The 72,089-nt window shown below is 34.8% G+C and overlaps 2 protein-coding genes and 1 long non-coding RNA gene across 3 annotated transcripts; all 3 read right to left on the bottom strand.

Moving 5' to 3' along the window:
* Positions 1 to 23,822: 23,822 nt before the first annotated feature.
* LOC131647481 (uncharacterized) lies at positions 23,823 to 28,266 on the bottom strand. Its single transcript, XM_058917368.1, has 7 exons — positions 28,142 to 28,266; positions 25,742 to 27,709; positions 25,522 to 25,607; positions 25,058 to 25,243; positions 24,729 to 24,950; positions 24,375 to 24,499; positions 23,823 to 24,281 (listed from the first exon to the last, which is right to left on the bottom strand). The coding sequence occupies exons 1-7, from the start codon at positions 28,142 to 28,144 to the stop codon at positions 24,220 to 24,222; spliced, it is 2,652 nt and encodes an 883-aa protein (XP_058773351.1). The 5' UTR covers positions 28,145 to 28,266; the 3' UTR covers positions 23,823 to 24,219.
* Positions 28,267 to 44,351: 16,085 nt separating this feature from the next.
* On the bottom strand, positions 44,352 to 46,268 carry LOC131647483 (uncharacterized). Its single transcript, XR_009297840.1, has 2 exons — positions 45,901 to 46,268; positions 44,352 to 45,589 (listed from the first exon to the last, which is right to left on the bottom strand). It is a non-coding gene; the product is annotated as an uncharacterized LOC131647483 (long non-coding RNA).
* Positions 46,269 to 48,764: 2,496 nt separating this feature from the next.
* On the bottom strand, positions 48,765 to 55,690 carry LOC131653028 (uncharacterized). The gene is made up of 7 exons (XM_058923055.1): positions 55,584 to 55,690; positions 51,018 to 54,713; positions 50,797 to 50,882; positions 50,422 to 50,586; positions 50,094 to 50,315; positions 49,259 to 49,383; positions 48,765 to 49,156 (listed from the first exon to the last, which is right to left on the bottom strand). Exons 1-7 carry the CDS (start codon positions 55,584 to 55,586, stop codon positions 49,083 to 49,085), a joined length of 4,371 nt encoding a protein of 1,456 aa, XP_058779038.1. The 5' UTR covers positions 55,587 to 55,690; the 3' UTR covers positions 48,765 to 49,082.
* Between the last annotated feature and the right edge of the window lie 16,399 nt (positions 55,691 to 72,089).

Here is a 72,089-nt window from a genome sequence, read left to right on the forward strand (position 1 = left end):
ATATTTTTTTCCAACACAAAATATTTTAATTATTATTGAAAAAAAATTGTTTTACAAAATATCGTAAAACCTACTATTATTTATTTTACTAAATATACCTTAACTATTTAATATTTTAAATAATCAATTATTTAATAGTTATTTAATATTCAGTTAAAATAATTAAGTTTTAATTAAAATAATTATTTAATATTTAATTATTTTATTAAATTCATACTTTAACTATTTAAATTTGATATTAGTATTAAATAAATATTTGAAGTATTAAATAAATACATATGTGTTTTTATTAAATAAATAAATATTTGAAGTATCAAATATTTTAACTATTTATTAATACTAATACTGAAGAATTTATGTAATATATATAATGTTGCAATTTCTTGAAAGAATGGAAAGAGTGGCTTATGGTTGAACATTAGCATGTGAGGGTAAGGGGCATGAGTTCAACCCTTGTTGGGACCAAAATTATGGACTTTTGCATTTTAACATTAGATCCAAACAAAAGAACTGCGTTAAAAAATAAAAAAGTGATTGCCAACTCAGGAAACGTTAGCCACTTAAGCATTTTTGTAACAGATTTGGACCAAAAATCAAATGTTACAGGGACGAAATCATTATTTAAGCCTAATTAGATTGAATCAAAATATGACAATTTCCTTTACCGCATCAAAGAAAATATTGTTTAAGATATTTGAACAATATCTTAAACACTAGAATATCCCACTTATAAATACTCTCACTTATAAATATATTTGAACAATATCTTAAACACTAGAATATCCCACTTATAAATACTCTCACTTATAAATACTAGAATATCTACTTTTTTAATCAATGTGAGATTTTGTAACGTTTTGTTTCTCAATGCTTCCAATTCACACTTGTTTTTCTCAACATGTTTTACCATGCTCCACAGTGGACGCTAATTTTACTTGTGAAATACAATAAGAGGAGAGTCTACTTAGTATTCCTAATTATTATTTTTTTGTATTTGATTAACTTTCTTACGAATATCATGTATGTCACGTGTTGGTTAAATTGATAGAATAAAGAACATGGGTCAAGGTTGGGCGGCCTAGGTCATAGTCGATTGATCCGGGGTGAGGCCTGTAAGATTCTTTCTTTTTTCCATGGGCGCTTCTCTCTAGGCTATTCGAGCTGCTTCTTTCTAGACTCGATAGTTATACCAATCCAATTATAATCCTATGGATTCGACCTTGATCATAGGGTTTTGACCAGTTCATATGAGTGAGTGGTACCGACTTTCCTTAATCATAGGAGAAGTCGTTGGCGACCTAATGCATGGGTTGATATTTTTACCACGATTTATGAAGTATTAGTCTTCTGATCATGGATCACTAGGCCATACAACATGGATCTTCCAACCCACCTAAACCACCGTGCCCATCATTGGACTTAAAGTCTATTATGACTTATCAGGTTGGTGCTTGGAAGATATGAGCTCAGTTTAGGCGACCCAAACTCCAAGTAACCTGGATAAGGCGACGACTAACTCACCCGACTTATCTTATGGCTTTGAGCTGTTTGAGTTACAGGCCATTTAAAGCCTAACAAATTTTTCGAGTCCAATAAGCAATAACCAAGACTTTGAAATTAGTAATATTATAAACATCATAATATGACAAATTAGGCATGAAGGCAAAACAATTTCTACTAATGATATAATGGTATGTGAGTCTCATCAACAATATTAAGTGACACAAAAGATGCATGATTTAAAGATACAATTGATTTATAATGTAATTTCCAATTTTTTTTTGACAATATTTTAAAAAAAATTAAAAATAATATTGTTGAATTAAGAAATACAAATATTTATATTAAAATGTTTAGGAGTTTAATGATGATGTATTTAATAAAATTGATAAATTAACATGTATACATAATAATAATAATAATAATAATAATAATAATAATAATAATAATAATAATAATAACTTATAGAGATATTACAAAAAATAATTGTAGAAATTTAATAAATAAAATAAATCATTGTAAAAAATAATTAATGAGTGCCGAGCATGAAAATATTGAGTATAGCTTGCATTTAATAAATTTTTTTGAGTAAAGTACTAAGTTTTTCTTTTCATTTATTGATAAATAAAGCCTCCAGAAAAAGTGGGGTTTGGTAGTGTTAAGTTAGCTAGATTAATTAATGTGACAATGACAAAATGAAAAATCTCAAAGAATTGGTGCAATTAATGTGACATGTGAAAAACTGAAAAATCAGAGAGATGGTGCTGTCAAAGTATAGTATTAATCAATGAATAATGAGGAACATATGAGATCAAAATATATTTTCTTGTAAGAAAATTTAATACATATTCTTGAAAGTATTATATATTGCTTTCATATTTACGATGAAAGCTATATTTGAGTGAGTTGGACTACGATTATTTAAGTGACATTCCGTTACCTGAGTTAAATGAATTTAATATTCTATTTTCTTTTTTTTTTTTTTAGTGAAAGTCTATTTTAGTCCCTCACAAAAACTGCAGAGTTAGATTAGTCCCTGAAGAAAAAATTTTTTACAAAATTTAACTGAATCATGTTAGTCCCTCTTTTAATATTTTTTTTCAAACGATTTTTCCAATTTTTAAACTGTGACTAGACTCCTATTTTACGACTGTTGATTTGAAATTATTTGTGAAGAAATTGTAGATAAATCATCGCAATACCACGATGTTCTTTTTTTTGTTTGATTTATTATCAGGCTTATGGGTGAGTGACTATGGTTTTTCTTGTTATGTATTCTTGTGTATTAGGTGTTGTTATTGTTTCTGTTGTTAATGATCTTTTAGGAAGGTTTAGTTCTGCTGCTGAGGTGATTTAGGCAAATTTCTTACTTTGGTAAATAATACTTGTGGCGAAAATAATACACATGATATGTTGAAAAAAAATTGGTTTATAACAAAGTATTTAATGAACAATTAGGTATACTAGGTAACCCAGCTTCTGGTGAAAACTCGGACTCTGAAGACCATGTGCAAAGGAACATAACCTCTAACTCGTACTCAACTTCTGAAAGCAGGTCTATCTTGTCAAGTCCAGTCATGATTTAAAAATAGGAAAAAAATCATTTGGAAAAAAATATTAAAAGAGAGACTAACATGGCTCAGTTAAATTTTGCAAGAGACTAAATAGAGACTTTTTTTTTCTTAGGAACTAATTTGGACTTTTTTTTTGTGAGAGACTAAAATAGGTCATCATTGGCAGTCTAGTCACAGCTCAAAAGTAAGAAAAAAACCAGTTTGAAAAAAATATTAGTAGAGGGACTAACATGACTCGGTTAAATTTTGTAAGGAATTAAACAGACACATTTTTTTCTCAGAGACTAATCTGACCTCTGCAGTTTTTGTGAGGGACTAAAATGGACCTTTACTCTTTCTTTTATAAAAAAATTGGGTGAAGGTCCATTTTAGTCTCTCACAAAAACTGCAGAGGTGAGATTAGTCCCTGAGAAAAAAAGTCTATTAAATCCCTTATAAAATTTAACCGAGCCATGTTAGTCCCTCTACTAATATTGTTTTAAACTGATTTTTTTCTTACTTTTGAACCGTGACTGAATTGTCAATGAAGACCCTATTTAGTCCATCACAAAAAGGGAGAATCCAAATTAGTTCTGAGAAAAAAATTTCTCTATTTAATCTCTTACAAAGTTTAACTGAGTCATATTAGTCTCTCTTCTAATAATTTTTTCAAACGATTTTTTCCCATTTTTAAACCGTGACTGGAATCCTATTTTAGGACAGTTGATTTGAAATTATTTGTGAAGGGATTGTAGATAAATCATCACTATACTACGATGTCCTTTTTTTTGTTGGGCTTATTATCAAGCTTATGGGCGGGTAACTACGATTTTTTTGTTATGTATTCTTGTGTATTAGGTGTTATTATTGTTTCAGTTGTTAATGATCTTTTAGTAAGGTTTAGTTCTGCTACTGGGTTGATTTAGGCTAATTTCTTACTTTTGTAAATAATAGTTATGGCCAAAATAATACACATGATATGTTGGAAGATAATTGGTTTATATCATATTCTTTAGGTTTTGATGATAATAAAGTATTTAATAAACAATTAGATGTACTAACATATGTTCAAGTGTGCAAGATCATTAGTCAAAGAATTTGACGGGCTCTGATTCTGATTGGAACACATGAAGAGAAGTTTGAGACTCAAATTATAAAATATCAGAATCTGGCGACTCAAATTCTGAATGATAAGATTCTGATGTCTCACAGCTAGGTAACTCAGCTTCTGATGGAAACTCAGACTCTGAAGATCATGTGCAAATAAACTTAACTTCTGACTCGTACTCAATTTTTAAAAGCAAGTTTATCTTGTGAAGTCCAATCACGGTTTAAAAATAGGAAAAAATCGTTTGAAAAAAAAATTAAAAGAGAGACTAACATGACTCAGTTAAATTTTGTAATGGATTAAATATGGATTTTTTTTTCTTAGGGACTAATTTAGACTCTTTTTTTTTTTTTTGATGGACTAAAATAGTCTTCATTGATAGTCCAGTTGCGGTTCAAAAGTAAAAAAAATGATTTTGAAAAAAATATTTGTAGAGGGACTAATATGGCTCGGTTAAATTTTATAAAAAATTTAATAGACCTTTTTTTTTTCAGGAACTAAACTGACCTTCTGTGAGGGATTAAAATGGATCTTCACTCTAAAAAATTTGAGTGATTAATTTTTTATAAATCAATAATGTAAATATTTTAGACATATGTATTTGATTAAATTACAATGGTTAAATATTTGTAGATTTTTTTAAAAAATTTCTTTAAAAAATAAATAATATCATTTAGTCAAATTACAAATTAAATAGTTTTACATAATAATTCATATAGTATTTAAAGTATGGATTTATTTTATCACAATTTCTTTTTTAATTTCAAAAACTTTATTTTATTTCATCTAACTAAATTAATTTTTACAACTAGCAAATCCTAATTCAATGAAGAAGATCTAAATATCAGAATTAGAATTCTTAATATCACTCCGTTTCTACATAAAAATTATTTTAACATGAGTATTTTATTTTGTATAGAATTATTGTTGGTACCTCTAATGTATTGGGAATATTATAGTTAAAGGTGGCAAACGGGTCCGATCCGTTAAATATGTCCGTTTTGCTTGCACTTTAGTGCGGAACGTGTCAAGAGTTTAGGTCTACGTCCTCTAGTATGTCTGTTCCGCTCCGTTTTTTATGCGGTTTTTACAAACACAAACATTTATATAATTTTTTGAGTTTTTGCCAAAAAAAGAAGTCAAACCACTATCTTTTATTGACAACTTACTACAAAGCAAGATTCTAAAATTTGATGCTTAAGTTCTTCAATCAACAAGCAACACACTCTTCATTGCATGAGTTGATAAGCCTTCTATCTCAAATCTCATTTTGTATGAATTCTTCACTATATATCAACTACATACAACAAAATGATAAAGCTTGTATTCTAATGGTCGGATGCAGGGACGGAACTATATATCAACACACTCTCGTTTCTTACGTAAATTCTTGAATTCATTCATTGCTATCATTCTTTTTAAAACTGACATTCTATCTAAAACTTTTCCGATTAATTTTTTACATTATCTAATTATGTGTCTAGAGTATCATAAAATATGTATGAATTTGACTTGATTTTATTAATTACATGTATATTTATTATTTAAATTAAATAATAAATTATACAATTTAAAATATAAAAATAAGCATAAATTGAAGAATACTTTAATAAATTATTTTTTTAAAACACAACGCAAATAATCAATAATTTAAATATATTAACATCATTTAAAAGTTACAACTATTAATTAGTTAACAAGAAGTTGAAATAAGAAAGAAATTTGCAATAAACACATTGTTCAATGAATGTTCCCCAACAATTTCTTGCTCTGTCACCCATCTAAGTTTCCTTCTCGTACTTCCATTTACATTTCAATAGAAAATAAAGCATTTCTACGGAAATTTTCTAACTTGTTTTTATTGAATCGAAGACATTTGTGTTTATAGATCAAACCATAGTTTCAATTGAATTTTCATTCTTCATCCTGACATAAAATTGTTATTATTTAGTTTTCAAAAATTGAAATCAATCCAAGATGATTTAAAATAAAATATATTAGAATAATATTTTTTTAAGTGAAGTTTTCATTTCAAAAGATGAAAATATAAAAAATATCAAATAAGTTAAATGCAAGATATATTTTATATAATTATTATAAAAATAATATAAAAAAGTATGCATGAAACCAAATATACTGAATGAGAATCATAAAACAAAAAGAAAAATGAATGCTGAACAATAATATCATTCACATATAACTTATATAAGAGTAAAACTATTGTTTAGTTAAATAATGCTCTATATAAATCGTTTTTAGATAATGAAGTGAAACAAATATGAAAGATATATATTGACCCACGAGAGTTTTCAGCGTGATTTTTTTAATTATCATTCAACTTTAAATTTTATGAATTGTCATGTGTTTGTCTGTACTAATGTCAATACATATTTGAAATAAAATATTTATCAAATATTTGTTATTTATAATTTATTGAAATAAAATTAAAATTTAATTTCAACCAAACGGGAAAACATTAAAAAAAAACAATTCAAATCTAATTTTAATTAATTTATAAATGATACATATTTTTATCATATTTAGATTAATGGTACATTTTCCCCATATATAAGGATAAATGGAAGAATACCTCACTAACTTAATTAAAAATATAAATATAAGGATAAATAATGTACTAAATAATTTAAAATGAAATTTATATTTGAACATAATATTTTTTAAGTTGTGTTTTTTTTTTTTTTTTACAAAGTTGAGTTTTTATTTAAAGACAAAAAAGTTGAACATTTTAAAAATGTCCGGTGCAGTAAATGGAAGATTTTTTTATGTAGTTATTATAAAAAATATATACCAATATAGATAGACATGAAACAACCTAAAAATAGAAAAACAATGAAAGAATGAAAGTCATAAAAAATGAATACCTAACACCAACATCATTAACATATAATTTATATATATGAGCAAAACATGTTTGTTGAATGATCATACTCACTCACTCACTCACTCACTCACGTATAAATGATTTTTAGAAAATGAAATGAAACAAACATGAAAAATACTATTGATTTATTAGAGTGTTAGTTAGTTATTAAAAATAGTATGAAACATGTGATGTTTTTAACTGACAATCATATACAACACAACTGTTAGAAAAATAATATAAACTTTTTTTTTCTACGGTTAATATTTGAGTTTTAAACTATTCAATTTAATTTCAAACTAGTAAAATACTCATGTCACTTGAATGACACATATTTTTAATTAATTTATAAATGATACATATTTTTATTATATGAATATTATATGAGTATTTAACATTTTTATGTGAGAACATGAAAATGAATTGAAACTATTAAATTTTAAAATAAATTGTAAAAATTATGTGTCACTTTTTTTTCTTCTATATAAAATATCCTCATTTCTTAATCATGCTTCTCATAAGAGCAACTTGAATTAGAAGAATTAATTAAGGCTCGACGGTTTAGTAATTAGCTGAAATGAGCAAGGCCAAAGCTTTACTTTCTCTATAATGAATGTATTTAAGCCGAAATTGTGAAGAAAAAACTTCATTCTAACCATTTCCTTCCTTGAACCAAATTAGAATTTGAAAGAGAGAGTGGAGAGAATCATGGGCGAGATTTAAAGGAGAAAAGGAATAAAAATCTTGATAAAGTTGTCATTCTCATTACATGTCAAAATTGTTTGAATCCTTTAGAAGTGAAACAGGCTAAGAAGTGATTTAAGTGGCAAGTTCATCACCTTCATCTCATCTTCATCCCTATTTTAGGTTTCTCTTATCAAAAGGTGGGGTTCTATTAGATATTAATTAGGGTTTAGAGCATTTACGATCAGTCATTATTTCAAAAAAATCTTAGACAATATTTTTTTTTACTTTAGACAATGCTTTAAAGTGCTTCTATCTAGTTTTTTTTTTTAATATCAAACGCTGGCTTAAATGCATTTTAGATATTTTTTTTATAAAAATGTTGGCATAAGTCCCCTTTATGCAACACTTTGTATAAAAGTGCTAGTGTAAGGCATCATTAGGCAACATTTTTTACTTAAACCACTAGCGTAAGTCCTTTTTGGACAACGCTTTATGATAAAAGTGATGTTGTAAGTCTCCTTTAGTCAATGTTTTTTTATAACAATGTTGGCGTAAGACATCATTAGGTAGCACTTTCCATTAAAAGCACGAGCATAAGTCATTATTAGGCAACACTTTATGTTAATAAGCATTGTCTTAAAAATACTTTACACAACAATTTGATTGAATCAAATCATCTTTAGGCAGCGCTTTATATTAATAAGTGTTGTCTTATATATTTTATAGAATTTTATTGAGAAGCATTTGGTTAAACCATCTTTAAGTAGCACTTATTTTTTCTTGAGTTAAAGTCTTAGATTTATTCTCCTGACATATATAATTTTAAGACAACCAAAAGGAGTAATCAATTGAATTGTCACAATTTTATATGTAAAAAATACGAGAGTATCTTTGTAGTTTTATTTTGGGACAAATAATTTTTTGCAAATGTGACATTTATTTTGAGATAAATAATTTTTTGCAAATGTGACATTTATTTTGGGACAAATAATTTTTTGTAAATGTGACATTTATTTTGGGAAAGAGGAAGAATGAGTAGGATATAATCTTTTAGGTAAACCATTATGATTTAATCTTTTAGGTAAAAAATTAGGGTTTTAGGTAAACCATTATGATTTAATCTTTTAGGAAGAAAATTAGGGTTTATTACTAAATATTTTCATTTGCACCACACTCAACCACTCAAAACAAGTTCATGCTCACATCTACCGCAACAATTTCCACCAATGTTCCTACGTCATCACTAACCTCCTCCGTTTCCTCACCAATCTCCCTCACATTCTCGTTCACTCCTATCTTCACCTTCGCTTCTCATAGGTCCACTCCTTTAACCCTTTCCTTTACTCCGCTCTCATTCACACTTACACTCATTACTCGTAATGGACCTTATTCCAACTTGATCTTACTTGTTGATCAGAATAGGTGAGTGGCCAGCAAGACGTCTGTAGTTCTGAATGATCAACAGAAATGGGGATTGTACCTGCAGGCACTATGATGCTTAAGTCAGTTTAGGTGAAGAGGTAAGTAAGAAAGGGTAAAAAATAGAATACTTGACCCTCATGCAGAGGAGGGTTTTTATAGTGAGCTCATCGCTTGGCCAATGGTGTCCATTGTGGGCTGAGTGTTCAGACCCACAAATGATGGCTTCTTGGATTCCCACGTGAAATTAGGGATGATAAGCTCGTGCTCATCGTCCTAGGTCAACCACTCCACACTCCATAGATAGTGGATGAGTTTTGCTGTTACGAAGGGAAAAATAGTTCCTCTAGTCACGCGAGGTGTGCGGGTGCAGTTGGTGATGTGCCCCTGGGTGAGGAGAACTTGGGGAAAGTGTTCTCCATTGGCCCTAAGAGATTGGGCCATCACTTTGGGTTATGCTTGACGTAGACATGGATTGTGGCGTGCTCGACGGTGGCTCAGCCATAATCTCAGTCTAGAACAGGATCCCCCTAAGTCGTTGCTCATAGGTAGAGGAGCAATAACTTAGAGTCAGTTCGTGGGTAGTGGAGGAACGAGGGACTTCGCGCGAAGCGAGCCTTCATTTGGGCCCGCGATTACGAGCTTTCATTGCCGTAGATGGTGCTCGCCATGGACGTTTGCTAGTTCGCTAGTTTCTGCACACGAGGATGATATTCTGCTCCCAACTCATTGGATTTCATGTTGTGTTGGGATCGCAGTCGAGAGTTTAGCTTACGCTTACGTTGAGCGTTGGCTTTGCTCGCGAGCCATCACGCTACTTGCATATTTGCTTCCAATTTTTCTCCGAGACCGTGCTCGTCAAGGAATGCGAAAGTTTATCGTTTGTGTTGGATAAGAGGTGCTTGACATCTTGGAATCCGAAAGATTGATGGGACTTGAAGAGACAAATGATTTGTCTCCTTGATTCACGCGTCACAGCTATTAAAGGTGTAATGAATGGCCTGTGAATAAGGGTAATTATGAGTTGCAGAGCGTCATCGTCGTTATTGTTGTCAACCTTCGCCTCTTCCCCGAATTTGGTAAATTTTCCTCTTCTCTTGGTTTGCATATTGTTGTGAGTTCTAGAATATATGGATTTTCCTTCTTTCTATGTTTGGTTCTGGTGGGTTTTGGTGTTTGGCCATCCCAAACGCCGCCTGGTGGGGGGATCCTTCGCTAAAATCGCATTTTTCTAGTAAGAAAGTTAGTATTTCGCATGGTATTTCTTCTGGTTGTCACTCTGGCGCCACCGTTAGGGCGGTGAACAGGACTTGCGGCGATGAAGTTCATGAGTTTTGTTAGTTCCATGGTTTTGAGATTGGCATTAATTTTTCTAAAACATGGTCCTTAACTGATGTTAAGCAAGATGTTAAAACATCTTGATCAACTGTCATGACAGGTTATGCTGTCATAAGTTTTGACAAATGTTCTACCAGATGTTGTGACATCCTATACCAGAACATAATGATAGTGTAGATTGGTTTTTAATCCTTAAAGATTTGATTGAAAAACATAATATTTTAGAAGATTCAGACACTCGTACAGGTTCATCCAATCAAGGAGTTTTTAGAACAAATGCATATTTAATTTGGTTTCATAAAAAATGATCTTTGAGACTTTTTTAGTAAACTTAGATTTGATTTGTTCATATTTTGTGTGAAGATCTTGCAGATGATTGAAAAGGGAGAAGATTGGATCTGTTTCAAGAGTCCAAGCCCATTCTGCAAGAGTCTATAAATAAGGACTTGCTAGACCTACACTAGGAAGCATTTACAAATAGAAATCATGAGGGAAAATAAGGTTTTAGTGTTTTGAGAGTTATTTAAGGTTTTCGTGTTTTGCTTGTATGTCACTCATGTATCTTCTGATCCATTGAGGTAGACTGATTGTTCTTACTCTTGAAGCTTTTAAGCAAGAGAGTTGAGTATTGTTCTTGATTGGAGCTTTTTAGCAAGATCAAGTATTATTTATTTGAAACTCTAATCGCTCTATTTGGTTCTTATGGTCACAAGGTTTGTGACTTTATTTATCACTGAGGTGATTGGAAGTGAGATGGGATTTATCGTATCTATATGTTGATTTCTAGGTAGAAGTTGCACGTGATAGTGATTAGGTTGTTAGAACAAGAATTGTTCTGATCAATTATCTTAGTTTTGATGATAACAATGTATATGAATTTTGCTTTAGATAATGTGGTACTCTAATCCTATGCAATTTCCTTTTCAGGAAATATATAAAGAGTATGCACAAATCAGCGCTCAGAAGCTTTGACTCTGAAGGTTCAAACATGCAACATCAGAACATGGTCTGGCAAGACATCAGAAGATGGTCAAGCAGAATCAGAACATGGTCTATGGAAGCATCAGAAGGACTGGAGTTCAGAAGCAGAAGCACTGAAGTCATGGTATCACGCTCAGAAGCACTTCAAGATCAGAAGATCATCAGAAGAGTTCTTGACAAGGGATACACCAGAGCTGATCATATCAAGAAGATCATCAGAAGCTTACCCAGAAGATGGGGTCCAATGGTGACTGCATTCAAGATAGCAAAGAATCTGAATGAGGTCTCTTTGGAAGAGCTGATCAGCGCCCTGAGGAGTCATGAAATTGAGCTTGACGTAAATGAACCTCAGAAGAAAGGTAAGTCTATTGCATTAAAATCTAATTATAAAAAATGCACTAACGCTTTTCAGGCTGAAGAAGAAGATTCTGAAGAATCAGAATCAGAAGAAGAAGAAGATGAACTATCAATGATTTCCAGAAGAGTAAATCAACTCTGGAAAAGCAAGCAGAGAAGGTTCAAGAGCTTCAGAAGCTCAAAGAAGCCTGAAAGAGGAGAATCTTCTGGAGGCAGAAGATCTGACAAGAAAAAGGTCGTCTGCTATGAGTGCAATGAGCCAGGACACTTCAAGAATGAATGTCCAAAACTTCAGAAGGAGAATCCCAAGAAGAAGTTTCATAAGAAGAAAGGTCTTATGGCAACATGGGATGATTCAGAATCAGAATCAGACTCTGAAGACGAGCAGACAAACATTGCACTAATGGCTACAGTGGATGATGGATCAGAATCTACATCAGAATCAGATTCTGAAGAGGTATTTTCTGAACTAACTAGAGATGAGTTAGTTTCCAGCCTTACAGAACTTCTGGAACTAAAGGCTCATCTTAGTATCAAATACAAAAAGCTAAAAAAGCAATTTAAATTTGAAACTAAGAAGCTGGAAACGGAAAATTCTGAACTGAAGGAAAAAGTTTTAAAATTATCCAAAGATAGTGGATCTCCTTCTGAATCAGATAAGTCCATTCCCAGCATGAATCATATTCTGAAAGAATATGACTTGAGTTTCAGGAAGTTTCTATCTAGGAGTATTGGCAGAAGTCAACTTGCTTCTATGATATATGCTGTGTCTGGAAACAAAAGAGTTGGCATTGGTTATGAGGGTGAAATCCCTTAAAAGCTTGATTATGTGGATGATATGAAAATATCATACAAGCCTCTGTATAACCAATTTAAATTTGGTCACTCTCATGATATTAGGCACACATCACATGCTCAAAGCTTTCACATAACACACACCAAGAAGCATGTGACACAACCTAAGAAATATCATGGAACTCAAAATAAGAATTATCATGATGTTCCTCCTATTGCTTATAATGCTAAACCCAAGTTCAATCAGAACTTGAGGAAAACTAACAAGAAAGGACCCAAGAAAATGTGGGTACCTAAGGAAAAGATTATTCCCGTTGCAGATATCCTTGGCGGCAAAGAAGACAAGGGAAAACATGTCATGGTACCTGGACTCTGGGTGCTCACGACACATGACGGGAAGAAGGTCTATGTTCCAAGACCTGGTGCTTAAATCTGCTGGAGAAGTTAAGTTTGGAGGAGATCAGGAGGGCAAAATCATTGGTTCAGGAACCATAAAGTCTGGTAACTCTCCTTCCATATCTAATGTTCTTCTAGTAGATGGATTAGCTCATAACTTATTGTCCATAAGTCAATTAAGTGACAATGGTTATGACATAATAAGGATGAGGTAAGTAAGAAGGTTGATCAGAAGTTGTACAGAGGTATGATTGGATCTCTTCTATATTTGACTGCTTCTAGACCTAACATACTATTCAGTGTTTGTCTATGTGCTAGATTCCAATCATATCCTAGAGAATCTCACTTAACTGCTGTTAAGAGAATTCTAAGGTATCTGAAAGGTACTACTAATGTTGGTTTAGTCTACAGAAAATCTAAAGAATACAACTTAGTAGGATTCTGTGATGCTGACTATGCTGGAGATAGAATTGAAAGAAAGAGTACTTCTGGAAGTTGTCAATTTCTTGGAAGTCATCTGATCTCCTGGTACAGCAAGAAGAAAGCTACCATTGCTCTATCAACTACAGAAGCAGAATATGTTGCTGCTGCTGGTTGTAGCACACAAATGCTCTGGATGAAAAGTCAGCTAGAAGATTATCAGATATATGAGAGTAACATTCCTATCTTCTGTGATAATACTTCTGCCATATGTTTATCTAAAAACCCTATTCTACATTCCAAAGCTAAACATATTGAGATTAAACATCATTTCATTAGGGACTATGTTCAGAAGGGTGTCCTCTCTTTAAACTTTGTGGATACAGACCATCAATGGGCTGATATCTTTACTAAACCCCTTGCTGAAGATAGGTTTAAGTTCATTCTGAAAAATATCAGTATGGATTTATGCCCAGAATGAGAAGATGAGAAGATCTCGTATATGGTTATATTCTGAAATGTGTTAGGTTTATATGTTTATAAGAAGTTCTGATATTAATCAACCAGAAGTTCTGATTCGGTTACTTATAACGTTTCAATATCTAAGTTGATTCAGAATGTCTTTTAGAGCAAAACAGCTGTCACCAGTCTTTCCAGAAAATGAACACGTGTTCGCTATTTTTGGACAAGCATGCGTGCAGTTGAGGAGATGCCGCCCTAGGTAACTGTGCAAATCATTTCATTTTGTTACTTTATCTCTCCTAACGTCATTTCTCATTAAATGCATTGATGTTACTTTATTTCTTTTTATATATTACTTCAAACATCCATTGCATTTTCTTTTTCAAATTCGTTCCTATATAAACTCATTCTCACAACATTTCAACTCTTTGCATTCTCTCTCTCTCCTTACACCTTCCTTCGTTGTCATTGCATTCTCTCCTTTCTGCATTCAAACCCTAGCTTGTGTTTCTGAAAAATATCATGAATACTTCATCAAGCACATCAAACCCAGCAGAAGAAATGTCTTCATCTCAACTGGTATCCAACATGCACAGATACGCTCCTTTGAAGACTTGCTCCATTCCTCCATCTGAATTGGAAGTTCTCTGTGAATCCTCTGTGGATTTTGAAAATCTGAAGGCATATGGTTTCAAACCTGATGCTAAGATCATGGCACAAGGATGGTCAAACTATGTGGCTAGATTGGTTGGACCATGTTTTCCAGCGCTTGTGACAGATTTCTGGGTTCATGCAACCGTCACTCCAACCGCCATTCTCTCCTTCGTGCTAGGGCATGAAGTTGTGATAACTGAAAAGCTAATCAGGAAGTTATACAACTTGGACGATGCAGAAGGAGTCACTGGTCCTCTTCCTAGCAGAATTGACTGGTTCCAGGTTGATAAGCAGATATCGTGTGCTACCGGTATTGAAGCAAATCGAACTGGTACTTTGAAACCTATTTATCAGGTTTGGGCTGAAATTATTCTGGGCTCTCTTCATCACAGAAAGAGAAGTTTTTCTTCTTCTTACATTAGTCCTGATCACAAGTACACTCTCTTCTGTATTGGAAAAAGGATTGAACTCAACATCTCCAATATCATCTTCGAGAATTTGAAGCTGGCTATTGAAGAGTCAAGGGATGATGAACGAGCACAGTATCCTCATCTTCCAAGAAATTATGTTCTTTTCGCCAAAATGATCTCCGATATTCTGATTGAAAGTGACCTAATGGACTCCCTAAGGTCTATGGGAACTCCTAACTTCTTCAGGGTCACTAGGGGTGCTAGCTTCAATGGCCTTGACCTGCTAAGAATGGAACTTGTCAAGGAGATAATTGCTGCTCCCTTTGACATCCAGCCCAGAAGAATCCCAGTTGAAGGATTTTCTACTCTGTTCAAAGCAGAACTTTGCCAAGAGGTAAGGCTCTATTTGGAAGCTTCTGTGAGAAACTCTTCTTCTATTGATCCTGCATGGATGCGTGGAAGAGTGCTTCCTTCTCAAGCTGACCTCAAGAAGGAGGATAAGAAGAAGCGAGAAAAGAGGCTTAAGAGAAAGGCTGCTCAAGAAGCTGCTGAGAGAGAACTCAGGCAGAAGATCATCTATGACCCTCTCAAGGTTGACTCCTTCGAGGCTATACGATCAGGTAACTTCTCTAGGCAAGTATACCAACCTCCACCTTCTGAATCCTCTGTCCAACCCTCTTCTTCTGAACCACAAATCATTCTCACCTCTGCAAATATCCCTCAATCACCTCCTCCTGCACAAACTCCTACCCCTCTATCATCATCTTTAAACACCCTGCAAACACCATCATCTTCTCAAGTTCTCAACCCTACCCCCATAACTACCATTCTTCCCACACCCACAAATGTACCCTCCTCATCAACCCCCTCCACAGATATTCCATCTTCTTCAACCACCACAGTTCCACCTGTTCCATCTCATCCCTTTCCCACCAGAAAATCCAACCCTTACTGCCTTCTCTACCCAGACTACAAATTCACCTTCAATCCTCCAGAACCTGAACCTTTCATTTTCCTGGAGATGTTTAGAAGTGAAGTTATAAGTAGGCTGGAACTCCTAAAGGATTCCTTTCTGCATGAGCTTGATGATGTCTCTGCTAGAAATCTTTGGAGAAGCTTTCGCCAAGATTTTCAAGTGGAAGCCATGGCTGTTCAGAAAAGGCTGGTAGCTGCTGCTCCTGCTTATGCTAGATATCTTCTGGAAATGGATGATGGAAGATATTTTCATCCAATAAGGAACATAGTCTGTCTTGAAGAGAAGCCATTTGTGGATGAACTGGAAGAAGCAACAATTGCTGCTGCAATGGAAGCTAACCCTTGTAGAGATATTGTGGTCTGGAGACCTCAGTATCCAGTGCTGCTTGGAGATTTCAGATGGCTGTTTGACCTTCTGAGAGCAAATCCTTCTGCAGAGGATCCTGATATGGTGATCCCAGAAGTTGCTGCTCCTCCAGAAGTTGAAGGTCCTTCTGCTCCAAGAAATCTAGCTGCCATTCTGCAAGCTCTTGAGAATGGAGATTCTGATCTTCCTACTCCTGTGTACGGAGATGATGTTGAGATGGAAGATGCTGATGCTGAAGCTGAAGATCATTCTGCTGAAGAAATTCCTGTTGAGGAAAATCCTTCTAATGATCTCTCTCAAAAGACTGCCATGGAAGCAATGGTGATCAATGCTGATCCTCTGAACAGAAGTTGTGAAGCTTCTTCTGGTGAACCCTCTGTTCTGGCAAGAACTCTAGAGGTCATTCAGAAGACCTAGGCTGAGATGGCTTCTCGGATGCATATGCAAGATGAAACCAATGCTGAGTTTCGCGCCTTCATCCAAAGTCAGAATGAGAGTAATGCTGGGATTCAAGCTATGCTGGCCAAGATTATGTCCAAGCTAGGATAGTCTTAGTGTCTTAGCAGTCTCTTTGTTTCCTGCATCTGTTTTCCTTCTTCCTGCATCCTCTTTGTACTTCTCCTGAAAATCAATGAAATATATCTTCTTTTCTCTCATTGCATTTCGTTTTCTACATCTGAATCTTTTATATTTTTTTTGATGTTATGACAAAAAGGGGGAGAAAATGTGATAAATGATCTGATTTATTTTATCAGTTGCTGGGAAGAAAAGTCCCCACATTTCTAACAGAAGTTGCAAGTTTTGTGTGGGTTTCTAAGTGTTTTGCAGGATTGAAGACATCTTTCAAAGCTCAACATTAGAAGCAAAACCATGGGGAAACGCAATTTTGTAAAAGGAATAAGCTCATGGAAACTGAAGCAAGCTGAGTGCTATGAAGCTTCAGAATCAGAAGCAAGAAGGAAGAATGTTATGATATTCTAATGATAGAATATGCTCTAACTTTTTCTCTGTCCTTATGTGCTCTGATACATTTTTTAAGCTTTACTATATATATGATTTGATGCATTCTGTATGTTCTGATACATATTTTATGCTCTGATATATATATATATATATATATATATATATATATATATATATATATATATATATGTGTGTGTGTGTGTGTGTGTGTGTGTGTGTGTGTGTGTGTGTGTTATGCTCTGATTCATTCATGCTCTGACTTTTGTTGTATAGTTTGTTCTGTAACATTTCAGAATGTAGAAGATGCTCTGATGATGCTCTAGTACATTCAACAATGTTCTGATACAATCTAGCATGGAATGATTCAAGAAGAAATTCAAGCTCTGAAGCTGTCCTCTGGAAGCAAGAAGCAGAAGCTGTGAATGTTCTGAAGATCTAAGCATGTGTGATCGTCTCAACTGAAATAGAAGATACTCAGGGAAGTTCTTTATGTAAAATTTCTTCCAGTATTTATTTTAGGGGGAGATTATTTATCTCAGGGGGAGATTGTTAATCTCAGGGGGAGACACATTTACACATTATGTTTATATACTTTTGCTATAACTATGAAATTGTCTTTAGTCGTCTGATATTCTGATTGCAAATTCATATCATTTATATATGTTTTTGTCATCATCAAAAAGGGAGAGATTGTTAGAACAAGAATTGTTCTGATCAATTATCTTAGTTTTGATGATAACAATGTATATGAATTTTACTTTAGATAATGTGGTACTCTAATCCTATGCAATTTCCTTTTCAGGAAATATATAAAGAGTATGCACAAATCAGCGCTCAGAAGCTTTGACTCTGAAGGTTCAAACATGCAACATCAGAACATGGTCTGGCAAGACATCAGAAGATGGTCAAGCAGAATCAGAACATGGTCTATGGAAGCATCAGAAGGACTGGAGTTCAGAAGCAGAAGCACTGAAGTCATGGTATCACGCTCAGAAGCACTTCAAGGTCAGAAGATCAGAAGATGCTTATGCACCAAGCTGTTTGTACTCTGATGATATTCAAACGTTGTATTTACAAAAGATCAATCAGAATCAAGTACAAGATGACAGGCTACGCTGACTGACAAAAGGAATGTTAGAAGCTATTAACGGCAACGTCAGTAGACACAGCGAAAGCAAGGCTCGAGGTAGTTGACAAAAGAGTGAAACATTAAATGCAATGCTGTACGGAATACGCAAAGCATTAAATGCTCCCAACGATCATCTTCTCATGCGCCTATATATAGAAGTTCTGATGAGAAGCTGAATACAACACTTAACGCAAAAACGCTGAAACGCTGTCAAATTCAAAAGCTCTCGTAACTTCATCTTCAACCTCACTTATTGCTGTTGTAATATTTTAGTGAGTTTAAGCTTTAAACTGTAAGAGAAATATCACAGTTGTGATTATCGCTTTTAAGAAGCATTGTAATACTCTTAGAATTTGTTTACATTAATTTGTAAAGGACTAGAGTGATCAGTTAGATCAGAATACTCTAGAAAAGTCTTAGAGGTTATCTAAGCAGATTGTTCCTAGAGTGATCAGGTTGTGATCAGAAGACTCTAGAAGACTTAGCAGTTGTCTAAGTGGGAAACCATTGTAATCTTGTGTGATTAGTGGATTAAATCCTCAGTTGAGGTAAATCACCTTGTCAAGGGTGGACTGGAGTAGTTTAGTTAACAACGAACCAGGATAAAAATAATTGTGCAAGTTGTTTTTATCTTACAAGTTTTGAAACTACACTTATTCAAACCCCCCCTTTCTAAGTGTTTTTCTACCCTTCATAGGTGATAAGTTATAAACTAGGACTGTTTAGGATTTGAACTAATACTATTATATAGATTTCCTTCCTGGCTTGGTAGCCCCCAGATTATGTGAGTTGCGCTAAACTGGGTTAACAGTTATCTATGTTATTTCTCATTCTGCAATTTATTACAGTTTTGATATATTTGTTCTGTCAGTCAGCAGATGTCATATCATTTTTCTTGACATTGTGTTGGTTTTAGGTGTAACACCATTCTAACCCACAAGAAATATTCTCAATATAATACGAATTAACATCAAATAATAATCACCAACAAGGGTGTTACATCGTCATAAAAACTTCACAAACAGTAGTTCTGCTCCGTAACACGGGTTCTCAAAATTTATTTAAAACTATATCTCATTCATCATCATTAAGCAAACATTTATCTCGCAGCGGAAACCATAACTTTAAACATCTTTAAAATAATCTTCACAAACATCAAATAAACTTCATGGTTCATGAGTTATAACTCAAATCATCAACATCAAAATACAATTCAAACTCAAATAATCAAAGTGAACATAATACTTCTAAAACATAACGACTATGTCCCCGATGTTACGTATCAGAGCAAGACCCCCTTCAATCTAAAAAAACACTAAAAGGATGCAATAACGCAATCCTCTAACTTCAACAAACTACTCCTAATTAACTGTGTGTTACCCACGTGGAGGCAACATTCAAAGAGAAAGGGTGAATATTTCATAGTCATTATGTAAGACATAAGGAACAAATATAATAGTGGCATACGAATAATCAATCACATATATATACCAATACGAAATATCCATCATGTATTCATAATTACTCACACTTGCACATCATCACCTAATCACAACCTCATCACTTGAAATCATCAATCACATCAGAAATAATCAAGCGTCATTAGTTCACACAATATCACAATAATGCAATACAACAACAATGGACTCATGCATGAGGTACCAATACGTCACTGATGACTCAGTCATCATTCTCCAAAGATCTCCACCATAGGATCAATTCCCGCTTGGAATCGGAGGAGCACATCAACAAATTTCACTCAATCCTCACAATGGGATTAAGGACCGTCACTAGACCAATGGTCCTACAACATCACTAAACTTTTGTCATACAATTATGCTATGAATGCATGATGCTCAACTTCACAAAATCAACGACCACAGGTAGTCAAAATGGCATCATCACTCATGTGTTCATCAAATTCATGTCATCATTCCAACATACAACATCCAAAGCATCTTGTTAAAATCAACACACAATCATTAATTAATCATGTTATCATTCAACACACAACATTCATCAAAATCAAGTATAGGAACCCAAGAACTCACAAAACTAAGTTACATACAAAACCCCTTCTAAACCTACCCAAACGTGCACAGTAAATTCAAGAAAATTATCATAAATTATAATAAAATGTAAGCTTCCATGTTCTGAAACCATTTTTCAAAAACAATAATTTTCGTTTCAGACTACCGCGTTAAGCGCCCCTTGTACCGCGCTAAGTGTGATATCTACTGTAATCAGACCCATTTTATTTTCCAAAGCATGCTAAGTCGACTCTATGACTCTGCAGAAACTATCTATGCAATCTGCATCAAACCAGACCCAATCTTTTTCCCAACAACATGTTATAACTGATAATTTCCTGTGATTTAAGGTTTATTAACCTAGTTCTAACATGGATTAATCAGTCTAATCACAAAAACATAATGTTCAGCATACCTCCATCAATCTTCATCAAACTCTAGACCTCCAAACCCATATACATGGTGGATTTGACTCTAGTTCACATAATCATTCACCAATCCATCAATTAACAGCATCGTACAACACATAAACAACATAACTCAAACAATCAACATGGTATTTCATCAAAATCATCAATTCCTCATAAAATCCCAAATCCAAAATCAACATACAGTTATCAATCCCTTAAACCAAACATAATAGTCATGATAACCCCCCTTACCTTATATTATTAGCCGAATTGATTCCCTTTTCGAATTACTATGGTTGATCTTCTCCTTCTCCTCTTCTTGGCCTAGCTCTCTCTTCTTCCAGGTTTTCTCCAAATTCTACGTTGAATGAATAGTTCTCCTATTTTCTCTTTTACCTAGTTAGCCTTAGGACTCTTATTATGAACTTCCAGATTTTCCTTTACTAACTTATCTCACAATATATCTTAATTTATTTAATTAAATAATGACAATGCTAATTATACTATTTCATATTATTATTCTAATCAACATCTTAATTCCACTACCCCACACACATCACATAAACATCACACATCATACATTATCATCTATAAATCACCGTGGTTCATATAATCACATCAAAACACGAAATAATCAATTAAACAATTAAATCTAAATATCAAGGTGTTACATTAGGACATCAGTCTTGATATCTGTATCATAACTGCTAGAATTTCAATTGGCATCAGAGCAGGCATCACGTTCTATTTATTGGGTGAGCTATAGAGAGAATATTTTCTGGTACTTTGAATAAAAAAGGAGGATACAACAACAAACCATCTTTGTTAGATGGTTCAAATTATGACTGGTGGAAAGTTAGAATGATGGCTTTTTTATATCCATGGACATCAAAGCTTGGAAGGCTGTTTTGAACGGATGGGAGCATTCTGTTGAGAAGGATATAAATTAGCCATTAGAAATTCCAAGGCTTTGAATGCTCTATCAGTGGAGTAGATAAGAATGTTTTCAGGTTGATTAACACATGCATCGTAGCCAAGGATGCTTGGGAAATCCTTAGAATAACTCATGAAGGCACATCCAAAGTGAAGATGTCTAGACTTCGGCTTCTCACTTCCAAATTTGAAAAATTGAAGATGAATGATGATGAGACTATCCAGCAATATCATATGAAGGTTCTTGAAATAGAAAATGCATCTAGTTCCTTGGGAGAAAAGATGTCAGAAGAAAAACTTGTAAGTAAAATTCTTAGGTCTCTACCTAGGAAATTTGACATGAAGGTGATAGCCATTGAAGAAGCTCATAGTATCAGCACTATGAGGGTTGCTGAACTTGTTAACTCACTTCAAACTTTTGAATTGACTATAAGTGATAAGTCTGAGAAAAAGAACAAGAGCATAGCTTTTGTGTCTAAAGCTGAAGATGAAATAGGTCAAATTGATCTGGATACTGAGAAAGGACTGTCCAAGACCATTGTGTTACTTGGGAAGCTATTCAATAGAATTCTGAAGAGAATGAATAGAAGAGGAATATCAAATGTCAAGAACATCTCATTTGACATCAGGAATGATAATGATTCTCATAATAATACCATACCTGAAGAGAAGTCCAATCAAACAAAGACGTTCAACTTTATGAGTGTGAAGCATTTTGTCACATTAGACCAGAATGTCCAACTTATCTCAAAAAAACATAAAAAAGGACTTATTGTATCTTAGTTTGATAATGATGAGTCAGAAGATGAGTCTACAACTGAAACTGCCAAACTAGAGATGGTTCTTTCTGGAAGATGGGCAGACGAAGTAGAATCATGTGATGAGAATGATCTCTATAAAGACCTGGATGTGTCCTACAAGGAGGGGTATTCGATGATTCGGAACCTCGTCGAGCCATTCTTCATCATAGAAAATGAGTGAGGTACTTTCATTGATCAGGGAATCTCTAAGAGGTATGTGATCTTGTGTGAGGATGTAGCAGTCACCATCAGGCATATAAAAAGTATTCATGGTGTGACACAAAAAATGGTTATTTGTTTTGGCGATAGGTGAATTCTCTTTTTCGAAAAAGGATAACACATCGTTCTCCTTGACGATGGGTAAATATTCTCACTATTTGGGAAACCCCGTTTCTCGATTGTTTGAGTTTTCCTTATAGTCGACAGCGGCCATATTGTCTTAAATGAAAAGTAAAAGGAATTGTAATATACAATATATCCCACAGACGACGTCATTGATATGTCTAGAGCAAAGCATTTCAATGGTGTGTTTGAATTGAGATAACCAGATTGAAAGAGTTTCTTTGATGTTCATTTGCTGATTACCGAATTGAGCCGACACTCAGAGAAGAAAGATTAGGTGTACCTGCAAAAGACACGATGAGTGTATACATGATTTAACGTATGTCGTCCTCTTTTATAGAAATTCCAATAGAATTCACCTCCCTTCATTAATCTCTATTGAAACATGAAACCGTTCATGTTGTCAAGTGTTTACATATAATTGAGTTGGTAATCCAGTGGTTTATACTTTAAGACAAAGTTTTAAATTTCGAAATTTCACTGCTTAACTAAGATAAGCGAGATAAGTTGATTAAATCATGTTTATGCAATTAGTGTGCGTCTTGATCGAGAATGTCTCATTTCTCATTCTTGTTTGGAGCTTGCCAATTGGTTAGATCCTAGCAAGTGGTTTAATTTAATAAAATGTGTTGTTGAATAAATTGAGGTTAAAATGAAATTATAAATATTATTAAGATGATGTGTCATTTATTAATAAGACTTTTGTTTGTGAATATGATGTACCATGCCATGATTAAGTTGATATGTAATATTCTAATATAATATTCCAAGTTGTTGTGTTATTCTTAAAGGGCAGTGATATGTGCTCTTAAGGAAATTAAAATTGGATAAATGTGAAGTAATTTTCTATTTACTAAGAGGGATATAACATATGTATATGTGCTATGAATTGTGAAAAGGTGTTGAGATATGAAATGTGAAACATGTTGTAAATATGTGGACAATGATATGAGATACCATGAAATTGTGAAATGTGTCAATGTGTTGTAACTCATGAGAAGTTTGTATTTATAATGAAATTTGTCATATGTACACATTACTACTCGGTATTCAAAGGAGGCACCAACTTCTAACAAAAACATAGACAGAAGGGCAGTATGTAAAACTCTAAGGAGGCATACACAAACTATGGTTAGATACACATTAGTACTACGTATTCAAAAGAAGCACCAACTTCTAACAAAAGCTTAAACAAAAGGGCAACAAGTAAAACTCTTAAGAAGCATACATAAACTATGGTTATATACTGTTATACACATCAGTACTATGTATTCAAAAGACTATTGCATAGTTTAGTAACTAGCATAATTTATCTGAATGGTTCTTGCTTTCTTTTAAAAATACCCCATAAATAATACTTTGATTGAAATCCTGCAAAATGAATAACTCAAAAGTTAAGATACAATTATTAACAAACAATGAAGTTTATATGAAGTAGCATATATGTAATGGAATGTAACTTACTCTTATACTGGCTTGGGAGCATTGTAGAAGCAAATATTAGAAGCTCAGCTTTTTCAACCCTAACTCTTATGGCAAGATCATTGGAAATCATTTCATCAACTAGTTGGTCATAATATCTCTCAACCCTATAAAGAAAGAAATTCAGATTTAGTGCCATACTAGCTTGAAACGAGCATGGATTCAAATCCTCAGCAGCATACTTTGCTGCAAAATATGCTGCCAAGAATTTGATTCCACGTGGAGAGACCATATCAGAGCTACCTCATTTGGAAAAACCTTATATTGTTTTCGTAACCAATACTTTAGAACATTAAAACAGAAAATGTGTCGGCTAAGTTTGTGCAAAAATGTCACCTTTCATTTTGAGGAAAGAAATAAAGACCAATGCTGAGGTTATTTGTTCCGAATTTCTTGAAACTCGCTGGCCACACAGCTGATCTTTGAAGTAAGTCTCCATAAAGCGCGTTAGGGAGATGTCTTGTCTCCTCGAGAACTTTAGGGCATGCTAAAGTGGACAAATGGCCCATTAGTCTACTCATTTTATCAAAGCTTTTGTTGAAAACCTGCAAACTTCCCCTAGTATCAACAAAATTCAATCTCAGACAAAGCTTTGTTTGTAGCACATACAGAAAACTCGTTAATTCTAAAAGACGGTAACCGAAGTTACAAAACATGTCTCTTACCTCCAGATTGGATCAACAATAGGTTGTGGATCAACAAAAGTAGCACATTTCTCATTGGAATCAACTTCACATTTTTCCAAATCTGCGGTCTCACTATCTGGATAATTTGCGTCTAATATCTCTTCACAATCCTCACAAAACCAAATAACTTCGTCCGTAAAAACCACAGGACCCTTTAAACAATACCTGAATATAGTATTTAAGAATGTGAAACTACAACTTCATAAAATGCTAAATATAATGCTTATTTCTACTTTATCCAATCCAACAAATTAGGATAGAAAGAAAGAAACAAAAAATAAGTCTAGGGTATTGATGTCAATCAATGGGTATCGTTTCAATATTCGTAGTAACATCTCCGTATTAAAAGTGGTTGAGTCTTGCATATGCAGCAGAATAAAATGATTAAAACTTGCTACAAAGACATGTAATATAAGTATATGAAAAGAGTAAGCAAAAAGCACCTATGTATTGCATAATCTCCACATTTGCTGCAATATACTATTGCCTCTTCAAAGCCTTCATCGCCACACGTAAGACAAACAGATACCTGCAACAAGCAAGTAAAGTGTTAATGCAATGATTGATAAAAGTTGTATATAACAACAAAAAAGCATATATTTTAACCAAAAAAAGTATAGTATTATTTGATAGTTCCATTGAAAATCAGAAAATGAGAAATACCTGAGGCAAATGAATTCTCCCCAACTCACTCGCGGGAACATCCATCTCCACTTCCACTTGAGAACCTCCGTCTTCAGTTTCAGTTTCAACACTGACCTCGGAAGCGGCATCAATCTCAATATCGGTTCCCTCAGTAGGATGTTGGCTCTCAATATATGCTACAGCTTCCGATACTTGTGGTTCAGTTTCAGTATGTAGACCAAGTTCAGTCAGGGGTTCAAAACTTGTCCCCGCTGCATGTGGCCATGCTGATGCAAGTGGTTCTATAACTATTTCTATCGCTGCAGAATCAAAATTCACGATTTCGGTTTGGTTGTTAGTCATAGAACCAGCAGTGTCGTGCAACTCCATTGAAATCAAATGTTGCTGATCATTTGAATCAACAATATCATTCTGAACCTCATTATGAACATCGCTCTCAAACATTTCTGTCTGTATAATGTCTACTGGTGTGGGTACCTGAAAAGCAATAGGAGATTGTGGTGTTGCTAATACTATTGCACCAGAATCAGGACATGTATCTTCAACCAAGGTATTAATATCAGAACAACCAGCAGGGCCATGAAACTCCATTGAGATTGAGTGTGGCTGATCATTTGTTTCCACGCCACAATTCTGAACCTCGAGACGTTCTTCCCCTTCTTCTACTTCTGTCTGAGAATTGATCTGACCTGAGGGATCAAAACTTGATTCTACTGCTGGTGAAGGTGTGAATTCTTGAGAAGTCACAGGGGCTTCTGGTGATAATGTTGCAGAAAAATCACAACTAATATATTCTGTATCGGTCTCGGCGCTAATATTAGAGCCTGATGAGGCATTCAACTCAACTGGAGTTGATTGTGGCTGATCATTTTTTACAGACCTTCTTATCCCATTACTCATCTTCATGTACTTACCTCCTGATGCTTCTCCAGTCTCGCGCTTCGAACCATGATCCTTTGCATCAGTACTATCCCTGACTTTCCTTTTAGACTTTACAGGTGTTACTTTCTTTTCCTGGAAACTACGAGCTTCATGTTTCACATTCTCTACCTTGGAATCACGATCCTCTGCACCAGTGTGATCCCTGAGTTTCCTTTTAGAACCTTCAGCAGGAACTTCCTCGTACTTGGGAGCTTTATGACTCGTAATTTTTACCAGGCATCCATCTTTCTTAGATTTTGGAACTTTCTTAAGTTGAACTACTGGTTTCTTTTGAATATGTATACTCTCTTCTCCATTGGAAGTTTTACTTTCCGTTGATTGCTCACGTAGTTCTATTAACATTCTTCGATGTTTCTTTCCATTATTATGTCCTTCCAAATTCTGGTGAGGAAACTCAACATCACAAATTTCACAGCGTGTGCGTGGTAGTGTGGCTTCAGCAGGAATAGTTGGTTCTGGCAAGCACTTCTTATCAACATAGTCTTCAGGTGTTTGTTGAGACAAGTCAGGTGATTGTTGTGGTAAGTTCGTCTTATCAGCATAGCATTCTTCTGACGTTCGATGTGGTAAACACTTGTTATCAGCATCATCATCCGCCTTTTGATGCGGTAAGGGCCTTTTATCAGCCACGTCTTCTTCTTCTTCTGGTGTTTGATGTGGTAGGCCCTTATTATCAGCATGGTCTTCCGCTGTTTGATGCGGCAAAGGCCCCTTATCAACATGGCGTTCTGGCATTCGAAGTGGTAACGGCCTCAGACCATAATAGTGTGCCGGCATTGGATGTGTTAAGTGCCTCGGATCATAATAGTACGTCGGCATTTGATGCGGTAAGTGTCTGTTATCAACATAGGGTGGCCGCACATGATGTAGTAAGGGCCTGTTATCAGTATAATTGGCCGGATTTTGATGAGGAATTTGGTAACTGTAGTTAAAGGGAGGCCAATAAAGAGGAACTGGGTAATTGTAGTTAAAAGGTCCTGGACTGAAACCAATGAATGGAATGTGATTCCAACCACCTCTATAATTGTTTTGATAATTTCCATTCTGCAAAAATAACATTCAAACAGATATATCATTCTTTCTCTCACGAAGCTCGAAACTCGAAACAGATAACAGACACAGACGCGACACCAACACTGACTTCATGACCTTCAGTAATAATTTTATACAATGAATAAATTGAACGCAATCACATGTCTCTCGAAAACACATACTGACCTGACATATCGACATCAATAATAATTTTAAAAAATAATAAATTAAATATAATCATAAAAAGTCGGTTTCAGATACAAACACAAACACACTTTTTCAAAGAGTTCATATTCAACTTTTTCCCAAAAAAACCCAAATTTCAAAACAAAAACAAAAAATGCATAAACTGAAATTCAACTATAAAATAGAAAAAACAAAACAAAACACCAACATTGGTAGCATTTAATTATATACAGAAAAAAAAAAAAAAAAACCACTAACCATTGTGTAGGATTGAAGGGTTTCTGGAACAAGAAGAACAATAGAAATGTCAGAAGAAGAAGAATTGGATTTATTGATACTGAATGAAGAGTGAGAAATTGATCACTTGATAGAGAGTGATGATAGTAAAGGGTTTTGATTGACTACGATCATTCATTTGACGTATTTGTATTGTTGAATGAACGTGATCGTTGATTTAGATCGAACGGTTTAGATTTTAAACCTAATATTTTATGTTTTAAAATAATAAAATCAGCAGTATATTTTGAACCATTTGATTCAATCGAACGATCATGGTTTGTCAGTTCTGTGGCTCCGTTAATTTAATGAATGCAGTAAAGGAAATTCTATTTCCAAATTTATATGTGAAGTTAATGTTGGTCTTTAAGAGGTCAATCTTTTTTCTTTTCTTTTTTTGTCACTGAAGTTATAGACTATAAAGGTGTTCATTTTCTAAATGTATATTACTACACTACTTATAAAGTCAAAATGAATTTATTTTAAAAGTCAAGATGTTTTTATATTTTACACAATAAAAAAATAAGAGAATTTAAATAAAGATATACCTAACATATTTTTTATAAAATTATTCTTATTATCATTCGGGATAGAATAAAAAAACTAATAAAATAAAAAGAGAGACCAATATTTAAAAAAAAAAAATTGCATAACTATTATTCTCTCATATACTAAGATATTAAACTCGAAATTTTAGATTTTAAATTTATTTTATTTTTAATATCGGTCAGGTGGTCATACATATATCTAAAGAAGTTGTCATCCAAATGTTACAAGTTTAAATTCAACTTATTTTAAAATATGAATCAAATATATATTTATTTTATTTATTTTTTATTGTTTTAAATGTTTGTTATTTTAATATATTAAAAAAATGCTAATTTATGTTTTAAAGGTAAAAGTTAAATGAATCAAATGAAAATATAAATTTAAGACGATTTTTGTAAAATATATATAATTTTTATTTTATAAATATGAAATAAATAAGGGTTTTGTTATGGGCTGACCAACGATCAACAAAATTGGCTCAATACACATAAGTTCAATTTCTTTAAAGTGTCTAATGTGTTGATGTACATGGGAACTCTTGTAATTATCACTGTACATAAACATGTTTATCGTTCATTTTAAATAACAGGATCATTATTCAACTTTCACTCGACTATCATGTTGGACAATCCAAAAACAGTTACAATTATCTCTCATATATTATAGATGTGGCCCTAAGTCACGCCTAAATACGATTCAATTAACACTTATAAAGTTTTATTTCAATCTCTTACTCACTTGAATGTTTGCAGGTACTATCTTCGGATCACCGTCATAAGAGAACCATCAAAAACTTACACAAAAACCTTTACCGCCGCAGCAATCATTACCTGCTTCATTCATGTGTTTAATATGTGTTAAATAAGAAAGTACATTTGGTCATGGTAAAAAATATTTCATATAAATTTAATGTTTATTAAAAACCTTAAATAACAATACTAATTTAGTTTAACGGTAATTGACATTTATCCCCCTGTCATTAGGACGAGTTTTGGTTTTCCCCCTATTAATTATTTTTTTTGGATTACCCCCTGTATTTTTAGGGTACCCCCTAAACGTGTAAAAAACAGTGAAAACCCAGGGAGATAAATCAAAAAAACAAGTTTACAGGGGGTCCTAGGGGGTAAATCATAGAACTTTTCATATTTCAAGGGGATAATCCAAAAAAAAAATTAATAAGGGAGAAAACCAAAACTCGCCCTAATGGCAGGGGGTAACAGTTATTTATCCCTTTAATTTACAAAAGCTTTTCATTCATTCTTAATTGAGTTAATTGTTATCAATTCAATTAATAGTAATATTCTCCAATATATAACTGCCCATTAAATATAAATGTCTTTTAATGACAAAATTAAATATTTCACACGGATATTAACACTAAAAATTATACTTTGATTCTATCATGATTGTGCAGGCTATAGATGGAGGAAGTTCTAAAGATAGGGAAAGTCTGGCTATTATTGCTCAGATTAGAAAGAGCATGGAGAAGTTTGAAGTTGTTCGAGTGTTGCACTCGTACAAAGAAACAAATAAATGTGATGACGTGTTTGTTGGTATTGGATGCAGTATGAACCCTGGATTTATTTGTTTTAGTGCAGCTCCAGACTGCATTAGTAGACACTTATTGGAAGATTCTTGTGGTGTCCCTCGTGTAAGGATTATATGATTATAGATTGAAGATTTGCGTTAAATTTGAGTTCTGAAATTGAAGATTGGTGTTAAAGGATTATAGATTGTTTCGTGGGAATTAATTTTAGGTTGTAATTGTAGGAATCAATTTTAGAGATGAGAGAAGATTTGCTCTGGAATATGATTAGAAAATATTTAATTGGTTCCATTTTTACAGAATTGTTGTGGTAGAGAACTATGATAAGAGAAGATAAAGTTGAGTTGATAAATGGATAAATTTATTTTGTTGTAGGTGTTTGACTTTGACTAACAGAGTTAACAGAAGGGACAAACATGATACTGTTTGAAAAAGTAAGGGATCAATTTGGTCTTTTTAAAAGTTAAAGGACTAAAATGGACCCGAAATATAGATACACTACGCCAAATTTAAGCTGTAGCAGCGCAGCTACTAAAGCGCTTTTAGCAAAAGCGCTCTCGTAGGGCTCGCTAAAAACAAAATTAATAAACAAGGGAAAATGATGCAAAAAAAGCGCTCTGGTAGGGGGGGTTATGAGAGCGCTTTCAAAAAGCGCTCTGGTAGGGGGTATGAGAGCGCTTTTAAAAAGCGCTCTGGTAGGGGGGTTATGAAAGCGCTTTTAAAAGCGCTCTTATAGGGTGGGTGCTACGAAAGCGCTTTTGGGATAAAAGCGCTCTGGTAGGGGGTGTTATTAAAGCGCTTTTGAAAAGCGCTCTGGTAGCCCATTTAAAAAATTATATATTTTACAAACACACGCGTTTTGTTTCAGATCCAAAACACGCGAACCTTCTTCTTCCTTTCGTTGCTCCGCCGTCCTCACTCCCTCTCCGCCGTCCTCACTCCCTCTCCAGCCTTCAACCGACTCCGCCACCGCCTTCCTCACTCCATCGCCACCCTTCAACCGTCTCTTCTCTGTTCAGGTTAGGGTTTTGTGCCGGAAATTTTCCTTCTTTTCATTGTTTGCTTTCAAAAATACAAAATTTTATTTAGGGTTATAGTTAATATTATTGGGGCTTTTTTAATTTATCAGTGATTTAGGTTTTATCAGTGTGATTTAGAGTATTGAAGACAAAGTTTGTTAGGTTTTTATCAGTGATTTAGAGTATTGAAGACAAAGTTTGTTAGGTTTTTATGCAGAAAAAAAAAACTCAAGTAATTTGTTTTTGGAATAAAAGTTTCATTAGATCCGTGAAGATAGTATTTACATCTATAGATGTATTATCTATAGTTTTATACACTTTTTAATTTAGTATGAATTGATTTAAAGGGCCTCCAGGATTGATCGCTTTTTACATGATCTTTTCTGGACATAAAGCATAGGACTTTTTGTTTTATTAGCCACTATTACGAGTTCCAATGTGGAACGTGTTGAGAACATTCATTTCTAGGGAACTTTTGAACTCTTTTAGCTTTCACATTCTAATTTTTTTTCAATATAATGTATCTGGAAATTAACATGATTCAAGATTTTCTATATGTAGTTAGTAATAATCACGTTTTTCTATTGTAGGTTGAGCTTCAAACAGTGGATGGACTGGTAAAGGATAGAACACAATGTGCCCCTGCCGATTATGTTCCACAGAATATGAATCAAGTATTGTACCCCGAAGTCTTCTGTGGCAGGATCCTTCGGGGTACAGTTATTTGATTCATATTCTGTGACACAATACAACTTGGATAGAAATGAGGTGATGCAGGTTAAGTCCAACAAAACCTTCAAATTTCTAGTCCAACAACCCCTTCTCATTATTGCAACATTTATTGATTGAGTAAACATACACCCCTAGCTTACACCAACACCGTAATTTTCTACATACAAGGTATACAATTCATTTTTTATTAATTTATTCTATCTTAATTTCTGTGCACAAGTATCTATCTGTGTTAAAATATACGGTGTAATATACAAGTGTAGGAAAATAAGTGTAGATATAGCATAGCTCAAAGATGAAGGAAAACGCTGAAGGGTAAGTGTAGACTTTATATATCTTAATTTCCTGCCAATTGGTTGTGAACTTTACATTAATTGTTGTTGCAGAGAAACTTCTTATATTGCTAAGAGATAGTAGAAAGCTCACAAGGATACTGGGCTCTTTTGATCAATTTGGTAACAACTTCTCAAATTCTGTAATTGTTTGACATGCTGTTGGTTGAGTATCTAATAGTGTTCCTATCAATAACATGTAGCTAATGTTGTTCTTGAGGGTGTCTGTGACAGGATTATTGTTAGTGATCTATATTGCTTTATCCCTCTGGGCTATATGACGTGGCTGTGTTAAATTTAAGGTAAACTTTATGTACAAAATTTGTTGAACTAATTTACAATAAATGATATTCCATTCCATGTATTCAAGTTAGATATATAAAGTCCTAAATATTAATAAATTAATTTGTATTTATTGATATATTTAATTTGATTATTCTTTTTACACGACATATATATATACTCGTTCTACTCTTTACCTTCTTATTTTAGAGCCTTTATATAATAATAATCTTATTTTGATTATATTATTTTTATTTTGCAGATTGTGAAGATTTTCAATCATTTGAAGATGTTCAGACTTTGCAGGACTAGGACCGATTTAGTTGATTTAGTTGTTTAGGGATGATTTTCTTATTGTTATAATGTCATGTGAATTGGTTTAGTTGTTTTCATGTTAGAAATATGTGAATCGGTGTATATATATTTTGGAATAATTACAATGGTATAATTATAATGCATGTTTAGTATATAATCGAAATCGCTTCTTTGTTGAAATAATGAGATTACTGAAATAATGGGATTACGATTGTAAATTATAGGTTTATGGGATAACAATGGTAAATTACAGGTTCATGAAAGAATGCTGCCATAAATGCAGGTTTAGAAATTATAAAAATAATAGGTTTATAAAAAAAAAGCATAAAAAATAAAATAAAAAACGCAACCTACGAAAGCGCTTTTGGAAAAGCGCTCTTATAGGGGGGGCTATCAGAGCGCTTTTTCCAGAAAAAGCGCTCTAATAGGGGGGGTACCAGAGCGCTTTTTCCAGAAAAGCGCTCTTATAGGGGGGTCTACCAGAGCGCTTTTAGAAGCGCTTTTGTTACCTATGCCAGCGCTGGCTTTCACAGCGCTTTAAAGCGCTTTTAAAGCCCAAAATAAGCGCTTTCGTAGGCCTTCCGTGTTGTAGTGATAAGGGAACAAAAAAGATATTTAGCCTTAAATTTATATGAACTATTTTTTAGCCAAGTGTATTTTCTTAGTAGTATAATGAATTAGAAATATAATGCATTGCTAATATGTTTATATGTAAAAAAAAAGATTGTTACTATTTTGAAGCACAAACAATAAAAAATAGGGGTGATCAAAACCAAACCAACCCAATAGAAAACCGCAAACCAAACCAAACCAAACCGAAACAGCAAAAAACCGCATTTGGTTCGGATTAGTTTGGGTCAGTTTTTACAAAACCGCACGGTTCGGTTCGGTTTGCGGTTTGTATTTTGTAAATCGAACCAAACCGAATCAAACCGCACTATGTTACAACCTAAATTTTACTAACTCACATCCAACCCAAGCTTAAACTTATTATACATTAGCATTATGATTACGAACAATTTTCTCATCCTTACACATATAATTTCAGTCTCGATCTTCTAAAATCTCTAATAACATTATCGCACCTTCTTTTCCACATACATCTTCCCCCTTCTTCTATAATCTCTACTCTCTTATATTCTTTCTTTTTCACCTTCTCATTTTTATGTAAATGTTCTGTATTTCAGTTTCGTTTTTATCACATATCTTCTTCTCTAATCTCTCAACACTTTTTTTCTTTTTCACTTTCACTAATATTTCGTCTCTTCTATTTTTTTTCGTTATAATAATTTTTATATTGTTTTATGGTATTATTTTAGGTTTAATATTCCACTTTTGTTTAATTTAATTTTTACATATTAAATGGAAAATTGTTGTCAAAATATGACGAGTTTTGTTGTTATTTGATAGTGTATGAATGTATAAATACAAAATTATGTTATCATCAATATGTGTATGTATGGCTCAATAAAATATTTGTAAAAAACCGAACCAACCGAACCGAACCAAACCGCATTAGTTTGGTTTGGTTTGGTTCGGATTTTTTTTAAAAGCCAACCGAACCAAACCAAACCGCATTATTTTTTCTCTTGCGGTTCGGATGATTTTTTTCGTCAAAACCGTCAAAACCGCACCACGAACACCCCTAATAAAAAATAACAACAAAGTATGAACAAATATAATGCTAAATATTATATCAAAATTTTTTTTTTTACAAAGAGGGCCAAAGGCGCAAGGAAGAAAAAAACTATACCAACAGAACTCTCACATGAGGGACACCACAAGAATCCTTCAATAAGTATCTACTCCTTTAATAAGTATCTACTAATGCAGGCTGGAGTTGCATTAAAACAAATAAACACAGGGTTCATACTACATCCAATACCAACAAGCATGTCATCACATTTATTTGTTTCTTTTGTATGAGTGCAACACTTGAACAACTTCAAACTTCTATGTGTTCTTTCTAATCTGAGCAATAATAATCAGACTTTCCTTATTTTTAGAACTTCCTCCATGATAGAATTAAAATATGATTTTTAGTGTTAATATACGTGTGAAATATTTAATTTTGTCATTAAAAGACATATATATTTAATAGACAGTTATATATTGGAGAATATTACTATTAATTGAATCGACAATTAACTCATTTAAGAATGAATGAAAGGCTTTTGTAAACTAAATTAGTATTGTTATTTAAGGTTTTTAATTAACATTAAATTTAAATGAAATATTTTTTACCATGACCAAATATACTTTCTTAACAGTATAATAAATTAAAAATATAATACATTGCTAATCTGTTTACATATTATAATGCATTGCTAATATATGTTTACATATGGACATTTTTTAAATTCTTACTATTTTAAAGCACAAATGAATAATAGAAAAATAAGAGTAAAATATGAATAAATATAATATAAATGTTACGTAAACATATAATTTGTAGTGTCTAAAACTTATAGTGAGAGTTCTAAATTACACAACACATAAATAATTGACTTTCTCGAGTAATAGTTAAATTATAATTTTTAGTATATATTTAAAATATCAACCTCAAATATTAATGGAGATAATTAACTCACTTAGAGTCGAGCAATGACCATGGCTTTAGAAGAAAAAAACAAACATGGTATCACACAATGTTAATATTACTTCGTACTTGATCTTTACTCATGTATTCGCAAGTTAGTTAGAAATATAATAACTAAATTGATTTTCAAGTAGTTATGTAGTTAAAATTAGTTATGATCAGTTAAATATTATGCATGTGTACTTAGGTTCAGACCCAGTCCTTTCGCAATGCAAGTGCTACAGCACTGGTCCGCTTACTTTTTTTTAAGGGTCATGCTAACATGTGTCCTTAGGGCACATGTTAAGGATTTTATAAATAGAAAAGGTTAAATATAAATAAATGCAATAAAGTTATATTTAAAGTTTCGATACACTAAATGCACGCGTTTCAAGAAAAAATTTCTATAAATATTTCATTAACTTGTGCCCTTGGGGCACATGTTATCTTTTCCCTTTTTTTAATTACCAAAACAATATATTTTACATCTGCTTTTCAAAAATAGGTGTAAAATTATATTTTTTTGTTAAAATATATTTTACACCAGTTATTTAAAAATAATGTAAAATCATAATTTGTTTTCAAAATCTATGATTTTATATCAATTTTTTCAAAAAGTCTGTATAAATTTAATTTCTTTTAGGCCTATTTTTTTAATTAAAACATGGCCTCCATATTGATTAGGTCAGTCCTGCTTAGGTTGCAACATAACTAGCATACATATCATACCTTGATATGTAAACTACAATGTACATTCATTCTAAATCAATGAAGAGCTGAGATTTTTTCATATCATGATATCGAATCCTGGTTATAGAGAGTTTGATTTTCTTCATTTTTCTTTTCAAATTTCACTTTGAAACTTGATTGTTCTTGAATGTTCTTCATCATTCCAGTTCTTTTCGATTCATATCCGCTGCATCATCATCAATATCAATTGGTCTTTTGCTTATGCACTTTTTATTATTAGTTGAAGATGTAACACCCCATAAATTTCTTTATTTAATTTAATTAATTTTTTTAATTAAATATTAGAATTAATTGAATTATTTGAGAAATATGGATTAATGAGGCTAATGGGCCAGTGTCGCGAGTAGCAATTGGGGGGTGTGTCAGTTGCAAAGCCTTTTTACTAAACTAAGGTTATATTTTTCATAAAATAGAAAAGAGGAAGATTTTGTGAAAAGAGAACCAAAAAGGAGAAGAGAAGGCTGAACGTGAAATTGGGAGAAGAGCAAGTGCGAAGAGCAAGAGTACCCAAGAATTTGACATCGAGGTAAGGGGGGATTCTTCTCATTAACCTCTATTATGGGTATTATGAATGATTCAATTGAGTTTGTATGTTAGGATTCTGAATTGGATTATATGTCGGTGTTTGGGGTTTTGGGGTTTTGTAGAACTTAGGTTCAATTTATGATGTGTGATGCAATTGAGCTGTTGTGAATGATGTTTGATGTTGGATACTGATGTTAAAACATGTTAGAAGTATGTGTAAATGTGCATTTTCGTGCTGTTATGAGATTATGGACGTTTTGGTATGATTGGGTTCGCAATTGGGATGAATGAAGTGCTGCAGAAAAGTGATTTTTCTGCTATATCAGTAATGTAACCGGTTACATGATGAGGGTAACCGATTACATGGTCTCAGAATGGGCGAAGAACTGCATTTCGCGATGATGTAACTAGTTACATCATTTAGGTAACCGGTTATCACTGGGCGAAATTGAGAAATAAAGGCTACTGTCAGTGATGTAACCGGTTACATCATTTAGGTAACGGGTTACCACTGAAGCTTTTTGAAAAATATTTATTTTAAATATCTGTAACTTTTAAACCGTTAATTCTTTTTGTACGCCGTTTCGAGAACCCGTTAGATGAATTAATCCCCTATTTTAAGAAGTATATTAGGGAGTCATAACTTAAAATCATTTTGCTTGGTTTTGAGAATTGGTATTTGGTGGTAGATTGAGTAACGGTACGAACATGCTATGCGGTGTTTTAGCTAGTATGATTGCTGAGATGATAATATATTGTTGTGTTAAATGTATTATGTTGTGGTGAATATCAAATGGTTGTGATATTATTATGCTTGTATGTTGTGAATAAATGATTATGAATCGTTGGTAGATGTTAATGATGAGCATGTCGTGGTTGATGCATGCATTTCATAATTGTGTTGCGGGCTGTATCCCTTATGGTGGTGGGACAGCGGTAGCTAATTCCCATCGTGTGGAATTAGTGAGAGAAGTAGCCGAATCTATATGGTGGTGGATCGGTGAGATGGGTTATCCCATGTTTAGTACCACGTGATTTAGTTGCATTGCATTAGGTTGTTGTGTATAATTGTAACATGAACGGAAGTTGTCCAATGTTATAATTTGTGTGTGTTTGGTATGAATGACTGTATTTGATGAATGTTGCTATACTATCTGAATATAATTGATTTGGGTGAATAATGTATGGATGAAGTTGTATTGTTTATATTCCTATAACATTTGTTAATGCGAATGAAACTCACCCTTACTGTTGTTATTTTTCAGATTGAGGAGTAGCTTGTGTACTTGGTGAGGATTAGCTCGTCAAGTAGTTCTTTAGAGTCAGTTGGGTCTGTGTCATGCTCTGGTCGTGTAACATTGGGGACGTTATTTTAGAATTGGCTGATAAACCCTTGTTTTGTTTATGGTTTATGGTTGAATCATGAGTCTCCGACTCCGGATGTTTGATTATTCAGTTGTTAAGAATATTCCGCTGTGTTAACATGCTATCTGAATAATTTTGGGTTTATCGTTCCGTTATGGCATGACATGAATATTTGTTTACTTTATTGGAGTTGTAATACCCTTTTTCATGTTTTACTCTGATTTTTGTTAAATTTTCCGCGGGGTTTAGAAGGGTGTTACAATAGTGGTACCAGAGCATAGTCGTTTGAGTCAGAGTCTTAGTGTCGGTTAATCCTTCGTATGCGATTAGTGTAAGGTTGACACTGTCGATACTTCTTGTTCTAATGAATATTGTTTGATATTTAGCAGAACAATGGCCGGAAGAGGAGGAAGATACGACGACGCGGTCGCTGAGGCTCTGGGCATGATTGCTGGTGTGTTGGGAGGGAATGCCAATGGAGCTGGTATTGGTGCTGACAGGCAGCTGAACAGTTTTCAGAGGAACAATCCTCTGTTGTTCAAAGGCACGCACGATCCCGAAGGCGCTCAGAGATGGCTGAAGGAAATTGAAAGGATCTTTTGAGTGATCGATTGTGCTGAAAATCTGAAGGTGAGGTATGCTACTCACATGCTGTCTGAAGAAGCTGATGATTGGTGGATGGCTAGTAGGGATGAACTCGAATCTGCAGGTGTAGCAATTACTTGGGATGTATTCAAGCGAGAATTCCTGAGGAGGTACTTTCCTAAGGATGTTCGGGGCAAGAAAGAAGTTGAGTTTTTAGAGTTGACACAGGGTAACATGACGGTACCGGAATATGCTCCAAAGTTTGTGGAGCTGGCCAAGTACTATGTCCACTATAACAATGATGAAGCGAGCGAATTTTTGAAATGTGTTAAGTTCGAGAATGGTCTCCGTAATGAAATTAAGCAGGGAATCAGGTACCAAAGGATTTGTCGATTTACTGATTTGGTAGATTGTAGTAGAATCTATGAAGAGGATAACCTCAAGCTGAAGTCATCTTACTCCCGCGAGTTAGTTGACAAAAAGGGGAAGAAGCCTATGGACCGTGGTAAACCATATGGTAGAGGTAATCATAAAGCTGGAGGTTGGAGGAAGCCTAGTGGTGGAGACTCTAGTGCCCCTGTTAAGTGCTTTAAGTGTGGGGAACCTGGGCATCGCGTTCATGAGTGCAAAAGTGAAGAGAAAAATTGCTACAGGTGTGGTAAGGCAGGCCACATTGTCGTTGACTGCAAAGGAAAGACTGTGACTTGTTATAACTGTGGTGAAGAGGGCCATATTAGTCCACAGTGTCCTAAGCCAAAGAAGAATCAAGCTGGGGGTAAAGTTTTCGCTTTATCAGGTTTAGAGACTACTCTAGAGGATCGATTGATTAAAGGTACGTGTTTTATCCATGGCACTCCTTTAATTGCAATAATAGATACTAGAGCAACTCACTCGTTTATTTCGTTGGATTGTGCTAAACGTCTGAACTTGGAAATATCTGATATTCATGGAAGTATGATCGTTGACACTCCTGCGTCGGGTTCAGTGACTACTTCGTTTGCCTGTTTGAACTGTCCAATTGATATTTTTGGTAGAGAGTTCGGAATGGACTTAGTGTGCCTTCCGTTGGAACAACTTGATATCATCCTGGGCATGAATTGTTTGCAATTTAATCGGGTCCATATTAACTGTTTCATGAAGACGGTTATTTTTCCGGAAGATGTCGGTGTTGAGGGTCTAGCGATGACGGCTAGACAAGTGGGTGAAGCAATGAAGGACGGGGCTGCCGTGTTTATGTTGATTGCATCCATGGAAGTGAAGAAGAAAGTGGTAGGTAGTGACTTACCAGTAGTATGTGAATTCCCAGAAGTTTTTCTAGAAGATGTAAGAGAGTTACCGCCAGAGAGGGAGGTAGAATTTGCTATTGAGTTAGTTCCTGGAACTAGTCCTGTGTCGATGGCGCCGTATCGTATGTCAGCATCTGAATTAGCGGAGTTGAAGAGTCAGCTAGAAGAATTGCTGGAAAAAGAATTCATTCGTTCTAGTGTGTCTCCGTGGGGTGCGCCGGTGTTGTTGGTAAAGAAGAAAGAAGGCTTTATGAGATTGTGTGTGGATTATAGACAGCTGAATAAAGTTACTATCAAGAATCGGTATCCATTACCGAGGATTGATGATTTGATGGATCAACTGGTTGGTGCGAGCGTGTTCAGCAAAATTGACTTGAGGTCGGGATATCATCAGATTTGGGTGAAGACGGACGATATTTAGAAGACGGCATTTAGAACAAGGTATGGTCATTACGAATATACAGTGATGCCATTTGGAGTAACTAATGCGCTGGGGGTTTTCATGGAGTATATGAATAGGATCTTCCATCCTTACCTGGATCAATTTGTGGTGGTATTTATCGATGATATTCTAATATATTCTAAGAGTGAATAAGAACATGCAGAGCATCTAGGGGTGGTATTAAAACTATTGAAGGAAAATAAACTTTATGCGAAATTGTCAAAGTGTGGGTTCTGGCTAAGTGAAGTAAGCTTTCTTGGGCATGTAATTTCTAAAGATGGTATTGTCGTTGACCCAACGAAAGTAGAAGCAGTGTCTCAATGGGAAGCTCCGAAGTCAGTTTTCGAAATTCGTAGTTTCCTTGGTCTTGTGGGTTACTATAGAAAGTTCGTTGAAGGTTTGTCAAAGCTAGCGTTGTTGTTAACTAAGTTGACTAGGAAGGGTCAAGTATTCATCTGGGATTCGAAATGTGAAGAAGTATTCCAAGAGTTGAAGAGGAGGTTGACTAGTGCGCCGATCTTGATTTTGCCGAATCCGGCGGAATCTTTTGTTGTGTATTGTGATGCTTCATTGTTGGGATTAGGAGGTGTAATGATGCAGAATCAACAGGTAGTCGCTTATGCGTCGAGACAACTCAAAGTGCATGAGAGAAATTATCCGACTCATGACTTAGAGTTGGCAGCAGTGGTATTTGTGTTGAAATTGTGGAGACATTATCTGTATGGTTCGAGGTTTGAAGTATTTAGTGATCACAAGAGCCTGAAGTATCTCTTTGATCAAAAAGAGCTGAATATGAGGCAAAGAAGGTGGTTAGAGTTCCTCAAGGATTATGATTTTGGACTGAATTACCATCCGGGTAAAGCAAACGTGGTTGCCGATGCTTTGAGTAGGAAGTCTTTGCATATGTCTATGCTTATGGTGAGAGAATTGAATTTAATTGAACAATTCAGAGATTTGAGTTTAGTATGCGAAGGCACTCCTGTCAGTGTTAAGTTGGGTATGCTGAAGCTGACTAGTGGTATTCTTGAAGAGATTCGAGAGGGTCAGAAAGCTGATGTAGAGTTGGTGGATAAGTTGACTCTGATTAACCAAGGCAAGGGAGGTGAATTCAGAATCGACGAGAATGGTATTATGAGGTTTGGTAATCGTGTTTGTGTTCCTAATGTTTCCGAATTGAGGAAGAGTATTCTCGAAGAAGGACATCGTAGTGGATTGAGTATTCATCCTGGTGCTACCAAGATGTATCATGACTTAAAGAAGTTGTTTTGGTGGCCTGGAATGAAAAAGGAAATAGCTGAATTTGTCTATGCTTGTTTGACTTGCCAGAAGTCGAAGATTGAGCATCAGAAACCGTATGGAGCTATGCAACCGTTATTTATTCCGGAATGGAAGTGGGATAGTATATCTATGGATTTTGTTTCTGGTTTACCAAACACGGTGAAGAACTATGAAGCCATTTGGGTTATTGTAGACAGGTTGACAAAGTCTGCTCATTTTATACCAATGAGAATGGATTACCCGATGGAGAAGCTGGCTCAATTGTACATTGAGAAGATAGTGAGTTTACATGGTATTCCTTCGAGTATCGTGTCAGATAGAGATCCAAGGTTTACATCCAAATTTTGGGAAGGTTTGAAAAAGGCGTTGGGTACTAAGCTGAGATTGAGTTCTGCTTATCATCCGCAGATGGATGGACAGGCGGAAAGAACTATTCAATCGCTAGAAGATTTGTTGCGTGCTTGTGTGTTGGAAAAAGGCGGTACTTGGGATAGTTATCTACCCTTGATCGAATTTACCAACAATAATAGTTTTCACTCGAGTATTGGTATGGCTCCGTTTGAAGCTTTGTATGGTCGGAGGTGTAGGACGCCTTTATGTTGGTATGAATCTGGCAAAAGTGTTGTGATTGGACCGGAGATTGTTCAAGAAACGACGAAAAATATTAAGATGATTCAGGAGAAGATGAAGGCTTCTCAAAGTCGTCAGAAGAGTTATCATGACAAGAGGCGAAGAACACTTGAATTTCAAGAAGGAGATCACGTGTTTATGAGAGTTACTCCTATGACTGGTATCGAACGAGCTCTAAAGTCAAGGAAATTGACTCCGCGTTTTATTGGTCCGTTTCAGATTTCGGAAAGAGTAGGAGATGTGGCGTATCGCATTGCGTTGCCACCGACGCTTGCGAATCTTCATGATGTATTCCATGTGTCGCAATTGAGGAAATAAATTGCTGATCCATCTCATGTGATCCAAGTGGATGATGTACAGGTAAAGGATAATCTGACAGTTGAAGCCTTGCCTATGAGGATTGAAGATCGGAAGGTGAAACAATTGTGTGGCAAGGAGATAGCGTTGGTCAGAGTAGCTTGGGGAGGACCAGCCGGTGGAAATGTTACATGGGAATTGGAGAGCCAGATGAAGGACTCCTACCCGGAACTCTTTGCCTAAGGTATGTTTTCGAGGACGAAAAACTTTTCTAGTGGGGGAGGGTTGTAACACCCCATAAATTTCTTTATTTAATTTAATTAATTTTTTTAATTAAATATTAGAATTAATTGAATTATTTGAGAAATATGGATTAATGAGGCTAATGGGCCAGTGTCGCGAGTAGCAATTGGGGGGTGTGTCAGTTGCAAAGCCTTTTTACTAAACTAAGGTTATATTTTTCATAAAATAGAAAAGAGGAAGATTTTGTGAAAAGAGAACCAAAAAGGAGATGAGAAGGCTGAACGTGAAATTGGGAGAAGAGCAAGTGCGAAGAGCAAGAGTACCCAAGAATTCGACATCGAGGTAAGGGGGATTCTTCTCATTAACCTCTATTATGGGTATTATGAATGATTCAATTGGGTATTATGAATGATTCACCAGATCTTTTGCAACCTAGTGAATGCGTGTTGGATTGAGCCCTTCTATAATTAGGCATCACCGTCTTTTACGCCTATGGAATGCTCAAAACATTTGCTCGTGAGGTTTTTCCATTGTGGAACAATGGGAAACTTGAGTTTATCGGGTTATCCTCATCCTCAGGCGTGGACTACTTGGCGGGATCTTGGTTTGTTGGAATTGTAAAATATTGGTGACTGAAAGCAAGTGACCTCGGGAACATGCACATTAAATGATAGTCTTGTTAGTGAAATGTTTTGCAGTATTGCATTTACATGTGGCCTTAGGTCCCTATGGTAAGGCATGACACGATCATTTAGGGTGCTCAAGTGTATTCAAGTTTCGTTACGATTTCGGGGTATATTTTGAAGGTAGAGAAAAATACAAGAAAAGGGGGTTTGAATTGGGTGTTCAAAACTTTGTCCTTCTTAGAAAAATATTTGTTTAGATAAACATTAACGCATGCAAGAAATAGAAAGATGACACATTCAGTTATCCAGGTTCCCCTTAGAAAAGGTTAATCTTGTTCACCCTCCAAGGTGATTTTGCCTTAGAAAATGACTTAATCCACTAATCATAGAAATTATTACAATTGCACAAGCCAACTGCCGGTGACTAACAATAAAACATTGATCTGCCCTGTTAGTGATCCCTTAAGAATTCGGACCCAACTGGTCCCCTAAGAGATACAACGATCAATGAATTCAATAAGAATTCTGACCCAACTGGTCCCCTAAAGAAGATTTTCCAAAAGCGCGTTGATTAACCTGTTAGTGATCCCTTAAGAATTCTGACCCAACTGGTCCCTTAAGAGATATAACGATCAACGAATCCTTTAAGAATTATGACCCAACTCATCCCTTAAAGAAGATTTCCCACAATGACAACCAGTCACCGTCTTCTTAAGTATACAGACTAAGACTAGTCACTCAAGGAACAATCAATAGAAATTGATTAATATTGTATTGACAAGAATGCTTCTTAAAAGCAGATTACACAAATATTTAAGTACAAGCAACACTAAAATGTTGAAAAATATATGAGCAACAACTCCTTGCTTTTACAATATTCTACAAAGATGTTTATGATGAATGTTGAATTGCATCTTGTAGAGATCTTATCTTATTTTTCTTTATCCTTCGGCTTCAGCTTCTTGATCTTCAATGATTGAGCTTCGGCTTCTTTTCATTGTTGTAGCATTGCAGTTTTAGCATTTGCGACGGACATCCTCTTTAGCTTTTGGAATTTGCACTTACAGCATCTTCGGCTTAAGTAGTTGCAATCCTTAGCGTTGGCTTCTTGTAGTGGCAACCAACACCTTTGGTTGTTCACTTCCTAGTGAGCAAGCAATGTTTCTCTTAAAGTCTTGATCTTCACATATAGTCTTCAAAGAAAGAGACGATGAGAGGATATAAGAGTATTTTCTTCAAAGCCAGCATTTACTTTCCAACGGATATAAGTGTAGATGTTAGATGTAAAAACATGTTACTTCCTTAGCCTTGTAGCTTGCAGCTTTTATGTGATGGAATGGAAGACAACGTTTCAACTGTACAAGCATCTTGATATTTGTGATTTGTTGAGCAGACCGTTGTATTGAATCTTCAAGAGAGAGTTTCTTGATCTTATCTTCAAAAGATTTACTTTTGATTCTTAAGTAGTAGGCTTGGAAGAGGTCACTTTCTTTTCTTGGTTTGTCTGATGATGTATCTAATGAGTAGTTCATAAACTACTTTGTTGGGATAGGATAAGAACATCAGAACTTAATAGGAGCAGAACTTTGTCTTTCAGAAATAATGACAGCAACCTTTCTAAAAGAGCGACGCAAAACTTCCTATATCAAATATGTATCATAAGAGATAACTGATTTGATAGTGGGACACCACGAGCAATACAAGCTATAGTGTTTGAGTCTTTTCAGAATAAAACAATGTCTTCAGATAATAGTGCAACAGCATATCTGAAGAACACGTCTAGATATCTGAACAAGAGTCACCAACAAAATTATATTTCAGATTGAATCCTTATCAACTGATCTTTGACTATGTCTTCAGAATAATGAGCAATAGCTCTTCTGACGAACATATATTTGACATTTGATCTTGACGTGACAGCTTGTATCTGATGTAGACTTTGATTATGATCTGGATCAGCAACATCTTGGTAGACTTTGTTTCTTTTTTAGATGCTTGTTGAGAAGTGTTGTGGAGATCTTCTTTCTGATTCATTTAGCATTCCATGTACCTATAGATATGAAAGAGAGTAGTCTTTCTGACAACAACATTTCTGATCATTCTTTAGACAACAATCCTAAATCATACAGAGATTTCTAATTTGCAATTAAATCCTTAAACGATTTAGCTCAAAATCAACTACAAGTGAAACTAGAAGAGAAATGGAGTTTATTGCGTCAAAAGAAATAGTATCATCTCCGACAAACCCTACCATCAACATCGAAAAAGCACATTGGAGGTCAAAACAATTACAAAAGCAAATAGAAGTATAATAATTTGAACATGCATGAAGAGAATAATCATAAAAATCCTAAAAACTACCAGGGATGGATGCTCAGTAGATCGGATGCGAGCTTAGTGGTCGATGGAAGATGGGGGTTGGGTGCGATTATCATGAACGGTGAAGGAAGAATCGTTGACTTGGTAACTAACAGAAGAAGAGGTTCGAAAAATTCTATTGAAGCTAAAGTTATGGTGTTGCTTATAGTGATGGAGAAAGTGATAAACGTATAGTGCAAAAGGGTGGTGTTTGAATCGAACAACATGAATCTGATAAAGATTATGAACTCAGAAGATCATGAGCTACCCAAAACCATTATTTGGGGTATAAGTAAAGGGATAAAGAGAAAAGAGGAAAGGCTATCAAGAGGCGCGTGGTTTAGCTAGATTTGCTACTATTAAGGATACCAATGTTACATTAGGTAGGGTATTACAATGTATAAGCCCAAAACGATAATTGTAACCAAATCCTTAATAAAGCTTATTCTTCCAAAAAAAAAATATATATATATATATATATATATATATATATATATATATATATATATATATATATATATATATATATATATATATATATATATATATATATATATATATATATATATATATATATATAATTGTACATTAGAATTATTTATTTTTATTTTACTATTAATATTTTGAAGTTTTATAAAAATAATATAAAGAATTTTATTTAAATAACAATTATTAAATTTAAAAAATTAATAAATTTATACATGTAATTTTTCCTCTTTTTTAATGTCTCCCTAATACTACTTGTTATTTTATACTTAAAAATGAAGTCTTGGTTTTTTTTTTCTTTTAGTAATAATACTTCATATCTCATATTATTAAATATACGATTACTAAGTGGTATTACATTAGACAATTTTTTTTTATATTCATATAGGGTGAAAAATACTCATGAAATTCTAAAATATTCTTCGAAGATGCATCTTCGAAGGCACCTATATTATAATTTTAAAGATTTCGGATATGCGTCTCCGAAATCAGTGTTTTAAAAATTGGACCTGACGGTCGGACCGGGAACCGGTCTGATTCAATAGTTGGATCGGGAATGTCATGGAACTGGTCAAAACCGGTGTAAATTGTTAAAATCGGCGGTTTTTTTGAACTGGTGGCTTAAATGCATTTTTTAAATTTTAAAAATTAAAACAATGTCATTTTGACTATTTTAATTAAAAATAAAAAATAAAAAATAAAAAAAATAAAATAAAAAAATAAAAAAATGGTTGTAGATTGATTTTGTTACAGATGATTTTGATATTAAAGTATTCAATTAAATTATGTTGCAATTGAACTTTTGTTTATATTTTATAATTATGTACTATTTGATTGTGTGTAATACCTATATGTAAAATTTGAATTTAAATTATGAACTTGTGAAATTTTTTTATAATATGACGTTTTCAAAAAATTTAAGTACTAGTTATATTTTGTAGAGACTGAATCATCTGGTTCGACATATTTTATAATATAATTTTGTTATAACGACCAGTCTATTCAACCAAGTTATCCGGTTTAATCCGGTTTAGTCATGCGGTTCGACCAGTGACCCAGTGGTTCGACCAATAAACCAGTGACCCAGTACCCTCACTGATTTGATGTCTGATCCAGTTTTTAAAACACTATCCAAAATCACTCATATCAACTATTTCAAAAATGCATATCCGAAAACATCATTTGTTTTTATTTAAACGTTGGATTTAAAATGTCAGGTACTTTTTCGGTGATGCATATCCAAAAAGTAGCCTTTTTCCATTACCGATTTTAGAATTAAGCGGTGAGGGTCCGTTCGGCGCATTTTAGATTATACTCCGGATCTTTTTTTGTATGTATTGATCGGGTGTGTATCTTTTTTTGTATGTATTGTCATGACAAATGTAAAACCAATATGATTCAACACATATATAATATATCCATATTTAATGTTGTCGAGGTTTTTTGTACTCCTATTTAATTGTTTTGATTGAATTAAGGCTGAACTTGGACAAAACAGAATGTTGACTTTCTGTTTCTGCATGATTCGGAAATGCATTTCTGAAATTTTCATGCTTCAGGGCTTTTTTCGAAACTACAATTCTAAAACATCCACTGACAGCAGGATAAGATTTCTTGGGTCCATATTACACCAAAAACTCTACAAATAATGCCTCTATAGATTTCCATCAACATCAGGCCACAATATGTAACTTTAATTTTATGTTGAACTATCTATATAATTTCGATTATTTATGATAAATCGGTACTTTGTTGCTCTATTTTTGTGTGTTTTGTTTCAGACTATATTTCGGATATGCATATCTAAAATCTCTTTTTTTTTAAAGGGTGCCTTCAGATGTGCATATCGGAAATCACCTTATTTTACCAAAAAAAAAGGTGTCTTCAGATGTGCATCTCCGAATGCACCTTTTTTAAATAAAAAATTGGGTTTCTTCAGATGAGCACATCTGAAATCACCCTTTTTTGTAAAAAAAATTAACTTCAAAAATGCACATCCGAAATATAGAGGTATTTTGGGATTTTCACAACAGGTGTCTAAGAAAGTTCATGGGTGTAAAAAGAAATTGTCTTACATTATTGGTAGAGAAGGCTATCAGACCCTATGTAATATGGACTCGAGAATTACTACCCAAACACTACTACCCTAAATAAAGATTCAGGCTAGCCAGCGCTAAACAGGCTTTTTATTTTAAAAAATAAAAATAAAAACCCATAATCTTTATTATAAATAAAATTAAAAATTATATTATTTTAAACATAATACATTTTTAAGTACTGTATTATCTCTTATAAAATACTATAATCTTTTTCTAAATACAATATATGTTTAAATTGTATAAAATAATACTTGAATATTTATCATAAGAGAAAAACTAATATAATAAAATGAAAGAATATCAATTATATTAATATATAATATTTAAAGGAAAAAGATTGAATAGAATGATATAAAATTTAGTGAGGTGAGAGATTATGCGGGCCTAATAGGCTACCCACAATCCATATGAATTAGCCCTAATGGGTAGCGGGCTTTTCAGGATTAGGCTAAAAAACCCTAAAAAATATGGGCTCTAATTTACAGACTCAGGATCTGGCGGGCCGGCCCATATAAGCTAATCCATTTTGACAACTTTAATTATTGATAACAAATAAGACTATTATCTAGTAAGACATGAACATCATTTCCATAACCAGGTTCATGTATCTTTCATGGTGCTTGAGACTTGCTTTCTTTTAAAAGTACCCCATAAATAATATTTTGAATGAAATCCTGCAAAATGAATAACTCAAAAATTAAGATACAATTATTAACAAACAAAAAAGATTATACGAAGGAGTAGCATGCATATATATGAAATGGAATGTAACTCACTCTTGTATTGTCTTGGGAGCAATGTAGAAGAAAAAATTAAAAGCTCAGTTTTTTCAACCATGACTCTGATGGCAAGATCTTTGGAGATCATTTCATCAACTAGCTGGTCATAATATCTCTTAACTCTGTAAAAAGACATTAATGATTAATTCAATACTAGTTTCAAATATGAGCATTGAGATTAAATTCTTCTTTAATTAAATATTGTAAAAAACAATAAACACATTCAAAATAAAGATAATTTTTATAGGATGTCGCCGGCGCAAGACCTATGATGTTAACATCATTTTTTTACTGGAGAATGGTAAAACACTAAAACCTGCGATGTTATACAAAGCAGAATGTTGGGTGGTTAAGAATGAAGTGTAGAAGAGATGAGGAAGTTACATTAGATGTGTGGTAAGACTAGACGGAACAAGATAATAAATAGCAATATAGATAATAAATGACAATATTATAGAATGTTGAGGTAGCACCTATAATAGAAAAGATGGTGGAAAATAAATTTTGATGATTCAGGCATGTAGGGAGAAAGTTCAGAAGGAGAGGAGTCGAACAACTAGAAATAAAGGAAGACTCAGAAAAACTATTAAGAAAGATCTTGAGATAAACGTATTAAATAGAAAATTATGATGAAATTTGATTCATGTAGCCGACCCCACGTGATGAGATAAGGCTTGGTAGTTGTTGTTGTCACGGGCACAAGCATATTTTTAATACACAAAAATGTTGGTATTGATGTCTTAATACAAAATCAGAGAACAAGTAATATTTCTATAAACAAGAAATTAGAAATAAGAAGGGAAACATGTTAAGAGATTAGCAAAAATGTCACCTTTCATTCTCAGGAAAGAAATAGAGGCCAATACTCTGATTATTTGTTCCAAATTTCTTGAAACTCTCTGGCCACACAGCTGATCTTTGAAGCAAGTTTGCATAAAGCACATCAGGGAGATGACTTGCCTCCTCAAGAACTTTAGGGCAAGCTAATGTGGACAAATGTCCCATTAGTCCCCTGATTTTATCAAAGCTTTTGTTGAAAACCTGTAAACCTCCCCTATTTAACAGAAAATTCAATGTCAGACAATGTTTTTGCTCTAGCAGCTACAACAAATTCATTAATTCCAAACGATGGTAATAGAAGCTACAAACATGGTTTCTACCTCCAGCTTGGATCAGCAATAGGCTGCGGATCAAAAACAACTTCATCTTTTTCTGATTCTGGAGTCTCACTGTTAGGATGATCTGCTTCTACTACCACTTCTTCACAATCCATACAAAACCAAGTAACCTTGTCGGTAAAAACCACGGGACCGACTAAACAATATCTGAAAGAAGAAGTTTATAAATACATAAGGTTAAAATATTTCAGTCTCCTAGCACCATAACTCTTGATAAAAAATAAGCTCCTCTCTAACAATATGTGCATCGCACAGGTATATGCACTAGTGTCCATATGATATGTCAATAAAAGTAGATGTGTGTGCTAAAAAGTAAGTACATGTAATCTTCACATGGAAAGAGTGAGTAACAAGTACCTATGCATTGCATAATCTCCACATTTACTGCAATATACTATTGCCTCTTCAAAGCCTTCATCGCCACACGTAAGACAAACAGATACCTGCAACAAGCAAGCAATGTTTTAATGTATTAATTCATAAAAAGTTGTATATAACAACAAAAAAACACACATTCTAACTAAAAAAAGTACTGTATAATTTGATACTTTCTTTTGAAATCAGAATATGAGAAATACCTTAAGCAACTTAGTTTTTCCTGATTCAGGGGAAAGATCGACATCCATCTTCATTTCGGCTTGAGAATTTCCATCTTCAGTTTTGGTTTCAGCACCGACCTCTAAAGGGACATCAATCTCCATTAAGACAGGTGGTAGCAGTTCAATATCTGTTTCCTCAGCAGGATGTTGGCTCTCACTATATAATATGGCTTCCGACACATTAGGTTCTGTTTCAGTATCTAGACCATGTTCAGTTACAGGCTCAAAACTTAACCCAACTGCATCTGGCAGTAGGGATGCAAGTGGTTCTTTATAAATTTCTCTCGCTGTAGAATCAGAATTCACAACATCTGTTTGGTTGTTTGTCATGGAACCGGCGACGTCGTGCAACTCCATTGAGATTGAACGGTGCTGATTATTTGAATCAACAATAGGATTTTGAATCTCATTATTGCTATCTGACATTCCGGTTTGAATAACTGCTACTGGTGTGGATACCTCATAAGCAATATTAGATGGTGGTGATGCTATTAAGATTGCACCCGAATCAGAACATGTACCTCCGGTCGAGGTATTAATATCAGAACCTGCAATGGCATGGAACTCCATTGATATTGAGTGTGGTTGATCATTTGTTTCCACACTATGATTTTGAACCTCGTGGAGTTCTGGGCCTTCTTCTACTTCGATCTGAGAATCGATTTGAATTGGATGTTCAAAACTTGACCCCGCTGCTGGTGATGGTGTTAGTACCTGAGAAGTCATGTGTCCTTGTGGTTGTGCTATTACTATTACATCAGAGTCAGAAGAATTATCTTCAGCCACTGAGCTAATATTACAACCATCAAGGGCTTGTAGCTTCATTGAGATTGTTTGCGGCTCATCATTTGTTTCCACACCACATTTCTGAACCTTGTGATGTTCTTCGGCTTCTGTTAAATCAATATGATTTTTGGGTTCAAAACTTGATTCTTCTGTTGGTGGTGGTGGTGTGAATGCATGAGAAGCCACAGGACCTTGTGGTATTACTGTTGCAGCAAAATCACAACTTATATATTCTTTTTCGGCAATAATAGTAGAGCCTGCCGAGGCCTTCAACTCAACTGGAGTTGACTGTGGCTGATCATTTTTTAAAGACCTTCTTATCCCATTATTCATCTTCATGTACTTACCTCCTGTTGCTCCTTCAATGTCGTGTTTGAAACCATGATCCTTTGCATCGGTGTTATCCGTGACTTTCCTTTTAGACATTTCAGCTGGAACATTCTTTTTCTTGAAACTAGAAGTTTCATTTTTCACATTCTCTACCTTGAAACCACGATCCTTTGCACCAGTGTCATCCGAGAGTTTCCTTTTAGAAACATCAGTTGGAACTTTCTTAGGTTGAACTACTGGATTAATTTGAGAACTTCGAATATGGCTAATCTCTTCTCCATTTGAATCTTTATGTTTCATTGATTTCACACGCAGTTCTAAAAACCTTCTATGTTTACGTCCCTTATTATGAGTTCTCAAACACTTGGGGCCTACGCCTATCTGAATATCACAAATTTCACAACGTACAATCGGTGGTAATCTCTTATTACTAGTTTGAGAACTTCGATTAGGTCTAATCTTTTCTGCACTTGAAGTTTGTAATCTCTTATTACTAGTTTGAGAACTTCGATTAGGTCTAATCTCTTTTCCACTTGAAGTTTTATGTTCCGTTGATTGTTCGTGTAGTTCCAACAACCTTCTTCGATGTTTCCTTCCTTTCTTATGAAATTCCATACACTTGGGACTCAACTTAAGATCACAAATTTCACATTGTAAGAGCAGTGGTAAGCACTTATTATTAGCAGAGTCTTCAGGTGTTTGTTGTGGTAAGCACTTCTTATCAGCAGAGTCTTTAGGTGTTTGTTGAGATAAGTTCTTATCAGCAGAGTGTTCTGACGTTTGATGAGGTAACTGCCTCTTATCCGCATAGGCTTCAGACATTTGTTGACGTAACTGCCTCTTATCAGCATTGCGATCTGGTGTTTTATGTGGTAAGCACTTCTTATCAGCAGAGTCTTTAGGTGTTTGTTGAGATAAGTTCTTATCAGCAGTGTGTTCTGACGTTTGATGAGGTAACTGCCTCTTATCGGCATGGGCTTCAGACATTTGTTGACGTAACTGCCTCTTATCAGCATTGTGATCTGGTGTTTTATGTGGTAAGCACTTCTTATCAGCAGAGTCTTTAGGTGTTTGTTGAGATAAGTTCTTATCAGCAGTGTGTTCTGACGTTTGATGAGGTAACTGCCTCTTATCGGCATGGGCTCCAGACATTTGTTGACGTAACTGCCTCTTATCAGCATTGTGATCTGGTGTTTTATGTGGTAAGCACTTCTTATCAGCAGAGTCTTTAGGTGTTTGTTGAGATAAGTTCTTATCAGCAGAGTGTTCTGACGTTTGTTGAGGTAACTGCCTCTTATCGGCATAGGCTTCAGACGTTTGTTGACGTAACTGCCTCTTATCAGCATTGTGATCTGGTGTGTTATGTGGTAAGCACTTCTTATCAGCAGAGTGTTCTGATGTTTGATGAGGTAACTGCCTCTTATCGGCATGGGCTTCAGACATTTGTTGAGGTAACTGCCTCTTTGTTTTATGTGGTAAGCACTTCTTATCAGCAGAGTCTTTAGGTGTTTGTTGAGATAAGTTCATATCAGCAGAGTGTTCTGACGTTTGTTGAGGTAACTGCCTCTTATCGGCATAGGCTTCTGACGTTTGTTGATCTGGTGTTTTATGTGGTAAGCACTTATCAGCAGAGTCTTTAAGTGTTTGTTGAGATAAGTTCATATCAGCAGAGTCTTTAGGTGTTTGTTGAGATAAGTTCATATCAGCAGAGTGTTCTGACGTTTGTTGAGGTAACGTACTCTTATCGGCATAGGCTTCTGACGTTTGTTGAGGTAACTGCCTCTTATCAGCATTGTGATCTGGTGTTTTATGTGGTAAGCACTTGTTAGCAGCACAGTCTTCTGGATTTTGATTCGGTAAGTGCATTTTATCAGCCAATTCTTTTGTCATTTGATGCGGCAAGCACATTTTATCTTCATATTGTACGGCAGTTTGATGTGGCAAGTGCTTGTTATCTGTACTGTGTACCACAGTTTGATGTGGCAAGTGCTTGTTATATGTACTGTGTACCACCGTTTGATGTGGCAAGTGCTTGCTATCTGTACTGTGTACCACCGTTTGATGTGGCAACTGCCTCTCATCAGCCGGCGTTGGACGCGGAAAGTGTCTATTATCAGCATAGTATGGCGGCGTTGGATGCAACAAGTGCCTATTATCAGCATAGTGTACCGGCATTGGATGAGGCAAGTACCTATTATCAGTGTAGTGTGCCGGCATTTGATTTTGCAAGTGCCTAATATTAGCATAGTGTGTCGGCATTGGAGTAGGTAGTAAGGGCCTATTGTCAGCATAGTGTGTGGGTGTTGGATGTTGTGATAAGTGCATGTTACCAACATGACATGTCGGTGGTATCTGCCGGTTATCAGAATAGTATGTCGGTATTTGATGTGGTATCTGTCGGTTATCAGCATAGTATGTCGGCACTTGATGCGGTATGTGCCGGTTATCAGCAAAGGCGTGAGGACCACTACTTTGAGGAATTAGTCCAGGACTAAAAGCAGTGGATGGCATATTATTATTATTCCAGACACCTCTATAATTGTTTTGAGAATTTCCATTCTACATATAAACATTCAAACACAAAGCAATGAATTATATATAAAATCAATCACGTCTCTAACTGAACAACTTAACCTTTGAAACAATTGATTCAAGACACGGCGCATAGATTGATATCATGGCAACACTCAGAATCAACTACCTTGACTTTCTTGCATTAAGGTTCAAACAAACTAAATCACTAAACCATTTGATCAATTCTACCATTTATAAACAAACTAAATCACTCAAACCATACATTGAACTTAATTTCCTAACCCGATTTTGAAAAGCATTTACATTCCACATTCAAAGTCAGAATATTATCATTACGACACCAGTCACGACAAAAATTCTAACATGTCAGAATATAATCATTATATATTATGATCTCTGTAGCACCAACACCTCTGAAAAATGGCGTATCCTTTTCAGACACTGACACAAACACCTATACTTATGATAGCGTTCAATTTATTCATTTTTTTTAATTATTACCGGTGTGTCCGTGTCGGTGATGAGTTAGATCTAAATCAATGTTTGTAGTAGAGTAAATTTAAAAAAACCCAAAACCAAAACCAGAGAAAAAACTTATATCAATTAAAATCCCCTTAACCATTCATGTTTTATTTACCCTAATTCAGAAAGAATTCAAATCCAACCTTTTTCCCAAAAACCTAATTCATATATTAAATTAACCCCAATTCAGAGAAATTCATTCAGAATCAACATTTTCCCAAAACCCCAATTAAAAAAAAAAAAAACATCTTTTTAATCTAAAAAAAATCACTAAAAACTCAAAACCCCGATTTAAAAAAAAACATATAATCGACAAAACAAAACAGACAACATTGGTAGACAATTTTTTAACAAAGGTAAAGAAAAACTAACCATTATTGTGTCGATTGATGGTTTCTTCAAGAAATTGAGAAAAAATTGCGCTCGAAAATAGTAGAACCCGCGAAGGCTTATTCAGAGAGTGAAAAGTGAGTCATGATAATGATGTAATAAAAATATTATTTAATTATTTAATATTTATAGATTTTATAAAGCATAATCTATATTTAAGAGAAAAAGATATGAGTAAATCTTTTCAGTTTTTTTCTAAATATTTGATTGATTCTGTTTTATCATATTTTTTTATTTTTGATTTTATGATAGACAAGTCTATTTTTCATGCGAAAATAAATAATTTTGTTATAATGTCTTTTTGTGAAAATAATACAAGAAATAATATTCACACCGAGAGTTATAGTTTTTATGTAAAAATATTTTATAGTTAATATAATCTTTAGATTTTTATAAATTTTGGTGAGTTGTTGAATCTTATTTTAATCACATATAAAATAGACTTAAATGTATTTTTTGTCCTTTTAATTTGAGTGTTTTAAATAATTGATTCCCTGTTACAAAATCCGCTATTTTGATCACTTAATTTTGATGACCTTTGCATTTTTGTGATTCCTATCGATTGATGATTAGGATTTAAAAAATTATTTTTAATTATGGGAAAATACCTACTAGAATTAATTTATTAATTATTAATAATTTTCTAGATAATTAATTAATATTTAATTTTTTTAATTAAGTTTAGATATTTAATTTTTTTATTTAAGCTGAATACATAATTAATTAATATTTAACTTTTGTAATTAAGTTTAGATATTTAATATTTTTAATAAAGTTTATTAAGAAATTGTTTAATTAAAAAATTTAAATTAAACTTCATGAGTCTTAACCCATTTTATTACATCAACCCAATTTATACACTATATTTGATTAAGTGTTAATCAAATTAGGTGTGATATGGTTTAGGTGTTGCGGTTTTTTGTTTTGTAATTTTATACTAACTGGTCATTTGGTGTAGTTAGTTTTATTACTCTGGTGTACTCATGCTTTATAATTTGGTGTACTTATGTTATGTACTTATAACCCTAGCATTTCTTATGCTAGTTAAGTTTTAATACGAGAATCCTTTTGCCTTTTTTTAAATTTAAAAAAAAAAGTGCTTAATACTCTTTTTAGTCTCATACATATGTCTCTGGGTCCATTTGGGTCATTTTTCTTTTAAAACTTTCAAATTGGTCCCTTTACGTTATTAAAATGGTGTCACGTTTGTCCTGACTGTTAAAAACGTTATTTTATTGCTAAAAACATGGCTGACGTGTTAAGTTGTTGGTGTGATGTAATGAAAATCATTGTTGAGGTGTCATTTGAATTAGTATTTTATTAGTTGGTTGACGTTATTACTTGACATATGATGAAATAGGAAGCCCTGGCAAACAAAGTGAGAAGTCTCAAGTGAAGAAGACAAAGAGAGAACGAATGATGCTTTGAGGAAGACGAAGACCCAACTTTTAAAAACGGTTCGTTTGCATGTCGATGTCTAGTATGAATGTGTGTTTATGTTGTTGCGTTTTTTTGAAATGATTAGGTTTCTAGGTTTTTGTCGCCCCTTTTGAAATCTGCTATTATTTTACGAATACTTGCGTGTAATGTTGCATTTTATTGTTTGTAATGTTTGTTTTCTTATCTTAGGTAGAAATGGATGATATTATCACTTTGACAATTCATCGTAGGGGTGACTTTGTTGATTATGAAAAAACTGATTATGTGGGGGTAATTGTATTGAGTTAGATGTAGATGTGGATAGGTGGTCATACTTTGAATTGGTTGGTGTTCTGAAAGATTTAGGTTACACTGAGGTAGACACTATCTTTTACAAAGACCCTTCTGTTGGGATGTGTGTTCTTAAGGATGATAAGGGTTCAAATGAGGTAATTGACCTCTTTAGGGTACATTTGAAAGTTGACATTTACATAGAACATATCTAATCCCAACCAGAATATATTGATGAACCTTTAAATATGGAGGAAGAAGCCATAGATGTAGAACCTTTAAATATGGATGAAGAAGCCATAGAGGAAGAACATTTAGATGTTGTTAATCCGGAGGTAGATTCCATCATTGAAGATCTTTTTGAAGATGTCGTAAAGGACTTAAATGTAGGTATTGATGGTGTGAACAATGATGATATTGAGGGTATGAGTGTATGTGATGAAGGGAACATTGTTGGTGTTGAGGGTCTGAATGTATGTGATGGAAACAATGCTGGTGTTGAATGTCTGAATGGTGTGAACAATGCTAGTGTAGAGACTACAAGCTCTGATGACAGTGAGGATGCGAGTTACAAGTATGACAGTGCTTTGGAAGTTACATTTAGTGATTCTGATATGAGTGAGGATTGTTCTGATGAAAACTTAGACAATCTTGTTGAATACGATAGAAACCATGATGGAACAAGTAAAAGTAAGAAAAAGAAATGGGAAGAAGAAAATGGAAGTTTATATGATAGTGAGGATTTAGATAGTGGATGTGATAGTGAGGAGAGTGATGCACCAATTTTAAGTTAATGAAAGATATATCTCATTATAAATGGGAGTTGGGAACTTATTTTAACTCAAAAGATGACTTTAAGGAAGCAATTCAAACATATGTTGTCCAATGTGGTAGAGCTCTTAAGTTTTTGAAAAATGACAAGCAGAGAGTGAAGGTTGTGTGTAAGGAAGGTTGTCAGTGGGAGGCGTATTATGGAAAGTTGCATAATGAGGAGACTTGACAACTTAGGAAATTAGTTGATATACACAGTTGCTCTAGAGAATACAATTTGAAGATGGTGAGTACAAAATGGCTTAGCAAGAGGTTGCAAAACTCATTGAAAAATAATCCTAAGTTGAAGCTAAAGGATATAAAGAAGAAGGCTCAAAAGAAATAGAATGTGGGGGTTAATAAGACAAAGACAATTAGGGCCAGATTTGCAGCTAGGGATATGGTTGATGGCTCATTTTTAGGAGATTATTCAAGAATATATGATTATTGTCATGAAATTCTAAGGACAAATCCAGGTTCAACTGTGAAGTCAAATGTGACACCAGTACAAGAAAATATTGAGGACAGAAGGCCTAATTTCAAGAGGCTATATATTTACTATGTTGCTTGCAAAAAAAAGTTTCAAGTTGTGTAGACCTATTATTGGTCTAGATGGATGCTTCTTAAAAGGACCTTGTGGAGGTTAGATTTTGGCAGCCATAGGTACAGGTCCCAATGACCAGATGTTACCTATTTCTTTTGCTGTGGTGGAAGGAGAAACTAAATATAGTTGGTCTTGGTTCTTGGAACTCCTCATTGATAATCTAGGTGGTAGGGAAGAATGTAGAACATATACATTCATTTCTAATCAGCAAAAGATACCACTCTATTTAATTTTGCATTTTCAGTTATGGTATAATGTGAATGAATTACAATTTGTTTAAATTTCCATTTAATTTTGCAGGATCTTCTTCCTGCAATGGATGAATTATTACCAAATGTTGAACAAAGATTTTGTGTAAGACACTTATACAATAATTTCAGAAAGAAGTATCCAGGAAAATTGTTGAAGGAAATAATTTGGAAGGCTGCAAGGGCTACTTACCCACAAGCATGGGAAAGGGAGATGAGAGGACTGAGACAAATACATGAAGATCCTTATAAGCACATGATGCAGACAAATACATGAGACAAATACATCCTCTAATTCCATATTATTGCGCCTCAAAATTTCAACCTGTTTTTTTTTTTGCTTCTTCTATCTCTTGACTAAGCATATCAATCTTCCATTGATCCTTCATCAGGGTTTGCTCAACTACACCTCTATCTTCTTCATAGAACCATTGAAAAAACCCACAACCAGCATTACTGTGTCCCTGTTGTCATACCCCAAAATTTGCCCATACATTTTCTCCTATTCAAAATCAGATCAATGTGCAAAACTCATAAGACACATTCTCCTATACAAAGGCTCTGAACTAGGGTTTGATTCTTTCAAAGGAAAATCACTGAATCAATGGCTTCCAAGCATCTCATATGGCTCAACATGTCTCACATTACCTCCATGACAAATATCAAGACATATCTCAAAACTATAGTCATTCAAAAGTTCAGAAAGTCAACAGTCGACTGGTTAACCTAAAAAGGCAACTGTGGTCAAAGCAAGTCAAAACTCCTGATTGTTTGTCAAGATCCTCATATTGAAGTATCATTCACCATTTGATCAAGGATTGATCATGGTTCATCAAGATAAAATCTCCAAATGGAAGAAATATTCCAAAGCGACTTTTAGAGGACATCTTGGGCTTTCAAAAAAGTCCTGGATCATCTCCATATGATAAAAATTGATCAAGTTATGGCTTGCGCAAGATGATCGATTTTCAAGAAAAGCACAAAACTCTAATTGCACAATTTGTTGTTTTTAAACCAATGGGCCTAGTTATTGGACTTTAAAATCACTCATGGACTAATTCAAGGCTTCTAAATTCATTATTTTATTTTTATGACTTTTATTTATATTCATATGGATTTCTATTCATTTGAATATTAAATAAATTAATTTAAAAAATAAAATAAATAGATTAAGTCACAAATATAATTTTGAATCTTTCTTGAAGCTAAAATATTGGGCATTGAGAATAATGAGGCGCAAAAGAAAAAACATTGAAAGAAGAAAGATTGGTTTAAGACAAAATTAAAAACTTTATATATTTCTTCCAAAATCAATTCCAATCTCTTGATTTGCAAAGATTTGATTCACCTTAACAAACCTAATTCAGACTTATATATATGCATAAGGATTTCTGATCAAGGGGGAGAGATTTGGCTGCACGAGAAATCCTATTCCAAGCTTACAAAAAACTGAACTGAGGTGCCATGGCAAACGGGTTTTGAGGCCGATTCAAACTCTCCCACGCATACAGGAAGATTCTACGTTCTCCTCTGAAGCTATTGCGACCATCACTGAAGCGTGAAGCCCCGAGAACCACGTCCATAATTGTCACGGTTTGCTAGCTTACAATTCGATTCGATTTACGATATATATGCATCATGGACGTTATTCTGTTGCATAATCATGCTTATGTGAATGTATAGAATGTTTTTGGGCTGTTTAATTAGAGTTTATGCACGGATTTACGGTTCCACCATTGTTAGGTCACAAAAGCTTCGATTTGGGGCTTTGAGGTGCAGGTGAAATTAGCCAAAACTAATGGTGCCATTAGATTCAGTGAACGATTTCTAGTCGATACATGATCTTAGTCTTGATTTATAATTCGTTTTTGTTGAGCTTTGATTTTGCAGGGGCTATAGTGATGCTTAAAAAACTGTGGGTAAATGTCTTTGCTATTTTGCAGAAAAAGCGTATGTAGGAGATGATAAGCTGGGCGTGAGATTTCTTCATTTTAAATTTTCTAATTTTTTTTATTTGTTATATTGTATGCGGTTTGCAATTATGTCAGCTAACGTTCCCAGCGCGTTTGGTTTGGAGTTAGGTTTGTGGCTATAGGGAGCTGGGTTCGATCCCAGCATCCCACGCGTTTTTCTTCTTTTCTTTTTCAGATAATGGTAAAGATCCTGATTCGGCGCATCCCATCTCTACGCACCTATTATACACCCTCGATCAGGTGTCATCAGATCTCATGAATCTTAGATCCAACACACTCCAGTGCATGTCCACCACACACTGCATACGCGAGTAACACCCAATCGCAGCTAAGTTTTTTTTCTATTTTTATTTTTTATTTTTTTATTTTTAATGGCATAACATTTTATTTAATTTGTTTTCCTTTTGTTTTTGTTTATTAAAATATTTATCCTTTTTAAATCTTTTTATTGTGCTAAAAATTTATATTTTTATACTATTGACTATTTTATTTTCAAATGAACTTTTTATCGATTAAATAATTAGGATTATATCCAATAATTATTTAATCGATATATTGATCCGAACTCTCGATTTTTCTCCATAACTTTGGTTTTATTTCAATTAGTTTGTTATTTTATTAACTATGGTTAACTTGTGCCCTAAATCAGGGTTTGTGGGGTTTGTCGTTAGAACATTCATGCACTAAAATATTTTATTTTCTACGCCTTTTCAGGGTTACTTTTCAAACACTTCGACGACGCGCCTCGCCTTATACGAAGCTAAGTATTCGATTCATTTAAATTTCAAAGTCTATTTAGTTTCCTTTTTGATTTTAGGGTTTGCCCTTAACCTTTCTTGAACTGTACATACATTCACCCTCTTCTTCTGCCTTTGCCTTTTTTAGGGTTACCTCTGAGGCTCCTGCGACCGCTAACCATATCAGATCAAATCAAGCTAAGTACTTTTGTTTATTTCATTTTAAATACATTATATCCTTATTTTAGGGTTAACTGTGTTCGCCTTCGAACCGATAAATGCACTCACCCTTTTTTTTTTTTTTGCCATTTTTCCTTTTCAGGGTTTGTCGAATGCCAAAGCTACGTCGTTGGTAACCCTAAACTCTAATCTTTTATTCTTTCTGTTTAATTATTACTTATGTCAAACCCTATTAAGGGATCCAGTTTCATTGTCCCCTCCCCCATATTACTGTTTCTTGCCTTATATTATCTGCGTGGTTAGTAAAATAGGGAGTGACAACTATTAAATTGAATTAGCCTCATTAATTTACAAGATAATATAATTGAATATAATCACGTGATTGGTGCACACACGCACGCTTTTGGGTAACCCTCTCTGTTGCCTTGTTGCCTGTTGCCTTGTTGCCTTGTGTTTTTTGCAGAATAGCCAGTCCCTCGAATATGAGGATACCTCAGCCATGTTGCCTCGATAAAAGGTCATGAGACCTTAAAATGATGCTGCCTTCGATACACTAACATGACCTCGACCCTCGGAAGTTGCCCACGAAAAAGGCTGAGGTATCTTCTGGTTGCCTACGAAAAAGGCTATTCTGATCATTCCCTTTAGACTACCTGCCTCTCTATGGCATGGGTCAGTCTTTGGGCGAATGATATCTCGACGACACTTCAACCTCCAAACGAAAGGCTTCCTGCCCTCTTATGGCAAGGACTGACCCTTTCATTCTGAAAGGCTAAAAAGAGACCTATCATCTGAGTTTAAGGTAATTGCCCCTAATTGCCTTGCAATGCTCAATTTTCTATATTATTTCTCAAAATTCTTCAAAAAAACTGGCTACGCTCATTTACGAGCTAAAGTTCATTTTTCCTCTTTCATCTACATTTTTTGAAAACGAGCAAGCAAAGCAATTAAGAGCCCATGGAAAACCATGGATGCAAAGGGTGCCTTACACCTTCCCTTTGCATAAATTACCCCCCGAACTTAGATTTTCTTTAAAAGGTTTTTTTCTGTTTCTTTTTACCTTTCTGATTTAGTTTGGATAAAATAAAAGTCGGTGGCGACTCTTGCTTAACCGCGACATTCCGATCGATAAAAAGTCAGTTCACCGTATTACAGATGTCATACCCCAAAATTTGCCCATGCTATTTTTCATACACAAAACCAAATCAAAAGACAAAGCTCCAAAACACAGTCTCCCACACAGAAGTTCTAAACTAGGGATTGAATAATTCAGAGGAAAATCATTGAATCAATGGCTCAAGGTGGTTCCATAGGGTCACTAACATCCCAAAGTATCTCCATATAAAGTTTCAAGTCAAACAGAGCAAATTTAGTCCCTCAAATCCTGATTAGGTCAACAGTCGACTCCCAAGGGCAAAACAGTCATTATACAGTCAAAACTCAAGATATTTGGTCAACAACATTCTCATAACCCTAAAATCATCATTTGATCAAGGGTTGATCATGATGATGCAAGGAAAGATCAGAGAAGTCAAAAGTCAAAAGTTACTATTTTAGGCATGAACTGAAAAAGTCAACCAAACTTTGAGAATTCACCAAATATTCATACTTCATCAGAAAAATTCCCACCAAAGCTCATTTTGAAGGGAATTCATTCCTCTATCCAATGGTCCAAGAATCAGAGCCCATAGGTCAATGGTTTAAGAGATATGGCTTCATACATTATAGGTCTTTTCCAAAAGTCAACAAAAAGACATTTTTTTCAAAAGGTCATAAAATGAGAATGGCAAATGATTTTGATATGGGATCAAAGACACTAGTTAGAGGACTCTCTAAGGTTTCCAAAAAGTCCACAAGCTTGAAAAAATATTGAGATATGAAGGAATGGCATGGTGTACAAGTTCACCTATTTTCAAGAGTGTACAAGAGGGAAAAAAGCCTAAAACTCAAAATATTTCTAAATGGGCTTGCATTCTTTTTATTCTAACTTTATTTTAAGCCCATCCACGTGCTAGAACAAGGAGCATGTTATTTTTACTATTTTATTTATTATTTTATGGTTTTAATTCATTAAAATCATGATTTAATTATATAAAATATAAAAATAATGCAAGATTGGATTTTGCTTAAATTTTAAGTCAAGAATTGAATCAAATCTCTCCCACCAATCAGTCAATTTCGTTCATAATGCTTGAAGCCCAAGAAAGTACAATTTTAGAAAGATTTGGAAGCATATCTCAATCAAATTTCCAAAACTTGCAATTCAAGATTCAATTAGATTTTCTTCAGTTTTATCTACCCTAAAGAATCCCCTATAAGAGCACAACAGGTCCATAGCACAAGGGTTCAAGGTTTTGCAGCACAAAAGACCTAACCCGAGTTCAAAAAGTCACAAAAATTCTCAATCACGTTTTCCAGTTGCAGGCGAATTCAAGGATTCCTTTTGATCAATTCACATCCCTAAGGTATCAAGGAAGCTTCCCAGATTGGTTTCGAGTCTTGAAGCCTTGCAGATCATCGCCAAAAACCCCACGGTTTGTCAAACCTTAAACTGCATCGTATCCATACATACACGCATCTTTAATCAATTTTAACTGCATATTTGTGTGTGTTAAGGTATTTAGATGAATTCTGGATGGTTAATTGTTTGTTTGCGCACCTATAGCGAATTATGCCATGAAAGGGAACTAGGGTTTCGTTTTAGGGATTTTTGTTACAGGTACACTTGAGCTAAATTGAGGCCATGGTTGTCTTCGTGAGATCTGGACGAACACTCCCATGGCATCGCGAAAAGTTTTTGTTGGCATTTGCTTGGATTCGTAAACGCAGGTTTGTAGTGACGGACACCGTCCGTAGGTAAAGCTCTTTTTCAGACCTAAGGCGACGGACGGAGGTAGGAGATGACGTACGTGTCTCCTTCTCACTGGCTGGAGCTGCGCGCGCTTCATGTTTCAAATCCAGAATGTTCCGGTGCATTAAGATGTACGCTATTACCATGCGCCCTCACGTTTCCAACCATCTGATCATCATCACCCTCAATCCAACGCTCATAAGATGCCGGTCCATCATGTTCCCTCAGCGAGCTGCCACACTGGATCACCCAGGTTATCAACATGGTTCACTCCGATAACACGCCCAATCAAGACTCAAAGCTAAGTATTTTATTTATTCAAAATCAATTCTGTTTCCTTTTTAATTTTAGGGTTTGTCCTTATATTTCTGAACTGTGCATACATTCACTCCCTCTCTTTCTGCCTTGTCTTTTCAGGGTTACCCCCGAGGTTTCCTCCGACTCTAACCAACCATATCAGATCAAATCCAAATCAAAGCTAAGTATTATTTATCATTCATTATTAATTTATTTATCTTTTATTTTATTAAGGTTAACCTCATTTGCCTCCGAACCGATAATGCACTCACCCCTCTGTTTATTCTTTCTTTTCCAATTTTCAGGGTTTGTCAACTGCCAAAGCTACGAGTATTGGTAACCCTAAACCCTATTCACAAATTATTACTTGTGTTAAACCTTTTGCCTTTTATTTTTATATCCCGCTGGTTTCAATTCCCCTCTCCTCCGCTGGTTACAATTTCCCTTCCCCATTATTATTGTTATATTATTGTGTGGTTAGTAATTTAGGGAGTGCAACTCGCTAATGGAATTAGAATAACTAATTAAAAGATAAATATCTGAATTGAATCACGTGATTGGTGCATACACGCACGCTTTTTGGGTAACCCTCTCTGTTGCCTGTTGCCTTGTTGCCTGTTGCCTTGTTGCCTGTTGCCTTTGTGTTTTTGCAGGATAAGCCACGTCCCTCGAATTCGAGGATACCTCAGCCATGTTGCCTCGATAAAAAGGTCACGACCCTAAATGATGCTGCCTTCGATACACAAATGACCTCGACCCTCGGATGTTGCCTACGGAAAAAGGCTGAGGTATCTTCTGGCTGCCTACGAAAATGGCTTATTCTGATCCTTGCCTTAGACTACCTGCCCTTTTATGGCATGGGACAGTCTTATGGCAAAGGATGCTTCGATGACCCTTCAACCTCCAAACGAAAGGCTTCCTGCCCTCTTATGGCAAGGATAGACCCTTTCATTCTGAAAGGCAAAAAGAGACCTATCATCTGAGTTTAAGGTAATTGCCCCTAATTGCCTTGCAATGCTCAAACCTTTTATTATATTCTTTCTCATAATTTTTCAAAAGGGCAACGCTTATTCACAAGCTAAAGTCCCTATCTCTTTCATCTACATTTTCTAAACAAACGAGCAAGCAAAGCAATTAAGAGCCCATGGAAAACCATGGATGCAAAGGGTGCCTTACACCTTCCCTTTGCATAAATTACCCCCCGAACTCAGATTTCTTAAAAGGTTTTTTTTCTGTTTCTTTTTGCCTTTCCGAATATTGTTTGGATAAAATAAAAGTCGGTGGCGACTCTTGCTTACCGCGACATTTCGATTATTAAAAAGTCAGTTCACCGTATTACAGAACTGGCGACTCTGCTGGGGATTTTTCGATTAAGAGGGGTTACCTTAAAAGTTTAGGAATCACTTAATTGTTTTCTATTGTTTGCTTTGTTTGTTTTATTTTTCAGGGGTGTTTTGGGAAAATTGAAGGACGAATCCTATTCCCGGATTCAAGAACACTTAAGATTAGGAGCGACATAGTCATGGAGACCCCCCTTGTACATGCTTGGGGTTGGTCAAAATGAAGTTCGCGCTTGAGTTAGGCCTCCACTGGTTATTGTGTACCTCTTTTGCATGAGAGAGGTTTATGCATGTATCTTTGGGTGTGTCGGAGCTCAAGGACCTTTAGTCACCTTTAACCCATCCTGACTTTTAGGAACGTAGTGGGAGGGCTATTCTTGGTGCATGCCAAGTTATGGTCGCTACCCGATACTACAGCTCAGATAGGTTTCTTCCTAAAGTATCATTGCGTGGTATGCATGTACCATGTTCGAGGGTGCTTTAGAGGGGGATGACAATTCTGAGTCACTTGGTAGAACCCGTTGCTGAAATCTCCTTATCCATAGAAATACCCTTGGGAAGGACACCTGATCGGACTCCATGCAAGCCTTAAGCCAAAAATTGTGTGACTTGTGTGACTTGCGTGACTTGTGTGACTTATTGTGTTTACTACTAACCTTCATTTCCTTGCAGGTTTTGTTAAAAGGACTTGTTTGTCCTTACTATCTCACACTATGCCAAATGAACTTCATTCGCATAACATCATGACATCATGACATCATAAGCATAACATGATTTAACTAACCCTTTCAAGGATCTTAGGGATTTAGGGCGCACAATTTCAGGTACCTCTATCAAAGGTTGATGTCCTAATCAAGGGGCAAGAGGATTTATTTTCTTCTAGCCACATGCCTTCCAATTCAAAGACTCAGTACTTAGCAAGGGGCAAGAGGATTTATTTTCCTCTAGCCACGTACCTTCCAATTCAGAAGTATCCCGAATCAGAGGCGATGACCCACTTGATATGGTGAGCTTGATTCTCAAAGAAAGACATTCAAAGACAAAGTTCAGATTTCTTCAGACAAAGATGCGACCAAATTATTTTCTAATGTTGCTAACTAAATTCCTTAAAGATCCTTGAAAACATTTCATTTGCATTCATGACATTGCATATTTCTAACTTTGTTTTCAGGTTCCTCCTCGACAATCATTCCTCTCAGATATAATCGAGCTGGAGATTCATTCTGACAAGCCCTTTTTACATTCCAAAATTTCGTCAAAATAACTCATCGACTCTAACAAGCAAGCATTCTCTATCAGATATAGTCTAATATATGATCCGTTCCGGTATCTTCAGTCAGATATGGTCTAATGTATGACTCGTTCTGACATTCCAACAGATATGGTCTAATGTATGACTCGTTCTGCCATTCCTCAACAGATATAGTCCAATGTAGGACTCGTTCTGACATTCTAACGGATATGGTCTAATGAATGGCTCGTTCTGATATCCTTCATCAGATATGGTCTAATGCATGGCTCGTTCTGATTGTTCTCCTTCAGATATGGTTTAATGAATAACTCGTTCTGATTTCCCACTTCCAGATATGGTCTAATGTATGACCCGTTCTGGCATTCCTCTTCAGATATGGTTTAATGAATAACTCGTTCTGATGTCCTATGTCAGATACATTCCGGAAGCTCGAATCCCGGATACTCTGAATCTCTACACCAGTTCCACAACAACGAAGAAAGCCAGACGTACCCAAGCATCAATTCACCGAGATCAATATGTCATTGGGTCAAGCATTACAACATCTATTGAAGATCGAATTGATTACTCTGAGGGACCCTCCTAAAAATGCTAACACCTCCACTCCTGACTATAAACTCAACGCGAGGTGCGCGTACCATTCCAACAGTCCTGGACATTACAAAAACAATTGCTGGACATTGAAGAATAAGATTCAAGATCTGATCAATGATGGAGAAATCTAATTCACCCCTCTTGAGACTCCTGTGGTGATCGCCGCTCTTATGCCTAGTCATGACAAGACTGATTGAGATCTAGACGGACGAACTATTGGATCATTAGATCTACTTTCATGTGCAATTTCTATTCTGTTTGTTTAAACATTTGACTCATGATAGACATTATCTGTTTTAATAATCATCATCAGTGCATTGCATATGTTTGTCTTGAATAAATCATTTCGTTATCACTCATTTTTAATTATGTCTTTATTCCGCATATGTTTTTGTGATATTCAACTCCTGCTAAGCTGTAAGCCTTCTGAGGGAGGATGACGAAAGCGATGCCGCAACCTCACACAGTATGCTTTTGAGCGGACTATGCTGACGATGTACAGGCATTGTTTCAATTCCTAAACAGTGGAGATATAAGGATGTTAATCCCTCGTCAACCCCTTTGAGCCTAAGAGGTAGAAGTTTTCTTTCTTGTACTAATTAAAACCCTTGATCATAACCTGGGGCAGGGTAGTTCTCAGTTAATTTGGCTGTGCATTCTATTTTAAGAGAATCATTCAGTACACCTGTCAACAAAGGTTTCAATCATAAACGTTCAACCATACACATCAAAGAAGTGTTGGAGATGTCAACCAAAAGACAATGATGGTTCATCAATCATTAAGCAACGCGGTCAATATCTTTCACAAAAAAAAAAAAATGAAAAAACATATATACAAAGAAAAGCCTGCTAAGTCAAAAAACAAAAAGATGACTTAGGCAAAAATCGAGGCATCCCGCTGACTGTAAGCTTAAAATAGACAGTTCAGGCAAAAGTTAGGGATATCAAAAGATGAAAAAAGAGAAGTCAATAAATTCCTGAACGACACAATGTTGTGACTACCGAAAGGAAGAAGTGACTGCCATCTCAAAAATTCTCTTTGCTTGCGAATCATCATCATTATCAAAGGTGCAAACCCAAAAGTCTCTTGGAACCTGAATGCATAAGCCGAATTTACTGAGTTTAGGACTGAAGATCATCACGAAGAGGGGTGGGGATAAATAAACTTTGAGCCTTTATCCTTTGTTTCTTAAACCGTGAACCAAGCCACGTTACAACCCTTGAAAGTCCTAATTGAAGCATGGTTAGTTCGAAAGCATACTGTCACCAAAAAAAAAGGGTATCCTGACTCCTTAAGGTTTACCAAAAACGAGGAGTCGGTATTTCATTCTTACAAACATTATTGCAAATATCATTTTTTTACAAGTGTCGTGTTTTTGCATCTCATGTTTTAAAGGTTTTTCAAAAATTCAAGACAAACGTATGCATTGCATCTCATGAATTCATTATTAAACATATTCTGCTACATAATTTCAAATGTCAGCATCAGAAAGAACTTGCACAGGGTACAACTAATGACTGAAAGTTATCCCGACAGACAAGATTACGCCGAGAAGCAATGTATCCTACGTATACAAGGGGCATGGCATGCTTTGCCCAACCAATCTGGGGCAATCCAGTCAAGATTATAAGAATCTCTCAAAAGCCAAACAATCAAAGGCATACACCTCAAGTGGGTTTCAAACTATTTGTCCAAACAATCTGGGGCAATCAAGTCAAGATTCCGAGAACCTCTCAAGGATGCCAGGGGCACGCATCCAAGAAAATCTGAAGCTACTTCTCAACCAACATAGGACATCATATTGGGCATATGATTACTAGGGGCATGTCTCCTAAAGTGCACATCTTATAAAGGCCTCGCAAGGCGAATCTTTCCAAAGTTCCTGCTAACTGGGGGGCAAATCTATACAAGTCCAGTTTGACATTTTAAGTGACGTGTCCTAAATCAAGTAGTAGTTACTATAATACTGGGGGCAACTTTCACCCATGTCTCCCCACAAAGCCGGGTTCACAAGATCATATCTCCATAGAGTAATCATTGAGAAGATATCTTCAAACGCTCTCGACAAAGACATGGCTCCCCAACAAAGTTTACATCTTCAACACTGCCAGTTCTCCAACACTTTGCTCTTCTCCAACATGGTTTATTAAATATCTCTAATCCCCAATCATGGAACATCAAGTTACTGATCATCCCCAAGCAATATTAAAAACCCCCAGCTGAGTATCTTCAAAACAAGATCAGACATCAAAATCACAAAGACATAGAGATTTATTTTCTCAATCAAGACAACATAAATCATATTCACCTATCATATGTCATAAACATATTCATACATTGCATGCATTACCTCGCAATTAATTTATCCATAACATACAAAGTTTCTCATTTATTTTGAGAGATTCATTACATAACCCATGCATCATGACATTGCATAAAGATTAACCTTACCTTTTTCAGAATACAGGTACCGACAAATGAACGAAATCTCCAACTTTCCAAGATCTAATTCAGCTACTACGAATGGTACTGACACGATCAACGCTCGAAGATCTAATTCATTTACCACGAACGGTAATGACACGATCACTTTCAAAGTCTAATTCAGCTACTACGAACAGTACTGACACGACAAAAGATCTAATTCGGTTACTACGAACGGTACTGACACGGTCAACTCTCAGAGATCTAATTCTATCATCACGAACGGTGTAGACACGGTCACTGATCTTCTCAGTCTAATTCAGCTACTACGAACGGTACTGACACGACAAAAGATCTAATTCGGTTACTACGAACGGTACTGACACGGTCAACTATCAGAGGTCTAATTCTATCATCACGAACGGTGTGGACACGATCATTGGCCTTCCTAGTCTAATTCAGTCACTACGAACGGTGCTGACACGACAAGAGAATCTAATTCTATCATCACGAACGATGAAGACACGATTATCTCCTCAGATCTAATTCTATCATCACGAACGATGAAGACACGATCATCTTTCCAAGATCTAATTCAAGTATCACGAACGATACTGACACGATCAATTCCCAAGGATCTAATTCATCTACCACGAACGGTAATAACACGGTCAACGCGCAAACAACATCTTCTCAAAATTCAACTACCAGATGGCATCCACAAGCCCATCTCCGACAAAAGTCCCTACTTCAAATAGGGCAAATTTCTTGGTATTCTTATGTTCAATCATCTTCCACCTTCAGATACCGACTGGAGCGCAAACCACTCTACATCTTCAGGTTTAAGATAATTGAACAGGGGCAGCTGTCATACCCCAAAATTTGCCCATGCTATTTTTCATACACAAAACCAAATCAAAAGACAAAGCTCCAAAACACAGTCTCCCACACAGAAGTTCTAAACTAGGGATTGAATAATTCAGAGGAAAATCATTGAATCAATGGCTCAAGGTGGTTCCATAGGGTCACTAACATCCCAAAGTATCTCCATATAAAGTTTCAAGTCAAACAGAGCAAATTTAGTCCCTCAAATCCTGATTAGGTCAACAGTCGACTCCCAAGGGCAAAACAGTCATTATACAGTCAAAACTCAAGATATTTGGTCAACAACATTCTCATAACCCTAAAATCATCATTTGATCAAGGGTTGATCATGATGATGCAAGGAAAGATCAGAGAAGTCAAAAGTCAAAAGTTACTATTTTAGGCATGAACTGAAAAAGTCAACCAAACTTTGAGAATTCACCAAATATTCATACTTCATCAGAAAAATTCCCACCAAAGCTCATTTTGAAGGGAATTCATTCCTCTATCCAATGGTCCAAGAATCAGAGCCCATAGGTCAATGGTTTAAGAGATATGGCTTCATACATTATAGGTCTTTTCCAAAAGTCAACAAAAAGACAT

The sequence above is a fragment of the Vicia villosa genome, linkage group LG2 (genome assembly GCF_029867415.1).
Source record: "Vicia villosa cultivar HV-30 ecotype Madison, WI linkage group LG2, Vvil1.0, whole genome shotgun sequence".
In the NCBI taxonomy this organism is placed as follows: domain Eukaryota; kingdom Viridiplantae; phylum Streptophyta; class Magnoliopsida; order Fabales; family Fabaceae; genus Vicia; species Vicia villosa.

Coding starts and splice junctions, on each gene's coding strand:
- LOC131647481 (XM_058917368.1), bottom strand. Junction 25,244..25,521: donor GGAGATTATGCAATACATAG/GTGCTTTTTGCT, acceptor TACTATATTCAG/GTATTGTTTAAAGGGTCCTG. Junction 24,282..24,374: donor GCTCCCAAGCCAGTATAAGA/GTAAGTTACATT, acceptor TTCATTTTGCAG/GATTTCAATCAAAGTATTAT.
- LOC131653028 (XM_058923055.1), bottom strand. Junction 50,587..50,796: donor GGAGATTATGCAATGCATAG/GTACTTGTTACT, acceptor TTCTTCTTTCAG/ATATTGTTTAGTCGGTCCCG. Junction 49,384..50,093: donor TTCTTTCCTGAGAATGAAAG/GTGACATTTTTG, acceptor GTCTTTTTACAG/AGTTAAGAGATATTATGACC.